General features: G+C 46.3%; 1 protein-coding gene across 2 annotated transcripts; it reads right to left on the reverse strand.

Annotated features, from left to right (window-relative positions):
* Positions 1–35546: 35546 nt before the first annotated feature.
* Positions 35547–40323, reverse strand: DOK2 (docking protein 2). 2 transcript variants are annotated; one of them, XM_047717286.1, is made up of 5 exons: positions 40100–40323; positions 38801–39082; positions 38456–38543; positions 37414–37595; positions 35547–36699 (listed from the first exon to the last, which is right to left on the reverse strand). In XM_047717286.1, the coding sequence occupies exons 1-5, from the start codon at positions 40160–40162 to the stop codon at positions 36091–36093; spliced, it is 1224 nt and encodes a 407-aa protein (XP_047573242.1). In that variant the 5' UTR covers positions 40163–40323; the 3' UTR covers positions 35547–36090. The 2 variants fall into 2 exon arrangements, with proteins under 2 accessions (XP_047573242.1, XP_047573241.1); XM_047717285.1 differs by having other exon boundaries at positions 37414–37598; positions 40100–40321.
* Positions 40324–71565: the final 31242 nt, after the last annotated feature.

The raw sequence follows: 71565 nt of genomic DNA on the forward strand, positions 1-71565 counted from the left end.
GCCATAGCAAGAGAAGAGGCTCGGAGGTGGGTAGAGACTGTTAGAAACCAGCAAAGGAGACTAAATGTAAGAACTAGGAACTCAGACTCCAGCAGCTGGGTGACCCTAGTCCTGGCTGGCCTGAGGCAGTCCCAGTTTACTTCCACTGTCCCACTGTAATTATTAATAGCGTCCTCTGACAATCTCAAAAGCGTCCCAGTTTAAATGAAAAATTATATGGTCATCCTAGTCAGAAGGACCTTCAGGCGGTCACCTTCCATCTGTGGGCTGACCTCCAACACACCCAGGGGTCTGAGAGCACGCACCCCCCCCCCAAGAAGCTTTGCCAGCCCAGACATGCACACATCCTGATTCCTGCCAGCAGGCTCTTGTCCCCAAGTACCCAGATCCCTTCTCTCCCCATTACCATCCCTGAGAAGCCCTTGTTGCCTCCTGAAAAGGGAAAAGTGTCATTTAAATTTAAAAAACATTAAAGACCTATGCAGAACAAGAAACTCCATGAACAAATGAAAAGATGTCACCACAGTCACGGAGCAGACAGCTGTAATATATGCAGTGGAGAATGGGTTTGTAGCCAGAATATGCAAGAAACCCCACATACCAGTAAGGAAAAGACAAGACCCCCAGTGGGAAAATGGGCCAGGAAAATGAGTAGGCAACTCACAGAAGAATCCCAAATGTCAATAATCACAAAAGGATATTCAGCCTCTCTCTAACTTTTTAAATATAAATTGAAACAAGAAGATATTTTTTTATGTTCATCAAGTGGAAAAAAAAAACAATCTTTTTTAAGTCTGAAATGTCAAGTGGTGGGGAATAAATGGTACTTTCATACAGTCTGATGGGAGATCGCTTGGAAGAATAACTTTGTTCTATTTGGTAAAGTAGGAAATGTATGTGTTGCGCAACCCAAAAATTCAACTCTTCAATGTATGTCCTAGAAAAATTCTCTCACCCATGGCATAAGGAGACCCACGTCTCCTTGTGCATGTGCATAGTTAGGTGCCTGAGAGTAACAACGAAAAAAATGGAAAAAAATCTAAGTCATCCCTTGACAGAAGAATGGAGAGGGCCACCTGGGTGGCTCAGTGGGTTAAAGCCTCTGCCTTCGGCTCAGGTCATGATCCCAGGGTCCTGGGATCGAGCCCCGAATCGGGCTTTCTGCTCAGCGGGGAGCCTGCTTCCTCCTCTCTCTCTGCCTGCCTCTCTGCCTGCTTGTGATCTCTGTCTGTCAATTAAATAAATAAAATATTTAAAAAGAAGAATGGAGAAATCCATTGGGTGTGGTCACACAATGAATATGCTAACAGCCCTTAATATGAATAAGCCAGCGTTACTGCAAGAATCATGTGGATAAGCCTCATTAATGTTGAGGGAGAAAGCAAGGGGAAAGTTTACACAATATAATACTGCCTGTATACACTTTCAAATATGTAAAACTTTATATGTAGTTTATGGAAACACATCTAAGTAGCAAAAGTCTAAAATTATGAGTGGGATGATAAACTCCAAATTCAGAAGAGTAGTTACCTCTGGGGAAGAAGGTCAGACATGGGATCCAGGAGGAGGAGGGTTCGGGGGGCTTCTATTGGACCCATAATATTTTTTTTTAAATGTGAAGCAACTATGGCAAATGTTAAAATTTAACAAAACTGAGTGATAAGGAAACGGATGCTCTTTATATTCTTAGCCTCTCCATTTCTTCGTAGTCTCAAAATACAAAGAGTGGGTGTATGAAATAGTCCGGGTGTGCTGAGGAGCAAAGGTTATAAACTAAGAGGCCATAGCTTGGGGTGCCTAGGTGGCTCAGTCAGTTAAGTGTCTGCCTTCAGCTCAGGTTGCAATCCCAGGGCCCTGGGATTGCGCCCTGCATCAGGCTCTCTGCTCAGCAGGAAGCCTGCTTCTCCCTCTCCCACTCCCCCTGTGTGCGTGCTCTCTCTTTCTGTCAAATAAGTAAATAATATTGTTTAAAAATAATAATAATAGGCCACAGCTGACACAAGCTTGGGTGTGCCTCCCTAAATCCTTCACACAGCCAACACCAACCCTACATGCCTGGCAGGGTCGAGTGTGGGGCCAGGATGACTCCCAAGCCTCTGGCTGAATGGGGACAGAGCTAGCAGGTGGGAATGGGGTTCCCCTCGGTCCCCCTTCCCTCCTCTGTGTCTTGCTGGTCCTTCTCTTTGCCTGTTGGTCTTTAGCACCTCACAATGTCCACTTGGACAAGATTCCTCTCCCCTTGGTTGTGTCAGAGAAGAACACAGTTTTCACTTACCAAATTGACAAAAATTATGTTTGACAGCACCCAGTGTCACAGGTATGGACTTGTTCCACAACATGCTGCTACAAGAAATGTCACATGATTTATTTGCCTAAACCCAACTACACTTGGCTACAAGACCCCACTTTCCAGGACTGACAAAATAATTAAATCTTAGTCATGATTTAAGGATGCCTCTCTCTTTTGAAGATCATATGAAAGCCCTTGGGAGGGTTGTACATTCCAAAAAGTGGGAGAAGGGGCAGCTAAATTTCAGTCCATCACAGGCAACACCGTGATGCCCATTGCCCCAGCCGCCATGGTCCTCCCCAAGGCACCGGCTCCACTCGCCCCATGCCAGACTTAGAAATGTGTCCCAAGAGAACACATCACTTAGCTCTGTCTCCGGGAATATGGAAGCCACCCTGTCAGAGGTCCAGCCACCTCACATGGTGCTGTGCAAGTCCGGAGCACAGCGACCTGCCGTCCCAGTGCCCACCACAGGCAGTCACCTTGAGGGCTGCCCACTGCCCATGCCCCCACCATCTGCTTCCAAAGCCCTTTTGGACATTTACCCTGATGTATAGTTTTGGGGGGAAAAAAAACAGCTTTTATGGACGCAGGTGTGTTCCCAAAAATATGTTGAACCCCCAATCGCAATGGTACTGTAATTGGAGAGAAGGCTTTTAAAGAGGTAATTAAGGTTAAATGAGGATATATATAGGTCAGGCCCTAATCCAATAGGATTGGAAGAGACACACAGGCAAGGCAAGAAGAGAGAAGTAGGAGAAGCTGGCCTTGCCAGCACCTTAATCTTGGATTTCCAGCCTCCAGAACTGTCAAAAAATAACTTTCTTTGTTTAAACCAGTTGGCTTGACGTATTTACGGTAGGTCTTACACACTATACAACGTCTGAGAGCTACAGCCCTTGAATCCAGGCACGGGACCCCCGCAGCCTGTGCAGGGGCTCCCCACATGCACTCAGCCTGGCCTTGGGCTCATGTGACCCCTTGAGTATGGAGTAAACCCCCCAGGGACGGGAGGAGGGGGAGGCCCAGGGCGGAGATCCCGCGCTGATTAATACAGGAGGCAGGCTGACGCGAGCACGTTTCTACCCAAACTGCAAAACGTTGCCAGAGATTATCTCCGGGCAACAGGAGTGGAAGGGACGCGTCCTTCCTTTGATGCGTCTGTGTTTCCTCAGTGTTCTCATTGAGCACATACTGCTTTTGTAATCGTGAAAATGGTAAGTTTTTAACTTTTAGAATTTCTACCACCTTCTGGGCCCAAATCCAAAGCTGCTTTCTCCATGTGTGTCTCCCCCAGGGCTGAGCACATGAGCTTTTTCTCCTCGGAAAGCCCGTGAGAGTCGAGGTGCTCCCCGGCTTCCTGTCCGGGCTGTAGTTATGTATTCTGTGCGTGATTTCGTTCCATGGCGAGCCACTCGCCTCCCCGGGGCCCTCAGAGAGCGCCCTGCCCGCTCAGCGTGGCCCTGAGCCACACTCACATTAAACACTTCTTCAGTCCTGACTCTAGATTTTCACAGCAAACCTGAACAATACCCATGAGCGTCCCCATTTTGCAGATCTGGAGTGCGAAGCTCAAGGTCCTATGAGCCTGAGTCTCCAAGCCGGAGGAGAACGGAGACCACGCCCACCCGGCGTGACCACAGGCATGGCTCTGGGGTGCACACTCAGCTTGAGAGACCCTGAATCTGGGTCGGGCGGCTCTGGCTGCCATTTCAGGCAAAGAAGAGTTGATTGGCGTGGGGAGAGGGCCTGGGTGAGCATGGCGCGGTGCGCTGAAGGCCCTCTTTCTCTCTCTGCTGTGCCAGGCCCTAGAAGAGCCCTGGGTTTTCAAGGGAGATGAAAAAATTCAACTCAGGAGTGTAAATTACCAGCCTCCCTCAGACAGCAGCCTAAAGTGCTGTCCTCCAGCAGTCTCTCCGTGATAAAGGAGGCCTTTGATCTCCTTCTGCCACTTTCATGGTTCAGAACTGGGACAGGGGAGAGAAGCTGTCCTATAAAGACCCCTCACACTCCACAAGAGTCCACCGGAGCCCTGGGAGCCCTGCTGCCCTTCCCTCTGTCAAATGTGCCAGGCTGACTGTAGGGGAGCATCTTGCCACCTTGGCATTGTTGATACTTCGGACCGCTAATGCTTCGTTATAGGGGCTGTCCTTGCGCTGTAAGGGCTCAGCAGCCTCGCTGGCCTGCCCCTGGGTGCCAGAAGTCTCCACTCACTAGTGACAACCAAAAATGTCTGCAGACATTAAGAAGGGACTCCTGGGAGACAAAATGGCCTCCAGTTGAGAAGCACTGCTCTAGAGTTTTCTGCTCTCAGTCTTGTCTTCCAAAACAACATCTGTTCCTGAGCAGAAGAATGAGACTGGGCCCCTCATTCCCAGACACCAGGGAGCACAAAGAATACAACAGAAATCGCGACCTCAACATGGAATCATAGATACATCCCTAGCGGAGAAGGTTGAAAGCAATGAGGGACCCATGGATTCCATCAGGCAATCAACAAGTGTGTATCTGTTTATCGGTGGACTATTACACATGGCTGCTGTGCTAGCTGTTGGGGACAAAAAGATTGAGAAGATAAACCAAGTCCTTGCCCTCACATAGCTTTCTGTCCAGCAGGAAAACAGACATTACACAACCGGTTGAAATCAAGTGTGTTAAGGTTGATGATGGAGAAGTGCGGGGGCTCTAAACAAATTTACAAAATATGAACTCAGGGATTAGGAGAGGACCCTTGGCATGACCTAGAACCCCACAGTGTTCGTTGGTCCTTCCCCAGCCAGCTTCCCTCCACCAGGCTCCTCAGCCCCCCTCCAGCCCCCGATCTGGAAGCCTGGCTGTGACAGGTAAGCCCCATGTACTGAGGGTGTGTCAGGATCCGGTTGACTTTGCTCCCAGGTGTAACTTCTGATTCCATTTTGAGCCAGCTGAGGCCGTGGAGTAATCGAATTAGGCAAATATTATGGGGAAGAAAATGGGCCTGTAAGTAGCTTAAAGTGATGGAAATGACCTGAAGGTGGCCATGCAAATGGTCTGTATAATATCCTGTAATAACCCTGTCCAGGCAGCCCGAGGAGGCAGGCTTCCAATAATGAGGTGTCTGATTAGAATAATGTTCAGTGGGAAAATGTGTGAGTGTCCGCATAAATCAGGCCCGGAGAGCCTCCCCAATTAGCCGGGAAGGAGACAGGCAAGGTGGGTGCCCACGCTACCCTGGGAGGCTGCCGGGCAGGCTACAGACGTCGGGGAGGAAAGCTAATCATCCTCCCGGCAATGCTGACATTTGATAGCACTCTACAGTTTATAAACCCTTTTCCCAAGTAACGGTTCACCCAGTCCTCACATAGATGTTCTAAAGATTAAATGAGTTAATGACCTCTTGTGAGATAATGGATGGCCAGTTTGGGTTGTGGTTTTAGCCCCAGCACCCAGCATGGTGCCTGGCACAAAGTAGCTGTTCAACAAACAGAAGCTGGTAAGGACCATGTAGCAGAGAGATGACTGTTCTCCAATCATCTATTTTTCTCCTTATTGGCCCTGGGGACACTAGCAAGCTCAAACACATCCTCAGAGAGCTTCCTTCCCTCTCCTTTGCTCTCCCAGGGGGTAGATGAGCTTTGTTCTCAGCAGTCAGCTACTTGAAAAATGTCAGGTCCCCTCTTGATCCGCCCCCCATCTCTGCCCCAGCTGATAAAAAGCTAGGTAGAATGTTTCACTGGGCCTACAAGACACCTCATCCATTCAGTAACTGGGTACTGAGTGTCTACAAGGAGCCATTCATTCATTTATACATTCAGAACTGATTGTTGAACACCCAGTGTGAGCGAGGCTTGGGCACACGGGGGGCGGGGGGAGTGAAAAATGGAGAGCAACACCAGCCCTGGGAGCCCAGGCCTGGCAGAAGACAGCCAGCCTATGTGCACACCTCCTGTCTGGGGTACCAGATGCAGAGAGCAGGGCAGGTCACGGAGCCTCCGGCTTTCATGAACGTGTAACCGAAACTTCTTTCAGCCAGTCTCCAGAGCAGTGTTTCTCAAAATGCAGGTGGAGGGACCCCATGTCCGGAGCATACCTTGGGAGTCTGTTTTGTGATGTCTAAGATGGACCCGAGCGTGTTAATAGATTCCCTCGGTGGAACTCGTGCACTCCAAAACTCGAGAATGGTGCCCCAGAAGTCTGGTCTGCTGTAGCAGCTCTGAAGCTGTGAGTGATACGGGGACAGGGAGAGGAAGCATTGAAGGCTGCATGGTTAGAAGGCAGTCCCCCGACTCGTAACCAGTGCAGAGCTTGTGGACAGCCCCACGCGGAACAATGCAAAGACAGGAGAGCCCTCTCAGTCAGCAAGGTCAGCCAAGTCCATTCTCGGGATCAAGAAACTGGCATTACTGTCGTCACACTGTCCTTCCATCAGAAATATAGGCACACTCTTTCCTTTGGGGGCCCTCCGGATTTGGCTCAGAGGACAGAAATAGTCGGCCGAGCATGGAAACCCTGATGCTTAAGTTGGAAACCTCCTGTACATCAAAGTATACCAAACATTTTCACCCCTGCCTCTCCCCGCCACCTGGAAGTTCCCTCCAGCAACAACCAAGCTGTGCTGGGCTACGAGGCCACCTGGTGGCCACAGGACAAACTGTTTCCCCTGACCCCAGCCTTCTTGGCTTCCCATGATTATGCAAGACTCACCTCCCCTTTTCTCTACTTTTTCTTACTTCTTTCAGTTGACTCCCTCTCAGAGCATCTCTCCATGCATAATCACACTGACATTCTTTTAAATCCCTTTCCTCTTATAAAATTACATCACTTGGAATTTTCTAACTCAAATGCTTGCAAGGGCCAACAAGAAAATGTCTTCATTACACAAAGAGGACCTGGTGTCACCCAGAGGAAGGTTAGTGCCAGGCTTCCCAGAGCCAGAAATCCGGAATTTTTTAACAACACTTTAATATCCTGGCACATAAATTTTCCTTTAAAATGCTATATGGATACTGTACTGTATGCAGATGATTCCTTGACTCACAATGGTTGGACTTAATGATTTTTCAACTTTACGATGGTGCAAAAGCAATAGTCATTCAGTACCAACCATACTTCAGATTTTGGATTTGGATCTGTTCCCCGGGCTCGCAATACGTTAGGATCCTCTCTCGATGCAGGGCAGTAGCCGGGAGCACAGCTCACAACCAGCCATGAGGGTCAAAAAGTGATACGCTGACAGCCATTCTGCTCCCATACAGCCATTCTGTTTTCCCTTGCAGTACAGTTCACTTGCATGAGATATCCAATGCCTTATTGTAAAATATGCTTTGTGTTACATGGTGTTGCCCAATTATAGGTTGATGGAAGTGTCCTGAGCCTGTTTAAGGCAGGTGAGGCTGAGCTACGATGCCTGGTGGGTTAGATGCATTAAATCCATTTTCAACTTAAGATATTTTCAACCATAATAGGTTTATCAGGAGGTAACGCCATCATCATAAGTCAAAGAAGATCTGTACTTGAATGTGCTGAGAGGATAGATATTAAGTGCCCCCCACACACACATACACACACATGGAGCCATGCAAGGTGTTGGGTACGTTCATTAGCTTGATCGTTGCGATTATTTTACAACATACACTATTTCAAAGCATCAAGTCATATACCTTACATATTTGTTACTTACACCTCAATAAAGATGGAAGAATAGAGTAAAATTTTCAAAACTCTGAAAATGATTACTATGGGTGCCAACATGGCAAAGGCACAACCAAACCCACCTGAGGGTCCCACATGTAACCTTCGGATGACTCCCGCCTCCTGCCTCCCAGTCTCTGTTCTCGTCTCTGCCTCGCCGCTTTCCACTACTACATCCAAACCCTTAGACATGAGAGGGGGACTTCAGTCAAAGCTAATAGGAGGTAAACTTGATTTTTTTAACCAAAATCAGACATTTAAAGAACCCATGCCATCAGCCTCTATCTCAGTCCCTTGAGAGAGCCCAGACTCTCCCCAACACATTTCCATAGATCTCCTCCTCTTCAAAATTAACCTGCTTCCCTCAAGCACCAGGATTCTAGATAAATAAAAAATGAGTTCTTATTCAATGGAATTGTTTTTCTGTTTTGTTTAATTACAAGTATTATGACAGCATTATTTTCCGCCATTTCCAATGCAAATGCACAGTGTTACTGCTTCATTGTGGATTAAGCTGGGGTTTGTGAGCTAACCCTAGAAGCTAACCACCACTTAAAATCTACTCCTGTGGGGGGAAATGCGTGCTAAATTCCTAAGATCCAGCTTTTACAGCCCAGCTTTGGGAACTCCAGCCCGTTGGGACACTGGGGAGCGCCTGGGAAAACGCTGTTTTGAGGCGTGTGTTCTCTTTCACGGCACTCTTATTAGTCTCACAGACTGCAAGAGTGGAAGCTCCTTAGAAATCAGGTAGGCCACCCTCTCAGGTCACAGATGAGCAGAGTGTTTACACAGGAGACTACAGCAAGACAGAGTGACATGCCCCAATTCACACAGCTAGACAGTGACTTGGGTCCCCAGACACCCGGTGCAGAGACTACAGTCTTTTCAGATGATGGGAACTACCATGGCCACAAGGCAGCCAAGAGAGGAAAGAAGTAAAACAATAGCAGCCAACATGTGTTGAATACTTGGCAAGTTCCAGGCGCCATGTTAGATGCTAGTGCATTTGATCTTCCAGAAGCCCTATCAGGTAGTACAAATATTATTTCCACTGTATGGAAGAGATTTCTGAGATTAAGATGTCAGCCCAGAGTCACACAGGAAGTTCAGAGTTAACTGTCACAGTTAATAAGTGACAGGGAATTCAGGCAACTACCCTCCTAAACAAGGAAGCTTCCAGATGTCCACTTACCCCCCTTACCCCCCATACCCCCAAAGGAAAAGCTTGGCCACCCCACCATGTGGTGGAGCTAATGCTTCACATACCCCAGATTTGCATCCTTACATCCCTGGTGTAAGAGAGATGACCCTTGTGGTGCCAGATTTCTCTGTTGAGAAGTACTCAGTAGGACCTTTCATTTCAGGTAATACAATAGTCTGGAGGTCCAGAAAATTCTCACAGTGAAGAACACCAAAAATATGATGAATAAGGAGTTCCTGGGGGCCTCAGTGGGTCAAGACTCTGCCTTCGGCTCAGGTCATGCTCCCAGGGTCCTGGGATCGAGCCCCACATCAGACTCTCCGCTCAGCACGAAACCTGCTTCTCCCTTTCTCTCTGCTTGCCTCTATGCCTACTTCTGCCTACTTGTGATTTCTCTCTCTGTCAAATAAATAAATAAATAAATAAATAATCTTTTTTTAAAAATATGATGAATAAAAATAAACACATAGCTGAGCTGGGAGAAAGAAAAATCCCCAAAGGCCAAAAATCATTGGCAAGCCCAATCTTAAGGAGGTAAGTGCCCGCAGGAGTCTGGGGTGAGGGGCGATCAGATGACTCCATTAGCCAGAAGCTTGCATTTTAATGATCGTCATGGGGGTAAGGAGCTTACAAAACAAAGTCTGGACTCAAGAGGAATGGGAGGCAGCTCAAAGACCCTGTTGCAAAACTGGGACACCTCTACACCCTGATTAAATCCACCCCACACCCGGAGATGGTGGGGATTCCTGCCCATCTCTGCTCTGGCTAGAGTCTACCTGATAATCCCTAATCAGGGCGCCTGGGTGGTTCAGTCAGTTGAGCATCTGCCTTCAGCTCAGGTCATGATCTCAGGGTCCTGGGATCAATTCCAAGCATAGGGCTCCCTGCTCAGTGGGGAGCCTGCTTCTCCCTCTGTCCCTCACCCACCCACCCCAGCTCCTGCACTTGCTCTCTCTTGCTCTCACTGGCTCCTTCTCACTCTCTCTCGTTCTCTCTCACTCCCACAAAAATAAATGAATAAAACTAAAAAAAAAAAAAAATCCTAATCAAAAAGGGCCCTCACATGGATTGGGGTCTGAAACTCATACCAGCTGTGAGACACCACAGCTAAAAAATTATTTTGAAGTGGTTTTGCTTGAAAAACACAAACACACAGACCCTCTCTGGAGGAACGTAATTCAAACATAGACATCGAAGAATTCCTACAGATAAAGCACTAAAGAAATGATTTCAGATCTCTGTACTTTTGGCCCATTGCAGCATTATTCACATCAGCCAAGATACGGAAGCAAGCTATGTCTCCACGGAGACATAGATGAATGAATAAAGAAAATGTGGTATAAATATAAAATGGAATATTATTCAGCCTTTAAAAAGTAAGGAAATCCTGCCATTTACAACAAAATGGATAATTCTGGAGGACATCATGCTAAATGAAATATGTCAGAGAGAGAAAGACAAATACCGTATGATACGATATCACTTCTATGTGGAATTTCTTAAAAAAAAAAAAGTAGTTGAACTCACAGAAACAGAGTACAATGATTGTTGCCAGGAACCAGGGAGTAGGGAAATGAGGAATGGGAGAGACTGGTAAAAGTCGTAAGATAGTGAATTCTCAGGATCTAATGTATAGCACAGTGATTATAGTTAATTATTATATACTTGAAATTTGCTAAGAGAAAAGATCTTCAGCATCCTCACAGAAGAAAGAATAAGTATATGAAATGATGAATGGGTTAATTCACTTGATTATAGAAATCATTTTGCAATACTTACATATATCAGATCATCACAATGTATACTTTAAGTATATCAGAAGTTTATTTGTAAATTATACTTTGGGAAGCCGGTGGGGGGGATTAATTGGCAAATATCACTAACCATCAGGGAAGTGGAAGTCAAAACCACAATGAGATATCACTTTACATCTTTCAGAATGGCTAAAACCAAAAAGACAAGAAATATCAAGTATTGGGAAGGATGAGGAGAAAAGGGAACCCTTGCATTCTGTGGATAGGAATGTGAATTGGTGCAGCCACTATAGGAAACAGTATGGAGGTTCCTCAAAAAGTTAAAAATAGAATTTCCATATGATCCAGTAATTATTCACCCAAAGGAAATAAAAATACTAATTCAAAAAGATGCACCCCTATGTTTACTGCAGCATTATTTACAACAGCCAAGATATGGAAGCAACCTAAGTGTCCACTGATAGATGAATGGATAGAGAAGAAATGGTCTATATATGCAATGGAGTACTACTCGGCCATAAAAAAGAACGAGATCTTGCCATTTTCAACAACATGGATGGAACTAGAGGATATAACGCTAAGTGAAACGAGTTAGACAGAAAAAGATAAGTACCATATGGTTTCACTTACCTGTGGAATCTAAACCACAAAACAAACAAATAAAAAGCAGAATCAGTTTGCGACGACGTGGATGGAACTAGAGGGTATTATGCTTGGCGAAATAAGTCAATCAGAGAAAGACAATTATCATATGATCTCTCTGATATGAGGAAGTGGAGATGCAACGTGGGGGGTTTGGGGGCTAAGAAAAGAATAAATGAAACAAGATGGGATCGGGAGGGAGACAAACCATAAGAGACTTTTAATGTCACAAAACAAACTGAGGGTTGCGGGGGCGGCGGGGGCGGGTGATGGGGTTATGGACATTGGGGAGAGTATGTGCTATGGTGAGTGCTGTGAAGTGTGTAAGCCTGGCGATTCACAGACCTGTACCCCTGGGGCTAATAATACATTTTATGTTTATTAAAAAATTAAAAAATAAAAATAAAATAATAAAAAATTTAAAAAAATTTTAAAATGTTTTATCACAAAAAAAAAAAGCAAGCAGAATCAGACATATAACTACAGAGAACAAACTGATGGCTGCCAGGGGCAGGACTGGGTGGGAAATGGGCAAAATGGTTGAAGAGAACAGGGAGACATAGGCTTCCAGTTATGGAATGAATAGGCCATGGGGGTAAAAGGTACAGCACAGGGAATCTAGTTGGTGGTATTGTCACAGTGTTGTATGATGACAGATGGAAGCCACACCTGTGGGGAGCACCGCATATGCTAGAGACTTGTTGAATCACAATGTCATACACCTGAAACTAACGTAACATTGTTAATTAGACTCAAATAAAAACAAAGAAAATTGCAGGCCACTGCAGGAAATGAGTACCTGTAGGGAAAAGCCAAAGGGGGAGAAGTGACACGGGTTCCAAGATGCTGAGGCCAACCCAGGTAGTGAGAGTCACAGACCCTTTCTGTAAGCCGAACCCTGTGCGAGGAGCTCTACAGGGACAGGGAGACGTTAACTGCATATTCAGCCAGTCACCCAAAGCGGCCTTTAGGAAAAGCCTAAGGGGTGCCTGGGTGGCTCAGTGGGTTAAGCCTCTGCCTTTGGCTCAGGTCATGATCTCAGGGTCCTGGGATCGAGCCCCACATCGAGCCCCGCATCGGGCTCTCTGCTCAGCAGGGAGCCTGCCTCCCCCTTTCTCTCTGCCTAGCTCTCCGCCTGCTTGTGATCTTGTCTGTCAATTAAATAAGTAAAATCTTTAAAGGGGGGGAAAAAAAAAGGAAAGGCTTAAAATAGCAGAATTACAGGGGCGCCTCTGTGGCTCAGTAGGCTAAGGGTCTACCTTGGGCTCAGGTCATGATTCCAGGGTCCTGGGATCGAGCCCCACATCAGGCTCCCTGCTCGGTGGGGAGCCTGCTTCTCCCTCTCCCCAGGTTGTGCTCTCTCACTCTCTCTTTCTCTCAAATAAATAAATAAAATCTTTTTTAAAAAATAGCAGAACAAGAAAGGACATGATCAATCACCTACTCTCAGGTATTTTTTTTTTTAAAGATTTTATTTTTATTTATTTGTCAGAGAGAGAGAGGGAGAGAGAGCAAGCACAGGCAGACAGAATGGCAGGCAGAGGCAGAGGGAGAAGCAGGCTCCCTGATGAGCAAGGAGCCCGATGTGGGACTCGATCCCAGGACGCTGGGATCATGACCCGAGCCGAAGGCAGCTGCTTAACCAACTGAGCCACCCAGGCGTCCCTACTCTCAGGTATTTTAAGCTACAAGTCTTGCAACCTTTGTCCAGCTAGGTAGATAGATAATAGATGATATGCATAGAGAAATGAAAAGATGATAGATGACAGAGAAATGTGCACACAAATATATATACACAAACATGTGTGTGTTAGGGTTCTCCAGGGAAACAGAACAATAGGACATACATACATACATATATACCTGTATGTTTGGAGGTGGGGGGAGGGTGTGAGAGAAAGAAAGAGAGAGAGAAATCTTTATGACGAAGAATTAGCTCACACAGTAAAGAAGGCTGAGCTGTCCCAAGATCCGCATGCTAGAGCCCCAGGACAGCTGGTGGTGCAATTCTGTCATAGCCCAAAGACCTCAGAACTAGGGAGCCAATGGTGTAAATACCAGTCTGAGGTCAGAAGAGGAGAGGAGATGACGCAGCTCAAGCAGTAAGGAGGAAAAAGGGGTGAATTCCTCTTTCCTCTGCCTTCTGTTCTATTTGGCCCCTCAATGGATTGGATGTATCAATCCACATTGGGGAGAGCAATTTACTTTACTGAGTGCACTGATTGAAATGCTAATCTCATCCACAAATACCCTCACAGACACATCTAGAAACACCCTCACAGATGTACCTAGAAATAATGTTTCATCTGGCAAGCCATGACCAGTCAAGCTGATACATTGTATATACATATATGTGCACATATAATGTGTATAATGTATATACAAAATGCATAAATATATATAATGTACATATATACGTTTGTATTATGTATGTATGCATATAAATTATGAACGCATATACTGGATCTCAATGTAAAATGTATTTCTTCTTGCAGATCAAATTTTACTGTCTAGGAAATACTGATAGAGCCCCAAGCCACTGCTTTCTTTCGTAGGAAACTGAGGCCCAGAGAGGGAGCAACCACAGCTGCTGACCCAACTCACGAGATTCCCAATGAGGACCAGGTCTTTCTGTTGCTCCCCATGGCAGCAGGTGGCACTGGCAGCCTTAACCATTTACAGCTGTGGGCTGAGAAGCCCCCTCCTGAGCCCTTTGGGGAGGGATGCACAGAGTGAGCCTGGCTCTGCACAAAGGGAAACTTTGGTGTCTCTAACTTCCCAGTGATGTCTCCTCCTTCCCTACCCCTCTGGCAGAAACACCCATGGCCTTTCTGCTGTCTCTACTCTTGTATTATCAAAACCTGGTCTCGGGAAAAGCGTTAGTAACCTTCTTCACACAAAGCTGTAAACTATCCTTATGCTATCTTCTTCCCGATTATTTGTTCTTGTACTGAAGGGTTGAAGGTTTAAACCAAAGACAAGAATTTCTCATCCTAGAGCTTTTTCCTGGCGTCAGCCATCCAGCAGAAAAGCGTTGAGGGCAGCAGTGGGGAAAGGAGACAACACATCTGGTCCCTTTGATACCTGGTGACCCACTACACTGAGTGCAGGATAACCAGGTATCACCAGCGGACATGGGTGGTCCTGGGGGCTGCCAGAGGGGCTGGCATTATTCTCTTCCCCTTGGTCCCCTCCAGGTGCTCTTCTCTCTGATACAGAGCTCTTTATCCTCTGACTTGCAAGGTTGATAAAGATTAACAGATATGATTATGAAGTTATAAATCTGCTTTTTTAACAGACTTAGCAAAATTTATCATTCTAGATAAAGTCTGTCCCTTCAAAGCCAGCACCTTGGGGGACAAACCATTTACTTCAATGACGCTTCTATTCATTTCAGGATCACTGTTTTAGGAATATTAATAATTACCAATTATGAACGGCACACCACGGATCAAAAACCATACCAGGCACTTCACACACTATACCTTCTTAAATCCCTTAAAAGAAGTATTGTCCCCAAGACGAGGCCAGTTTTCTTCTGTCTGTATCAGACCTCATCAGTGGGCACAAAAAATCTAATCCCCAATTTTAGTCATCACACTTGGCTCTAAATGACTTTAGGCTGTTCTGGAAATCAAATCTGCCCTTGGAACGCAAAGACTGACCCCCACAGAGAACAGTCGGAGAGTGTGTCACATGCTCAGCTGGATTTACCGAAAAGCACTTCCAGCAGTATTTTCTGCCATGGCAACATCTTTGCAATAAGTTCATGGCCCAAGATGACTACTTTGATGTTTGAACTTTGTGTGTGTGTGTGTGTGTGTGTGTGTGTGTGTGTGTGTGTGTGCGCGCGTCTGTATGTAATTAGCCAAGGTACTCCAGAGATGCAAGCTATGCCCTTAGAAAAATCTGCCTAAATGTCTGACCTGATACTTTGAGAAAGGAGAGTAAGAAGGAGATGTCACAGGAGTTTCTTTCTCTGACAGATGAGGTGGTGTGGCCGCCGTGTCACCTGGTGTCCTCCCATCTCGTCCTGTTCCTTCCTTCTCCTCCCATTACTTCACTTCTGTGCTTGCACATAGCTTGCGACAGAAGGACGGCGCGGTTCTCAGCTGTAGGAGTCACCCCACCTAGGAGGCTCATTCTCCTGTCCGTCCGTAAAACCTCCACTGAGGGGGGTTCTGAGGGGTGTGCTTTATTTTTTGACCCCTTCGGCTCCTCTTCTCTTTGATGTGAACCAAGGAGATTTCTCAGCCTTCTGTGGGTGTTTCCCAGGTTCACCATCAAGCTCCGCTTCTGACCAGATCTACGTCCCTCCTTCAAATACAGAAATTCTGGAGTTCTACTGGTCACGTGGCTCTTAGGGCCACTCAGCAATCCCACATTTCCTGAGCCCTCTTTCTCTCTTGTCTGCTCCCTTCAAACTTCTGATGCCCTCATCCCTACCCTTCATCCCCAGTCTGTGATTCTCACGCTCCTGAGAAGAGAGAAGCAACCAGAACACTGAGACTCTCACCACGGAATCTGTTCTCCTGCCTCTCTCTTCTTTCCTTCCTGCAACAGTGACCCACCCACAGCATTTAATTAACAGGCTGAACACCATCTCCTCCTCAAAACCCATTTTTCCCACAGCTTCCAGGGCAGCTACTCTTTTTCTCTCCTGGGTCTTCTCTCAGGTCCCCAGCTGCCCCTCCCTAGTGTCTTTGCTGATCTGGACTCTAGCCTTACTGATTGCCGTGTCCCGAGGATCATCCTTGGCTTATCTTTTTTACAAACACTCGCTTTCTCAGGGAGCTCCTTCTGCCTCATGGCTTTAAAATGCTATCTCAACTCTAATAACTAACTCATAAATGCACATCTCTGGTCCAGACTCCCCGCTGAGTTCCAGGTATGCAACTGCCTGCCCACCACCTTCACCGGAAAGTCACATCTACCTTTAACTACCCTACTCAGAACCTTCTATTTTCCCTCCAGACCTGCACATCCTGCAGCCTTCCCCATCTCAGAGAATGGCAACTCCATCCTTGTAGCTGCTCAGGCCCAAAATCTGGGAGCCAGCCTCGACTCCTGTCTCTCACAACCGATCCAACCAGTAAATCTCATTGGATCTATTTTCAAAGAACATCCAGAATCCAGTCACTTCTCCCCACTCACTACCTTCCTGCTGTCCCCCAGGCTAAGCCTCCCTCAGCTTGTCTGGATCACTCTAAGAACCTCTCTCTGCTTCCACTCTTGCCTCTCAGAAACTGTTCTCAGCAGAACAGTAGGGGGACCCCTTTAAAATTAGGTCAAATTACTGACTTCTCTGCTCAGAATCCTGCATTGACACTCAAGCTAAAATACATCATCCTTACCCACGTGGAATTACCAGCCCCCCCCCAACCACCCCACCAAAACCTGGCCACCCACCGCCTCTCTACCTTCCTTCCCACTCACTCTGCTCCAACCTCACTGGCCTCTGCTGTTCCACTCCCACCTTCATGCTTGCTGCTCCTCTGCCAGGAATATTCCTCCCTGTCCTCTTAGGCTGCTTCATTTTGCTCCTCAGCACTATGGCCACATGGTGTATTTGCTGTCTATCTCCCCCTCCCCCAACCCCAACAGAGCTTCAGGGAAGCAGAGACTTTCTCTATTTCCCTTCCTGGCAGTGCTCAGTAAAGTCCTCCTACCTGTCCCTGAGAAACTCCCCCTGGAGCGGCAGCTGCCTCTCTGCTCTAGAAGCCATAGCATCTGCTACACCTCCCCACCCCCACCCACCTTGCCCACCTATCTGGCCCTTTCCATTTGTCCTTTTGCCCCATAGTGGGCCCATGGGACCAGACACTCCACACCAACTTCCAGGGAAATACAGTGTTTTGCACCCAAGAGATTCTCAGTAAGTGTTGGCGGCTTACAAAATCTGCAATGCTGATTTTGTGACTCACTGAGGACACTCATCCTAACCGCAGGGGCACCTACTGCCCCCCCCCCCCCCCCCCCCCCCCTCCCCCCGGGCTGACAGAGCAGAACACACGTTCAGGCCTCAAGAACACCATCTACTCCTGAGAGCTTGGCAGATCACCATATTCCTCAGCCCAGTTGGCAGGGGGCACTCACAGCCTTCCCACACTCTCAGGACCCCCTTGGGTCTCGATGCTGGCCCTTGGACAGGCATCAGATAGAATGGACCACACAATGAAAAAGTCCTCCTTTTTCAGTTCTCTCTCAAAGACACCATCGTGGAGCAAATTGTACCTTTCCCCTCCCTCCGCCCCCCCCAAAAGAAGATATGTGGAAGTCCTAACCCTCAATGCCTCTGGATGTGGTCTTATTTGGAAATAAGTTTGTTGCACGTATAATTAGTTAAGATGAGGTCACACTGGAGTAGCGTGGGTCCCTAATCCAACATGGCTGTTTTTTCTTACCAGAAGGGTCTTGTGAGATGGACACGGGGAGAGGCCATGTGACCAGAAGGCAGAAACTGGAATGACACACACGGCCACTAACCAAGAACAGCAAGGTCGGCCAGCCAACCACCAGAAGCTCGATGCAGCAAAGAAGGACTCTCCCCTACTGTTCTCAGAGAACACGGCCCTGCTGACATCTCGATTCTAGACTGTAGGACACTGGAAGACAAGTTGCAGTTGCTTTCAGGGGCCCTGTTTGGGACAGCCTGAGGAAGTTCACACAGATCCTCCAGAAGCTCTCATTGGGAGCTAGAAGGTTTTTAATGCCTTTCCAACACTTGCTAATTTTCCTTTTTACAAAGCAAAAACAGTCCTCAGGCTAGGAGCTTTTGGGAAGAAAGGCACCTAACTAAATTTTAATAACCTTGTTTTGATCTCCTTATTTTTATTTGTGTGATTACCATCTATTTCTGGCAGGTGAGAACTGGTTTTCCTAGTATAATAGTAAAACAAAGTTTTGTTTTCAATAGATTAAGTTTAAAATGAGTTCATTTAGGGGTGCCTGGGTGGCTCAGTGGGTTAAAGCCTCTGCTTTCAGCTCAGGTCATGATCCCAGGGTCCTGGGATCGAGCCCCGCATTGGGCTCTCTGCTCAGCAGGGAGCCTGCTTCCTCCTCTCTCTCTCTGCCTGCCTCTCTGCCTGCCTCTCTGCCTACTTGTGATCTCCGTCTGTCAAATAAATAAAATCTTTTTTAAAACAATGAGTTCATTCACAGAAAAATATTGTCATATTAACAGAAGTGGCACAAAAATATGGCAAAACTGGTGAAGGTGGGGACGGTGATCGAAGTCTGGCACATACCCTCTCAGGGAAGGCCAAGGCCAGCTAGCCACCGCGCCGCTGCCTTTGAGGCCCTTGTCACCATGTAAAATAAAGAAAATGAGACAGGCAGCATATCCGATTAGAGGAAATACAACAAAATTGTCTTTACACTGGTCCAGCCTTCCTATAACCTTTCCCTATCACTCCCGCCTCATCAGCCTTCCCTCACCTGGGGGTCAGGCCTACATATGACTAGGCCCCCTCTCATCCCCAAGGAAGACTAATCTGATAAACCAGGTCCCACTGAGCTTGGTATCAGAGGATCTGGGCAATGGCCCCACCACAGTCCCTGACATCCTCAGTGACTGTGGGCAGATCCCAGCTTCCTCTCTTTGAGAAAACATAAGACCATCTTCAGAATCTCTTCCAGCTCTGGATTCTTTGCTTCTGGGATGTTAGTGACTTAATGCATTCCCCTCTTAGAGACTAATATTCCACTTCAAAAGAGATGCCAGGAAAGGGATGAATAAATTCATAGGAATGATACCCCAGGGGAGGAATTCCGGGTCCGGTGGTACATGCAAGAGAGACTTTTTCAGGGTGACGGGGTCAGGCACCTCTAAAATCACGCTGTGGACAACCTCCATCTCTACATGGGGCTGGCTTCACCCCGGATGATAAGACTAGCATCATCTCAGACCCTTTGCCCTCTATGGGGGCTCATGCCCCCCAGGGGAGCTACCTTCCACTCTCTCAGGAATCAAGTAGCCAAATCTCTATTAGGGATAAATACCACATTTTTAGTTTTTGAAAAGCAGAATATAGGTATTTATTTACAAGCATGTTCTCTCTCTCTCTCACACACACACACACACACACACACAGACACAACCCCAGAGTTAGGGGCAGGAAAGGGCCAGGAAGAAAAATCAACTTTGACAACCTAATAAATGTCAATTTCTGAGGGGGGCTGAGTTAGAAGATGAATCCTCACAACTTTAATTGGAGACATGATGCTCTTACTTTGCCAGGCAGCCCTGCCTCCCCCCCAGATCCCACCACAGATAGCAAGGCCCTTGCCTTGGTCTAATTGGCAAGAGGCCTCTGTCTGCTAGGATTTGTTTCTGGGATATCAGAGATGTAAAGGGGAGGGGGTACTCTAATACTTCCCATCCTTGCCCCAATTCCTCCCTGAGAGGAAAGGCAGAAGCTCTAGGACACAGGGCTCAGCAGACCCAAAACAGTGCCCAAAAGATCCAGTAGGAACAAAGGGGCCCTCCAGATTAGTGATGGTTCTCCTCACCTCACAGACATCAAAGGTCTCTTTTCTGACCCAGCAGTGATGTTCTAATCCAGGCACAGCGGGAGAAAGGACCAAGAGCTGCAGAGATGACACCGAACAGTCAAGGAAGCCACAGGGCTCACACCAAGAGGCTGTGTCCCATAGAGATTGGGAGGACTGTGCCAGAGCCAGACTGCCTGTAATCACAACCCAGCTCCATTCCCACTATCAGATAAAGTGCTTGGCCTCTCTGTGCCTCAGTTTCGTCATCTGTAAAATGGAGATCATCCCAGGGCCCACTTCAAAGCATTATGAGAGGTTTATGCAGCCCGATACAGGTAGAATGCTTGCACTCATGACCCAGAGCGTTGAAGCCAGAGCTCCTGAACAAACCAGGGAGGATTGGTGCCAATACCCCCAACAAACTGGATGTCATGCAAGAGGCAGCTTGGATGTAACAGACAACGACCAGTCTGACCAACCTGGACGGGAGCTGCATCCCTCCTCACTACCCGGGGCCCACTGCATCACCCTGACTGACCACTTCCCATACAACACAGAATGCTTTTCCTTCGGGACCCCACCCCCCACCCCCCCCCGCTGCCACTGCCCTTGCCTTCTTCCATCCCCAAGCATTCTGCTTTTGCCTTCCCGCAGACTCTGGTGCTAGTCATGCCATTTAGCTCATTTTTATATTAGCGACGGCCCAAGTAACTAGCATCAGCAAGGTGCTTTCCAGTTTACAAAGCCATGTTTTATTCACATGTTTGAATTGCTAATGCACTTACAAGGTTGGAAAAATTAAAAATACATACTAAAAGGCAAACAGTGAGGACTCTCCCTGACATTCCCATCTCTCATCCTTCCAGATCCCAACCTCATCCCCCACAAGTGGCCACCTGTTATTAGCTCCTCAGAGATCCTTCCAGAGTTTCATTATGTAGGCACAAGCAAATATTCCTTTAGTCTCCCTTTTTAAAGCACAAAATGCAGCATACTGTACAGACTGCTCTCCATCTTGCTTTTCTGCACCTGACAGTGTGTCTTACACATCATACAAAACTTTCTTTCTATTTCCTGTTTATGGCTACATAGTATTCCTCACATGGGTGAACCAGAGTCTCCCAAAAAGACACCTCTTGATGGACAGTTACTTTGTTTCCAGTCTTTTCCCATTGCAAACAAGGCTGCAACAAATAGCCATAAAGATAGGTCCTTTGCACTTACACAAATATATTTGCAGAATAAATTCCCAGAAGTGGAATTGCTGGGTCAGAAGATCTGTGTATTTATAATGTTGATAGCTATGGCCAAATTGCCCTCCATAGAGGTCACACACATTTATCTTGCCTTGAGAAATATGAGAGTGGCTGTTTCCTCACAATTTCACTATTAGAATGTGTTATCAAATTTCTGGACTCTTGCCAATCTGATAGGAGCAAAAATTATTTATCAGTGTAATTTTAATTTGTATTTCTACTATTCTGAATGAGATTGAACATCGTTGTATACATTTAAGAACCATTTGTATTTCCTTCCTTTAGATGTACTTTGCTACCCATTTATCTCTTTTGGTCTTCACAACACCCCTGTGAGAAACAGAAGGCAAGTATTAATAAGATCGGCATTTTTAAAATGATAAAGCTAAGACTCAAAGCATTTAAGATGCTGGCTCAAAGCCATAGGCTGGTATGGGGCAAAGCCAAAATTCATCCTGCATTTTCCTTCTGTTGGCCATGAATCACTTCCCGCTGAACCCGGAGCAGTTCTGTGACATGACAGGAGAAAGAGCCAGGGGACCAGGAGACTGACCTCGCTTCTCGCCGAGGCTGGGGAGTCACAGGCTGTGTGCCTTTGGGCCAGTCCCTCCTCTTGGGGCCGACTTTCCATATCTATAAAACCAAAATTTGAACTAAATCACTAAGGTCCCTTCCAGGAAATGATTATAGTGGGAAGCACTCCATGAATCTTTTATTATTATTTCTTTTTGAGCAGAGGAAATAAAACCGTTTTCAAACCTCCCAAGATGAGAACTTTCAAATCATACCCGTTTATGTGAACCCAGTTTAATCAGAGGCTGTATGAGAGTAGGCAGGGGATGGGAGAAAGGGGGGCTTCAGGCAGGGTGGGGAAGGAAGGGGGGGGCTGTTGCTGGGGCGTGCTAGAGTTGTTCCATGTTGAAAGCTGATGGCAGGATTTTCGGGAGTTTTGCAGGCCAACTGATGTCAACCTGATGGCTGAGAAATGGCCATATATGGAATATTGACACCAAAGAAATCAGCAAATGCTGGAAATAATGGCCTCCCCATCTCCCACCCCCAGCGTCGGTTATTCAAGATCTCCCAGCCCTTCTCTGCTGGAGAGTCTGCAAAAATCATAAGCATCAGGGAGACTAGGGAGTTGAGATGATTTGGGGGAGTGTGGAGGGTTCTGGGACTGTGCCGCACCCACCAATGCCCGCCTGGTGCTCAGGCAGGGAGAGCGGGGCCACCTCTCCACGTCACCGCCAGGGGGCGAAGGTGACCGCTGGGGCAAACTGCGGGGCTCAAAGCCCTGCTCCTTCACACTAGCAGTGGGACCTACCTGCTCTGCCTCAGGTTCCTCCTCTGAAAAATCCGGAAGTGACAGCCCACCCACCTCCAGGGGGTTTGTGAGGACGCAGGAGTTGGTCCACAGAAAGCCTTTAGAACGGCGCTCCGCACAGCGAAGGCTCAGTTAGCGCGGGCCGTCGCACCAGCAAGCATGCTCAGGACAGCTCTGGGCGGGAAGCTCCCTGGCTGTCGCTCTGGGACCTCGGGCAGCTTTCCTGGCCCCTCGAGGCCTGTCCCCACGTATGTAAAGGACTAAATTGGACTGGATCGTCTCTCCACTTCTCCAGGGCCAGCAGTCCGTGATCCCACTGTGTCTGCCCATGAGAAACGCAGCTCTCTGAGGCATGACCCTCCAGACTTGCTCCTTTCTGCCCTGCACCACTGGTCCCGGTAAGCCCTTCTTCAGATTTCCTTCTTGACAGTAAGGGTCCTTGAAGGTCAGAGCCAGACCTCTACCCACTGTGATGAAACTCACAAGTCTCTCAACCTGGAGCAGCACCCTTTTCTCCCCTCCCAGTCTGGGGGTGCGGCTGCTGCATCACCTCCCTCAGGAAGCCTTCCCTGATGCCCGAGTAGAGTCAGGCCTCCTTCCATGGACCAGGCATCCACACTCTGGTGTTATGTGTGTGGACGCCTGAGCACTCAAACATACCACGCTTTGAGTATCTCCCCATCTCCCCACTAGACTCCTTGAGTCAAGAATTTGTTGCCTTTTTTTTTCTGCCCCTTTACCTAGCCAGAGAAGACCCTCAATGGTGAAATGAAGGAGGGAGAGAAAAGTGAATGGAGAAATGGACAGAGGGAGGGAGTGAAAGAGGGTGGGAAGGAAACCAGGTGTTTTCTGAAACAAGCCCTCGCCCACCCACCACTGCCCCCCACAGTGCTATCCCAAACCTTGAATTTCTGCTGCAGAGTGACCCCTGTAACTCCAGTAGCTCCACCGCTCCCCTCACCCCACAGATCTTGGTATGAAAAAAAAAAAAAAAGGAGAGAGAGAGAGAGAAATCGCCCAGATTAGGGCTGGGTAATGAGCCATGCGAGGTGAGCAAGCACCGCATTCCTCACTTATTTGGGCTGGTCCAGACCTAGCAAGCTCTACTAGCTCCCTCTTCCTGCCAACCCCGGGAAACATTTCCAGCTGGTCTGCCAGGGGACTGGTTCCCTATAGTCTTCTCTGCTGGGACCCAAGAGCTCTGTGGATCTTGGGGCTTTGAATGTAGGAGGAGGGGGGCAGGGACAGATAGCAGGCCCCATGGCACTTGCACACCTGAGAGTGAGTGCCTCAGGTCTCAGTGCTGGCAAACACCACCTCTTCCTCATAGCCACCGCCCCTACCAGCAGAGGTTTGCCCCTCCTCCCTCCATAAATCCTAGCCCCTTCCTGCTTGGTTCTTTCCCATAGCACAAACTGATATCCCATCAATTTCACTTGTTTCTTATTTGTTTATTATTCCCCTCTCCCCAAAGAATGGAAATCCCACAAGGGCCGATTTCCATCTCTTATGTTCACTCTGCATCCCCAGGACCAAGAACACTTGTTTGGCACTTCCCCCATGCTCCATCAATACTTGCTGAATGAGTGGAAGCACATATCTCCTGCCTCCAACCCGAACACATGCACAAGCACACGCGCAGGCGCACAAACACCCCATCCAGACCAAGGTTCTAGCTGTTGTCTACATCCCACCAAATGATAATAACTGAGATGGTGGCTAAGAATGAGCTTAGGCCATGACTACTTTATAGAAGTATTTGCATTTTATAAGGGAGACATTTAGAAATGATCAAATCTTTCATGAGCAAATGGAGTCCAGGAATAATGGTGAATTATATGGGGGAGATATTTGGGGCCCCCTCCTGCCCTGCTCAGAGTGCCTCAAGGCAGATGAGCACAAAGTGGGAAGTCAGGCCCCGAATTTCACAGCCAAGTGCTGGCCCACCTCTAAAGTCAGTTCAGCTCTCCCTGACTCCTGAGAAAGGTGTATCAGCTGACCACCTCTCTCCTCTTCTCCAGCCAAGCCCCTCAAGAAGGCCTCATCGTGTTTTTGTCTGGGTAGCCAGGGCCAGGAGTGAGTTGCACAGATTCTGGCTCGCTGGAGCAGTGGCCCCCAGCCAGGCCCAGTATGAAGCTCTTCGGAGGTTCCCTGGCATTTTAGTTCAGTGTTACAAGGTCCAAAACCTCAGGTGCCCAGAAGACCTGGCACGCTGGCACTCTGGGCTGCAGACCCCACAGTAAAGGCCAGAAGAATATTTATGGGTGAAGCAGGAGACTGCTCAGAGCCAAGGGGATTTGTGAGCCCATTGAAGCCAACCTTACCAAGCATCCTATGTGCGTAAAGCACACGCTTGGGCCCCAGGGAGAGGAATGTCCTGGGCCCCAGATCACTGTCTCCTACTCCCCAGCACCCCCAACAGCTCTGATCGGGCCAGACTTGGGCTTCTTCAGGGGAGCCAGTCCAGAGCCTAGCCTCAGGAGGACCCCTGAGAACAGAAAGAGTCCTTCAGATTATCCTTTCACTTGGGAAGATGACCCATGTGGGTGGTGTCTGAGCTTGCCCATCAGGGGACCCCAGGCTACTTAGGGACCAACTCTATCACTCCCCTTAGGGGTACCGTGAATTGCTGGGAGGGCATCTGGAGTCCAGACCTCCCAGAGAAGGAGCTGAGGGTGTGATATGGCTGTCCCTTCTGCAGCCTCACCTTCTGGGGGCAGGAGGTGGCCCTGAAGACCAAGCCATCAGTGACCTAAAGGTGCCCACGCTGGCCAGCAATGACAAGCCTGGGACATTCGGAATGTGCCAGCATCCAGATGCAGCCATAGAAGGACACCCTGGCACCCCCACCTGCTCAGCTTTATCAAGGGCACACTTAAGTTGTTTCGTTTTGTTTTGTTTTTAAGATTTTATTTATTTATTTGACAGAGAGAGAGACAGTGAGAGAAGGAACACAAGCAGGGGGAATGGGAGAGGGAGAAGCAGGCTTCCTGCCGACAAGGGAGCCCAATGCAGGGGCTAGATCCCAGGACCTGGGGATTATGACCTGAGCCCCATGCTGCAGACGCTTAATAACTGAGCCCCCCAGGCGCCGCAGGGACACACTTTAAAGAGCCAGTATCGGGACGCCTGGGTGGCTCAGTTGGTTAAGCAGCTGCCTTCGGCTCAGGTCATGATCCCAGCGTCCTGGGATCGAGTCCCACATCGGGCTCCTTGCTCATCAGGGAGCCTGCTTCTCCCTCTGCCTCTGCCTGCCATTCTGTCTGCCTGTGCTCGCTCTCTCTCCCTCTCTCTCTCTCTGACAAATAAATAAATAAAATAAAATAAAAAATAAATTAAAAAAAAAATAAAGAGCCAGTATGCTCTCTAGGATGGAGACCACACCTACCCCCTCAGTTCCTGAACAGAGCATAGCCTGGGTGGGCGTGGGGAGGGCGGTAGAGAAGGCTTCTGGGGTATCCTAGAGTGGGAATAGGGGGGCAGGAAAGGACTCTAGGCCTCCAGCCAGAACTGCTCTCTTCTCTGGGAGCAGGGTAGTGTGTAACAGGCCCTGGGGAGCCCAACCACAGGCCGCCAGTCTCCCTACGTGCAGCTCCTCCATTCAGAGGGTCTCCATTGATCTGGAGATTTCGCCAGCTGGTCAGTTCTCCATCCCACTTTTTCTTGTGGCTTCCCTCCCCCACCTCTTCAGGCCATCCATCATCTGCCCCCCTGTCTGGATCAGCAGGAAGGGGCAGCGACTTAAAGGAGCCAGACCCAAGCCTCGGTGCACCATCAGCCTTCCCATAGGTGCCAAAGTCTCCCTGTGCCCTGGCACCTTTACGCCAGGCCCGGCTGTGTGTGCTGCCTCTGCCAAGCTTCAGAGGGAGGCAGCTGGCCCTCCAAGGACAGGTGGATCTTAGAGTTCAGAGCTCCCACCTCCCCACCATAGAGCCACCTTAGGTCCCATTCACACTGCTCTCAGTCCCGCACCTCTCAGAAGCTCAGGTGGTCCCTGAGATATGAGCTGATAAGTGTCATGATGGAATAAAGGCTCACAATTTCCATTCGCTTTCCCACCATCTTATTTAAGCCACGTGGCAACCCCAGGAGGTCGACAGATATGACTCAGCCTACTTCACAGATGGGAAAACTGAGACTCAGAGAAGCGAAACGACTTGTCCAAGGTAGCACAAGCAAGTGCTAGAGCCGGTTTTCTTCCCTTTCTGCGACACTGCCTCTTGGAAGTTCTTGAATCACAAAGGGTGCCTGGCGCACCCACCAGGCAGGGTGCGTGCGTGGCTGAATCCCACGTGGCCACTTAGGAGCCTTGTGACCTTGAGCACGTCATCAAGTCTCCAGTCTGGTCTTCAGCGTCCTCATCTGTAAAATACAATAACATGCACTGTTTTGAAAGGAACCAAGGAGAATGTGGAATGCTTTGGATTCTAGGAAGCCCTGTGTCCAGGCGAGGGGCCATCGTCCCCACAGCTGCAGCTGGTATTCACACCCAGGTGCTGAGATGATATGATACAGTGTGACAAAGCAGCCCCAGAGGCTGATCATGACTTCCAAACCCAAAGTTGCCGTCTCTCCCTCATGACTCCCTTTGTGAAAAGAACGGAGAGGACCAGGCATATGGCTGAGAGGAGAGGCATGGCAGAAAGCTACATGGAGTGGAGAAGGTTTCAGGTCATGGGTGATTTAAACATGGTGACAGGCATTCCTGGGAGCTGAAAGAGGGCGAGCCCAGCCGGGACCACGGGAGGGAAGAAAGGCGGGTGTACAGAGGGAGAGCTCTAAGGCCACCTGCCAAGGAAGGGGACACAAGATAGTACAGTCTTTTGCAGGCACCTACTAATGAAAGCCCCAAGTCCATGAAAAGTGCCCCTTAGACGTTTATGGTTGTTTTTTTTTTAAGATTTTATTTACTTATTTATTTGACAGAGAGAGAGATCACAAGCAGGCAGAGAGGCAGGCAGAGAGAGAGGGGGAAGCAGGCTCCCTGCTGAGCAGAGAGCCCAACATGGGGCTCGATCCCAGGACCCTGAGACCATGACTTGAGCCGAAGACAGACGCTTACCCTCTGAGCCACCCAGGCGCCCCCAGACGTTTATGGTTAACCCAGGTACTGGCTGTCTTGTCTTCTAGTACTGATGCCACCTCCACTGAGACCACCATGCCTATGTCTTTTGCTCCTGCACTTCTGTGTCCACTGGGCACCAGAAACTCCTAAGGTACTGTCTCTTTTCTATCTCAAACCCAACTGTAAGAAATGCCCAGAGGTGCAGCCAGTGCTCCAAGTGAAAGACGGGTGCTGAAAGACAGGACCAAGAGATAGATACCCAAGCACAGCTCCACCATGGTCCATGTGAACGGCACCCCTGGACTTGTGTGGTGCACAGCCCTGTGGTACTGTATGGTAGCCACGTAGATATTATACAGTCCTCAGAGCACCCCATCTCTCTGACAGCTTGTGCTTTATTCCTCAACCAAGTTTGTCATGCTCATCTGAGCCCGCTAGCATTGTTCATTGCCCAACCTGTACAACCATCCACAGAGACGCTGCAATGCTGTCTCATTCCTTGATGGTGAGGTTTCTTCCAGGAAACTCCTCTGTCTCTCATGCGAGAGGATCCACCCTACCAGTTCTCCAGACACGTCTGAACTCCGTCTGTGAGTCCAGTCTACATTTAAATTAAGATTTTGTAACTCATATTTCCAATATTCCCTCTTGTTGAAGTCATTCCCACTGCCTTTCTGTCCTTGGCAATTGCCTTAAAACAAAGGACTGTAGAGCTCATTGGAACATTAAAGGTCTCCTAATGCAGCTCTCTCACTTTGCAGATAAAAAAAAAAAAATTGGGGCTCAGAGAGGGGGAGTGACTTGCCTAGAATCCCACAGCCAGTTAGTGGCAGAGCAGGGATCTGGGCTCCTAGTTCAGTGCTCTGTGTGATATACCATACTGTCGCCATCATGGACATTCAAGGTTAAGAGCACAGAGCAGAGATGCCCCAAGCCCAGACACCTCTATACTCTGTACTGCTGCCCCCTTTGGGGAATCAAAGACTTTTTTTTTTTTTTTTTTTTAAAGGAGGCAGCTCCCTTTGTCTATTGGGAAGCAGGACCATGTGCTGAGCCAGCCAAGCCAGAAAGCAGGAGCCGGAAATCACAAGTTGGCTGTCAGGATCTGACAAAGCCTGAAGGTCCAAATGCCTGCAGGGAGGTAGGTGGCCCAGTCTCCGCCTCAGATTCAGGCTGGGCTTGGCTGCTCCGTTCTGCCCAGCTGGCACTGCAGGTCCCAGACACTGGATGCCTGGCTCGGAAAGCCAGTTCTTACTTCCTTCAGGCTCCTCTCCAGCCTCCCAGGTCCACGAAAGCCTGCTGAGTGCTCCGTGTCCCTGGTTCTATGCCCAGCCAGCGCAACTTGGCGGGTCATGCTCCCCCCCTTCTAACCTCCTCCAGCACCACCTCCCTTCCCCAGACCCAGCCAGCTTCCCACTCCGTCTCAGCTAACAGTCCTTGAGGATTTTTCTCACTGGTCCTCTGGCATAACCCCAGGTTTGAACTAACCAGCCCCCCAGGCACCCAGCAGCACTGGAACCGGGCTTTGGTGACCACTCTGCTGTCCACAGACTGTCATTTCTTGAGGCTTTTCCTTCCTTTGTGACAGGGCAACGTGGTCTTATCCCAACCGCTCTCCCAGAGTTCCCCAGGGAACCCCCCCCCCATCCTGCTGGAACCTCCAGTCCCTTGCCTGGTCACCATCTCAGTTTGTTCCTTCTTCTGTCCACACCTTCCCGTCTGGCCAGGTCGAACCATCTGCCTCTCCCTGCTCCCTCTCCTCCCCACCAATCCTTCAGCTGCCCTTGCCCCATAACGGCTCATGGAGCGAGTTGTTCCTCTCTGCAGGAGGAAGCAGGAAACTGGGAGCCCAGAACCGGCTGCCACCCTGCTGAGGAAAGCTGCTGCTGGGGATTAGGGTCAAGGATAACAAAGGCAAAGAAGAGGGGACATAGTTATCGGAGGAAAATAGAAAGAGAATAGGACTGCATAGCATTCCTTTCTGTATGGATCAGTGAGGTAACCAGCAGAAAATGAACAGCCTCTGTCTAAGCTGCCCTTAATTAACCTGGGCCTCTGGCTCATACCCCTGGGCATTTGCTCAGGGACTTGCAGGGGTGACATTGGGGGAGTGAAGACAGCTTTGCTCAGAGATCCTAGACTAGAGCATTCAGGAATCCCCGCCCCTTGGTCCCTCCCCTGGGCACCTAAAAGACTGAAAATGTCTCCCTGTGGGCATCACAGGACTCGCCATCAGCCTTGCGTTCCTTTGCATTAAGCACAACTGTAAACAATTTCTAATAAAATGTAAATACATCTGAAAGGGATTCAAAATTAACCTGGCCTCAGTTTCCTTAAGTGGAAGATAAGCACTCAGGCGAGATGGTAGCCAAGGCGCCTTCTGGCTCCAATGTTCTGCTCCCTGAAAGGTCACAGGAGAGGGGTTTTTCAGCTCCCGGGGAACCCCGAGGGCCCTGCTGTGGAGGAGTGGGGCTGAGCCGCCCAGATGGGCACAGGAAGACAGGTGGGCTCCAACAGGGGAAGACCGCCAGCCCGCATTCTAGGCAGAGCCCGGCGCTGTCTGCGCCTTCCGGGCCCTTGCGCCTGGCTGCGGGGTTTCCGGGCTGCAAGGGTGGTGGGGGGCAGCCCCCACCAGCCGGTCCCTCCAAACCCCGGTCGGGGCCCTTCCCCCCTCCCGCCTCCCTTCCCGCAGTCTGCAGTCGGGACCCTGCCTCTCGCCCATCCTCACTTTGCATTTTTAAAGAGGCCTCTGCTGGGAGAGGGGGGACGACCCGAAAGGCGGGGCCTGGGATTCCTGGAGTCAGTTGGGGGAATGCTTCTGGATGGGGAGTCTCGCGGTTCCAGAAACCATGACACATCGGGGGACCCCCGTAGTTTCCCCCACTGGACTCTGCAGTCCAGAGGGAGAGGTAGCCAGCTCCCGCAGAGGTCTCTGCGTCCCTTCCGCCCCCTTCTCCTCAGCCTCCTCCTCCCACCAACCATCCGCTGGCTGCGGGGCAGGGGCTCCACAGCTGTGTTTTGATCCTACTAGTGGGCACCGCTCGCCAGCCAGGCCGGACCACCGGGTGCCCCTTCCCAGCAAGGAGCCTGTGCCTGCCTTGGGGTCCCAGCTGCCAGGCCATGAGTGGGTGCAGAGGCTCAGATGAAGGGGGGAGACCTCCCCTGTGGCTTCTGCTCTCTGGCTCTGCCTCAAGCCAGGGGCCTTCTAGTCCATGAAACAGCCTACTTCTAAGCTCTCCCATTTCTGGGCATAAAAGGGCCAGACAGTGCTGCTCTGCCCAGCTGGGCAGAGTCCCCTCAGGAGAAGCTATATAGCCAGCTCCAAAAGGCTTTGATGTGGCTCTCCTCCTCTCTCCTTGACTATATTTTTCTTTCCTCTCAAAGTCCTATCTCTCCTTCCCAACCAGGCCCTCCTGCTTCCACAAAGCCCAAGTTCAGCTCCCAAAGGTAGGGGGCTCTGCTTCTCTCTGCTTCTGTTCCTTTGCTTATAAAATGGGGACATCTCACCCTGTCTGCCTCAGCTTGGTTGGAAGTACAGCGAGACTGTGGGTAAGATGGGAGCTCTGGATGGGCCCGGCACTGCCCTAGTGCCCTGTGGTTATTCCCTCCCTTAGTCTTCACAGCAAACCTCTGAGACGCATATCATTAGTATCTCCATTTTACAGATGTGCACACAGATGCTTGGAACAGGTACGCAAAGACACGCAGAGAGCAAGTAGCAGAGGCAGATGACCTTGAACCCAGGTCATCAGGCCACAGTTTGTGTGCTTCGCCGACTACCTCAAACACCCTTGAAGCCGCTTATAAATATGGAAAGGCTGTACAGACTCAAGAACAGTATTGTCATCCCAACTACTATAGTCTCTTCAGGCACACCTTCATGCCACCCTCCCCCTCCCCTGCTCCGTCTAAAAGCAGAAGGCTGCCAGGGTGCAGGGCTTAGAATTACTTAATCCCAGCTCTGGGACTCTGGTTCCACACCAGATCCTCTGGAACCTGGTGCTCCCCCACCCACAGCCCTTCCTGAACTCACCAGCTACCTCTGGCCCAGGCATCCAGGAGCTGGTGTCAAAAAGAGGGCTGTAACATGAGAGAGAGGCCAGGAAGAGAGGGGCAAGCCTGGCCAGGGCCAGGAGATGGATGGGGCCTGCTCCTTGCTGGCCAGTCGGCATTGGACTGGCCTGGGAGCTGAGGATGGGAGCAGGGCAGTGATGTGCAGCTGCTCGCCAGGGGAAGCCAGACTGATGCCTAATCAGATCACATGCCCCTGCCCCAAAACCCCCTCCCATCCCTCTACCTCCCTCTGTCACTCACTGACCTCCCCACTTGCTTCCCAGCCCCGCCCTCCCTGAGGTCTCCAGCTGCCCCAGCTGATTTTATAAATGGCCCTTGCAGGAGGTGGGCACCTTGGCTAATTGAATCAGTGCCTAGGAGGCAGGAGGCAGGAGGCTGGTTAGCATCACGGCTGAAAGGTGGTGGCAGCAACAGCTTGAGTGCAGCCATTAGGGAGGAGTCTAAGTGAGCAGAGAGGCCCAGGCAATCTGGACCTCAGTGTATCCCGAGGTGTCAAGGTGGGAACTCACCAGCGAGCCCTGGATGCCCCCACTGGGAGCCCAGAGTAGACTTACAGGGTAGACCACAGGCCAAAACACACACACAGGCGCGCGCACACGCACACACACACCCCACTCATGCTCTTGAAAAAAGAAAATCCAAAGGAGGGCAAGAGTGGGAAGAGAAACAAGAAGAATGATATTGTGTGCTTGTGGGCACACCCATGCTCTTAGGTGACTCTGTGTACACATCTCTATGCTGGGCACAGCTCGTGGTACCATTCTTCCCTGCCCCATGTCATCTCTGCATAATGATTAGCCAATAAAAGCAGTTTCTAAGGGTCCCGGTCACAGCAGAGCATCTCGTGGTATCAACAGCAGCCAGGTAGCAGACCTGGAGCCCCAAGGAGCTTTCCAGTAGCACTGCCACTTGGTCTTACGTTGCCCTGTCCCCTCAAGACCAGTCTGTTTCCTTCCCTATGACAGCGGGGCTGGCACAGAAACACTTCAAGGGAGGCTTTCCCCCGTGTTTCTGTTTGAGATGGATCCCTAAGGCTCACCCAGTCACTAATCCATTCAGTCAACGTCTCCTGCATAGCCCCTCTGCATGTGGGCTCTATGAGGACAGGGGATGGGTCCGTGTTGCTCCCGCAGCTACCCAGCTCTTGGTGAGGCCGGGATGTGGCATGGACTAAGGGGCACTCATCCTAGGCGACACCGCGGTTGTGGCTGGCGCAGGCGTTCTCTGTAGGATGACCCATCCACCTGGTCATGTTTTCTGAGAGGGACACTGATGGCACTGATGAAGTTCCAGAACCTAAGTGAGGTTCGGTGGGCTGAGGTCCGGAGCTGATGACCAAGAAAGAATTCTTGAGACCTCTTTGGTGCAAAATGGTGGTTTATTAAAGCACGGGGACAGGACCGGTGGCCAGGAAGAGCTGCTGCCCCGGTTGTGAGGGTGACAGGTTAAGTACCCTGCGGTTGGGGGAAGGGGAGGGGAAGGAAGGTTTCAACGGAGTTTTCATATGCTAAAGAGGGCCTACAAGGTGCCAGGAGACCACTGTTGTCTCTTAGCAAGCCATTAACATCAAGATAGTTGGAAGATTCCTGTCTTGCAGGATTGTGATCTCTGCAAGTTAACTATTTGTTTCTTATGGCGGTCAGGGATGCCTGAGGAATGTCACACACATTACCAAGGGGAACAGGTGGAGAGGGGGTGCAAGGAGCCAGCTTTTGCTTTGTCTTCAGCCAGCCTCCTGCTCCCTCCCTCATCAGCACCATCATTGTCCTTAGAAGCTGCCCCAAGGACTTTCATTACCCCTCCCAACTTCCCCAAATGCTCCACTTCCCCTGCCCTCCGCCTGCACACCACCTTTCCCTAGGGCCCCGTCTACCACTTCCCTTTAGAGCAAAGAACAGAAGAACTCAGAAGTCCCTGGATCTCTGCAAAGGGGAAAGCGGGGAGAAGGGGGCAGTTTTCAGCTTAGGGTCCCACACCGCTGGGAGGCAGGGTCCGCAGGGCTCCGGGTGGGATTTGAGCATCGGAAGAGGCAAGCTCGGACATGCCAAGTCTTCAGGTTAGCCTCCATTCTTTTAGCAAAGGCGTAAGTTCCCTCCTTCAGGACCAACCCCCCACACCTGGCCGCAGCTAAGCCCCCAGTGGCCTTTTCCACAGGTGAACACTGCCCCCTGCCGGGACCAGCTGGGACGGCCACCTCAAGTGCTGCCCGAGGAAATCCGAAATGGGGCATTCTTGCTGAGGAGTCCTCAACTCCTGTGGGGCTGGGGAGGGGAATGACTGAAGCCCTTAGAGGCCTTGGCCTCCCTGCCCCCAGTGTATTCTGAGGCTGGGACTGGATGGTGGCAACAGGGACAGCCCTTGGCACAGACAAAAGGGGCAGGGGCTCTGTCTCTAGCCTGCTCACCCACCTGCCTCAACTTCCCATAACAAGGGGCAAAGACATGGTTTGAGATAAAATGTCCATCATAACACATGGGAGAGGCTCTGTCTCATTTCCCTCCTGAGCTCTGGAACCATTTTCCGGCTGTATTTAGGACTCTTCTAACTGGATACAATAAAGCCATCTTAACTTCTACATGTCAAAAACCAAGCTCACCTTCTTCCCCAAACCTGGATCTTTCCAGAAATTCCATTTCTCAGTGTTCCATACCCAATATGACTCCAAGATCTGCAGACCTATCTCAACATCTTTGGAGTCCATTCTTTTCTGAATTTCTCCTTCCATTGCAGCCTCAAACCATTCCTAACCCCATTCCCATTTTCCATGGGGCTGGTGGGGTTATTGCCCTAATGCACAGGTCTTCTGGGACTCTCTGCTCAAAAGCCTCATCATTCCTCCTTCCCCTCTAATCCCTCCTTCCACAACATGTTTGGAACCTGCCTTCCCAACTAGATGGCTGCATGTCCCCTCCTCTCTGAAAGTGGAACTCTTTCCTGAGCACATCCATACCTCCACTCATGCTCACTTTTCTGCACACAATGCTCTCTTCACACATTCCTTTAGTCTTCATCAAATTCCTTCCCACCCTTGGAGATCCACCTTCCTGGTGAAGTCTTTCTGCATATGTCTTTTGGTGAATAGCTGTCTCCTCTGGCCCCAGGATCCTGACTCCCATCTTGTGGCACTAATGACCCCCTCTTGTATTGGGTACCTGTGTCCTTGTCCTGGCCCCCCTGGGCTGTTGGCATCTTGAGGCCAGGGCACTCTAGAGCCTGAAAATGCTCCATAATATTGGCTGAATTGGCTGGTAGCAGAAGTGTATTGACATGGCATGGTACAGTACTGACATTGACTAAAAGCAGGCTTTGATGAGAGGGGAGGCTGCGGGGCCTAGCGGCTGACCTGTAGGGAAGTAGAACATGGGGAGTCTATAGAGAATGACAAAGCAGGAAGGGTTCTCGGAACCTACATGGTAGACAAAGAAGGCAAGTCTTAGGAAGGCAAGGGACCCATCGGGACCACACAGCTCCATAGTCCCACTTCTAGTGCATAAGGGCCTCAGGAAGTGCCAACTCTTTCCCATCCCCCAAGACAGCTCTTCGAATATATGCCCTGCTTCCCCACTATTTTCCTGGTATTGACCCCAAGCTAGCAAAGGGTTAGAGATGCTTAAACATCTTTTCCAAGGTGCCCTGACTTTCACAGACCTGCTACTCTGCGGACAAATGCTTAGGACCCAGCCTAGGCTCAGAGAAGATTTTGCTGCTGGGACAGGAGGTAACAATGGTGGCCTTCCCCAGGAGGGCTGTGGCTGTCCCATCCTCACCCCACAGCACTGATGCCACACAAAAATATTCCAGAAATGTTTAATGCCACAGAGGAGTCCAAAACCTACGGAAAGCTACAAGCCGTCCTCCCGAGCACCTAGAGCCAGGGCTACCCGCAGCAGGCAGGGGCTTGCACAAGCCAAGGAACCAGGGCGATTTGCTGACATCCTTTTGTCCTCTGCCCTAAATGCCCAAGGTTCCTTTAGGCCAGGGAAAGAAAGAAGAGGAAGTGGAAAGGGGTAGGCGGAGGGTGCGTCCCTTTTAGGCACTCTTCCTGCACTGGGATGGTGACTCATGCAGCAGGCCCTGGGAGGGACAAGCCCTCAGACCGGACCAAGGCAGGCCGAACCCAGGGTTCCGGAAGGAACAGAAGGAAGTTCCTGGAATGCAGCAACCAGGAGGAGTAACCAGCAGAAACTGGAAGGGAGGCCTGACACCAGCCTCCCCCTCCTCCTCACCGGCCTCTGACCCCACCCCCAGTGGGGACTGGTAGTCTTCAGCACCTACAGGCTTCAGCACCCGTATTTGATAGTCCATGCCTTCTCCTCCCCCATCACTTTGGGCCTTTCTTAAGTATGACGTTGTCATACTCAGTTCCCTGTGGCCAGCCAGCGGCAGAGAGGTCCTGCCCTCGCTGGAGGCCGCCGCGGTCCCTGTCAGCTGTGGCCTGCCTCCTCCAGGCCTCTCCCTGGGGCTCCTGTGGGCTGTCATACAGGGACAGGGCAGCCACTCCTTCAGGCTCATCGTATATGTGGTCGGGTCGTGGGGGTGGGTGCTCCTCAATGCTGTCATACAGGGGGTCTGCAGGGGCGTGGGGAGGGACCGCCAAGACGCCCCTCAAGCTCTTCCCCAGGTTACGGGCCACTGCATCAAAGGGCACGGCGTATTCCCCCTCCGGGCCCCGCGGCCGGGCAGAGGGCACCGGAGTGGAGGGCGAGGGAGGTGGCAGGGAGTCATGGGGCCGGGAGTAGGGGCTTTCTGGCCGCGGCAGCACTGCAGGGACTGTGGCTGGCTGGGATTGTGGCCCAGGATGCGCGCTGTTCTTCTGGGCAGAAATGGCTTCCTCCAGGGCCGAGAAAATCTCGTTGCCTTGCCGGGTTTCGAACTCAAAGTTGCCCTCTCCAGAGATGCAGCGCCGGCCTGCCTCGAAGGAAAAGGTTACCTGGGTGGAGGGAAAAGAGAGATTATTAGCCAGGCCACAGGGTGGGGTCGCTTCCCCTAGACCCAGCTCCCAGGCACAAACCCATCACCTCCAGCTTCCCTCCACAGGAACTGGGGGAGCTTCTCCCCAAGATGGTTCTCCTCCCTCGGGGGTTTTTTCCTTAATTAGCAAAGCCCTCAGGGGCCTGAGTGGCTCAATCATTAAGCCTTCGGCTCAGGTCATTCAGGTCATGATCCCAGGGTCCTGGGATTGAGCCCTGCCTGGCATCAGGCTCCCTTCTCTGTGGGAAGCCTACTTCTCCCTCTCCCACTCCCCCTGCTTATGTTTCCTCTCTCGCTGTCTCTCTCGGTGTCAAATAAATAAATAAAATCTAAAAAAAAAAAAAAAAAGGCAAAGTCCTCACTCTTACCCTTCCTTCTTCTTCCCATACATCCAAGTACGGAGCTTAGCATATATATTCAACCTTAATAATGTTAGCCACCCTTGACCCCTCTGACCGCTACCTCTTCCTGTGGCCCAGTCCTTCCAAGCCCCTCCTCTCTCCCACCCTGCACTCCCCCTCACCCCTGCTGTTTTTCTTCTGCTGGCTTATCTCTCTGTCTTTCCTTCCTCTTCCCGTTCTCCTTGGTGGGCCCCTCTGCCCTCTCCCTGAGGATCAATCTCTTCTCTCACAGCTCTTTTCTTTGAACCTGCCCTGTGGCAGCTCCTGCTCACCTTGTCTCGCCCAAAGCGCCTCAGAAACCTGTAGGGCCACTCATACAGCTTGCTGCCCAGCTCATGGCCACCCCACAGCTCCAGGGCTGTCTCCCCAGCCCGGAGGGTATAGGATCCTCGGAGCCGGCACCTCTCACTGGCTTCTGTGGGTCTCATGGTCACAAGAAACTCCTTGCGGGGGGCTACTGGGGAGGAAAGGGAAAAGGTGGTTAATGGGAAAGAGCTGGCCTGCCTCAGCTCTGCCTTGCTTTAAATGAGTGTGCCAGAAGTCTCCAGAAAAAGTGTTAGCCATGTGCCCATGACCCCACACCCCGCATCTTGAAGGCTGAGCTGCCCTAGGACAGGTCATACTCCCCAAAATGTCAGATACCTCCACCCCCTACCCTAGTCGGCATCAGGCCCTAGCCACACGCACCCCGACCTCATGCCCACATCCTTCCTGCCCCTGTTGCCAGAGCCACAGCCTCTCCTTCTCCCTCTAATCTCCTGCCTGACCCAGCCACCTCCCCAAGTCCTCCTGTCCCGGCTGCAGGTGCAGCCAACTCTACCCTCCCAGCTCTTGGCCTGCCCATTGCTGATGCCAACCAGCGCCCTCTGGGAGGTGGGGCTCGAATGTCACCCTGTGTCCATCTACTCCCCCTGACACACCCAACCCAGTGGGCTAGACATCACAAAATGGGACTGCCTTGTCAGCAGAAAGCTCCCTTGCCACAGGACACCTTAAATCCACAGAAACAAAACCATTCTCTTCCCAGACACTGGAAGACAGAGTCCAAGAGCAGTACCTTCACTGAATCCCCCTCCCCCACCAGCCTGGCCTTCTCCTGGCTGCAGGGCCCCGGGCAAGAGGGAATGAGCTCAGGGCGGGCCAGGCTCCCCCACCCCAGGCCTCTCCCGGAAGCGATGCAGAGAGGCTGATAAGGGGGCTGGCCAGGGCTGGCCGGGGCTGGGGACAACCACAGGGCAGGAAGACTCAGAGGTAGCTGCCACAGCCCCACCCCACCATAGCCCTGGGGAGGCTGGAGAGGAGACAGGCCCTCACCTGCGGTCGCGCTGCTGTACAGTTCATTCTCCTCCATGCGGGGCCGGCTGCCCTTCCCCGTGGGCCCCAGCAGCTCCTTCCTCTGGCCCTGAGGAAGACGCCAGGCTCTCACTGCTGGCACCCACTCCCAGCCCCACCTCCAGCCCAGGCCTTCCTCCAGAGCACACTCTGCCTACTGACCCTTTGCGCATTCTGGACTGGGGTCCCCCACCCCCACAAGGAACTGCCCCCAGCATCCTGACCTTGGCTTTTCTAACATCTGCCCACAGCAGGTACCAAGAGCCCCCCCCCCCCCAATACACATGCCATGCCCCCTTGTCCTTTCTGCACCCGTGGATGGCTCACAGGGAAAGCCAAGAGGCAGATGGCCTGGATCCAGTCACTGCGCTCTGAGGCGGGGGCTGCTAGCTGATACTGGCGCTCCTTGGTCTCCAGGAAGAAGGCGCTGGTGTCCCGGGGGCTGCTGGCCTCCCCGCCGGCCTCAGCCACACGTAGGCAGTCACTGAGGCGGATCACCCTCCTGGCGGCCTCTCCCCGGCGTGGCTTCTCTGGGCCCTCCTGGAGCTCCAGCCGGGCCAGGGCGCAGTCTGACTCTCCATACAGCACAGCCCCAAACCGGCGCCATTTCTGAATCCAGGTGCGTGGCAGGTGGGGTACCGAGAGGGAGCCACCCAGAAACGGAGAGATGGTAACCAAAGGGGAGAGGAGGAGGCATGGGAGAGGTCATGGGGCAGCATTCAGGGACAGGGAGAGGGGCAAAGATCACAGGTGACCTAAGGGCTCAGAGAGAATAACAGGAACCTTAGCAAGGAGAAATCTTTGGAGATTTGCCCCCCACAGCAAAGGAAGAGGCAGTGACAGCAGGTGGAATGCCAAAGGCAGAAGGGCACAGTAGTGAGCCCCTGGAAGCGGGCCCAGCCAAGATCCAAGTCGAAGGGCAAAAATCCTATGAGTCCTTGAAGCCCGGAGGAGGGATGAGAGGGCAGCAGGAGGGCCCTGACCAGAGACCATGGTTCTTGCTCTATGTGAGGACCTACAGAAGGCCCCAGGCCAGGAACTTCAGTCCACCCTCTTGAACCTTCCTGCTTCATCCCTTGACAGGCTGGGTCATGAGAGGGAGACAGAGAAGCCCTGGTGTGAATCAGCTGAGGGAAGGAGGACTTCCTCATTTAAGGAGGCCAAAGAAGGAAAAAGAGGCTGGCCACAGAGACCCCAGCTCAAGCTTGCCACCAGCCAAACTCACCCCACTGGAGCAGGAAAGGGAAAAGGAACCTCCTCTCTAACCCCGAATTATCCCCTCCATGGCTGCTTTCCTTCCCTTCCCTTGCCAAGCATCCCTGTGAGAAGTTACTACAGAGCCAAAGAGGCAAGAAATGGAGTCAGAGTCCTCCTTTACTCCCCTCCCCGCTGGCGAACACCACAACCGTCAGGGCAAACTGCACAGTTTGGGACCTGGTTGGGGAAGCAAGCAACTGCTAAGGAGAGACTCCCCCTAAGCCCGAGCTCTGGGTCTAACATGGTGGGTGGCACCGTGCCTACCTTCCCATAAGGGTTTGGAAATGTTCGGGGGCTCCTCCTTCTCCCCAGGAATTGCTAGCTGCCCCCCAGCCCCTCCGCCCTGTCCCAGTGTCGTCTTGCTCTTACCTTTCCGAAAGTCTGCTGCTGTAGAAGGTACAGGAAGCCCTGTTTCACGGCTACTTCTTCCATCCTCCCACCATGCCGGCACCCCAGCCCTTCAGCTCGCTCCCTCCACTCCCGCCCTCTTTTTCCCCTCCTTGCCGTGTGTTCCCCCTTCTCTTAAGTTCATTTCCTCTCTGCCTAGAGTTTTCTGCGCTGTTCTCGTCTGCTTGATGACGACAAACCGATAGGCCCTGTGGTTTCTTGCTCTGTGTGTGTGTGTGTGTGTGTGTGTGTGTGTGTGTGTGTGTGTGTGTTTGACGAGTGAGTTTCATGCACAAGCTTCCTGCATTTTCATTGAGTAAGAAAATTTCTGAAAAGCTAATTTTCCAGTTTTTCAGCCAGCAACAACTCAGGTACAGAAGCTGGTGGAGGACTCAGCAAACAAGGAATGGCTGACCTAGAGCCACAGAGAGACCCAGAACCAAATTCAACAGTAAAACCAATAGCAGAAGGCCCTCATACTCCAGCAGGATGCTCAGCATGGCCCAGCAGGAAGAGAACTTAGAAATCAACCAAACTAAGTCCCCAATTCAAAAATGGAGACTGGGTAGACTGGGTAATTCAACAATGAGTAGATTGGGAGCGCCTGGGTGGCTCAGTCAGTTAAGGGTCCGACTCTTGATTTCGGCTCAGGTCATGATCTCGGGGTCTTTGGATGGAGCCCCAGGGTCATGGTCATCAGGCTCCACACTCAGCAGGGAGCTTGTCCCTCTTCCTGTACCCCTCCGCCTACTGGCCCTCTCTCTCTCTCTAAATAAGTAAATAAATGTTTTTAAAAATAAAATAAAATAAAAATGAGTAGACTGAGGCTCAGGAATATCTGAGGGATATGTTCAAGGTCACCAAACTGGAACCAGGTCTCTCAGCTCAGTAAGAGCTAAGCCATACATACACATACCCAGCATACTGGAGACATCAGACAAAGCTCACCACTTTCACACACAGCTGCAACTCTGGTTCATTCCGAGAGGAGCACTCCCTGCCCCAGACAACTGCACACACGTACAGCACTTCTTGGAATTCTAGAAACATGGACATCCCCACACTGAAACGTGCTATATTCCCAGAGCACATCCAAACAATAGGGAGTTCACCTTCTTTCCAGCCTTTGCAAGCATTATAAAGGCACTAGAGTTTCATCTGGGGATTATTTTTTTAAGTTGCAATAGCAACCTCTTATATTAAAAAAAAAAAAGAATCAAAAAAGAATTCATAGTTGCCAAAAGTGCTCCTTTGTTACTGGAGCTTCTAAGCACACACTGTCACCAGCCAGACTATCTATCCCTGGAAGACGGGAATGCCAATATGAACCCACCTGTTTGCAACCCTCCTGAGGTCACAGGGCTGGTATGGAGAGGAGAAAGTACCAGAGCTTCTGGTTTTTAACTCAATGGTCTTTTTATTGCTGGTCCCTAAGCACAATCCAGACTTCATGCAAGAAGATACATTGCTTTGGGGAAATCTAAGGTCCCCAGAAAATATTTAACTTAGCGCCAGATGGTTTAGAGAAGCAATCTGGTGGAGGAATGGTGCAGAAATGTGGGGGAACCAGAGAATTAGACAAGCACTCTTGGGGTAACCCCATAATGGGTGCTTATATAACCAAGCCATTTCCTCTACCACAGGGGTTTGTTTGCCTTGGGAAGGAGAGCAGAGCAGTATGCTGCTCAGGCCATCTGCTGTATATGCCGTGTGTTTTACCAAAACAGCTTTAAAAGATGACTGTTATGAGCTCTGGGAGGAGAGGGCTGAGTCACGTAAAGCTCATGGCACTCAGCTCTGCTGCCTGGATTTGAACAGGTTGATCCAGAGATCAAGGGAAAACCAAGGATGCTGGTGGGTAAAAAGCTCCCTGGGAAGTGGTTAGGAGTATGGGAATGGGGCAGGGTCTGCTCTGTCTCTTTAGTCCTTTGGCCATCAGCATCTCCTTATGGAGTGAGAAGAAGAGAGCTTTACGGTCATCCTGGAGACTGCCAGAATGGTGCCTTTCCAACATTACTGTGCAGTTCCTGTTAAAACTGCAGATTCTGAATCAGCAGGTCTGGAGTGAGACCAGAGAGGCTGATAGTGCTGGCGGGTGGACCAGACCTCCGTTGGAGAAGCAGAAAAATAGAAGATATCCCCCCACCCCCACGCATTACTCTTATCCCCTTTCCCTAAGGCAAATTGGACACATCCCACTCAGAACCACAGGGGGGCACCCAAGTTTACCAGATTACTTGAAAGCTACATCTACCCAGAGGCCTGGGCCCCAGGTATTCCAGACAACCACGTGCTATCCCTTGCCTCTGGTAGCTGGGTAAATTCTGTGCCTGCTGTCCGCAGATGGAACAGCAGGAACGTGTACCATGAATGACACACTTTAAGGGCCGCCCACTTTCCCTAGCTGACCTCGTGGGATCCCCACAGTGGAAGTACAAACTCCAGTACCTTCTGTCCAGCCACAGGTGAACCCTGTGAGCAGAGACCCAGAAGACATAGCTGCAAGACACAGCAGAGGGGCAGAAAGTGAGAAGCCCTCGGGTTACCCATGTGCTGATGATGAGAAGAGAAAGCATCGCATCCTAAAGGGAAGAGTCCCAGTGGGTTTATACTGAGGCACAAGTGGGGTTTGGAAAGCTCTTTGGTTTCTCTTTGCTTTTATTGGAAAGGAAGGGACCTGGGACACCTCACCTGTGCTTCAGCTTCAGGGGGTCCTCTCATTTACACTGATTTCTCTCAACCAGAGTTAAGGACCATGCACTTCAGAGAACACAGTCTTGGAACTTTTTGTTGTTATTCTCACCAGTGATTAGCAACTAAACTTAACACAAAAGGGCTTGTGAGCTTGTCTTTGGGGGCCATGAAGGAAGGAGCAGAGACTGTGTCTGATTCCTTGGGCAGGTCTGGCGATTAGGTGACCTCCAAGTGACAGATGGGGGGCAGCTACCCTAGGGGTAGTGCTGGGCACACAACAGAAAAGAAGTATATAATGGGCATGTAGCTGGCATGGACCTGAGAAGGAAACTGAGGAAAGAGATATGTAACCTGGGGTCATGACAGATCCTCCCCTGCTTCCCCCCCAGCCCAGTGGCTCCTGGCTGTGGAGGAGGGAGCACAGCAGTCTCTTGAGTTTTCCTCCTAGTCTCACCCTTTCTCCATTAAGTTATTGCACTTCTCTTAGTACAAGGAAGGAGAGCTGGAAACTCACTGAGAAGAAGGGCTTATAATAGAATGTAATAATTATGTTACTTAACATTGACATAACATTTCAAATGCTGTATGTTCTCGTAGGAACCCACACACATGCCATAGAGTGAGACAGAGATATAAATAAGTTAACCAACTCAGAAATTATTTATTGAGCATGTACTCGGTACAGGGGTACCAGGGACACAGCATAAACAAGACAGAAAGTGGTTACTTTCTGATTGGAGACCCTGACAATGAAAAGAGTATGCAAGTAAACAGCTTTGGACAGTGACCCATGCTGAGAGCACGGTGGGGATAGGGTCAGAGAACGCTCTCATAGAGTGGTGAGAAAAGCCTCTGAGGAGATAATAACTGAACTAAGAAGTCAATGACGCAGGGAACTAGCTACTTAACGATCTGGAAAAACGTACCAGGCAGAAGTGACACCGAATGCAAAGACCCTGAGACAAAAAAAACTGCAAATGTGAGGAGTTGGAAGGAGGCCAGAATGACCAGCGTGTTGTTAACAAGACGGAACATGGTGGAGATAAGGTCAGATTTTGTGGCTTCTTGGGCCACAGCAAGGATTTGGAATGTATTCTAAATGCACCCGAAGGCCACTTAAGGATTTTTAAGCAGGGGTGCAATGATCTAATTTATGATTTTAAAATATTCTGCAGCTATATGGAAAACAGATGATCACAGGATAAGACAGGAAGCAGGGAAACTAGTTAGGAAAACTAGTTAGGGAAACTACCAGACCCCCACCCCGCAAATGTGATGTAGCTTGACCAGGGTGTTAACTAGCAGTAGAAATGAAGAGAAGTGGCCAGATTCGTGTATGTATTAAATACAGATTAAATGGGGCTTGCAAGTGGATTGCATATAAGGGACTGCTGAGATGCTAGGAATCAAGATAACTCTTGGATTTTTAGCTGAGCAACTAGGTAAAAGGTGGTACTGTTTACTGATAAAGGGAGGATGGAGGGAGAACCAAGTGTGAGGAGAAGGATTGGTGGGGGTGTAGACCGCGGCCTGGACCAGAGAGCTGTTACTCCCACCCAATCAGGCAAAAAAGGAATTGGAAGACTACCACTGCAATTGTGACTCCAAGACTATACCACTGCAGCTGCTATGCCCAGGTCAGGAAGCCCCTGACCCACCATCCCTGCTCAGTACATTCAGGGAACTTATGATTGAACACTGGAAGGTTGTTGGGAAAACAAAACACCGCACAACACAACATTCCAGGGGTTCGGTTTGCCAGAAGCAACAGTCAAAAGCTTCTGTTTCACTTCTGCCTCCAAAAATCTCCTCCCAGGGGCCCCTGGGTGGCTCAGTGGGTTAAGCCGCTGTCTTCGGCTCAGGTCATGATCTCAGAGTCCTGGGATGGAGCCCCGCGTCGGGGCTCTCTGCTCAGCAGGGAGCCTGCTTCCTCCTCTCTCTCTGCCTGCCTCTCTGCCTGCTTGTGATCTGTCAAGTAAATAAATAAAATCTTTAAAAAAAAAAAAAATCTCCTCCCAGTAAACCTAATTGGCAGAGGCAATCTTGCATACAGAACCCTAGCTGCAAGGAAGTGTGGGTAATGTAGTTTTTAGGTGTCCTACCTCTGCAAACCAGAAGGAAACGCTAGGAGGACCCAGGTTGAAAACGAATGCTGAACACCAGTCCACTCTATCCACAACAGGAAATGATTCACTACCCCCTTCATTTCCACTGCAGGTGGTAGCCCCCAGTCAATATAAACTTCAAACAACCAGTAATCTCAGAATCCAGCAAAAATTTAATCTCGGGGCCCTGACTGGAAGCAAGAGGGAAATCCAATGGAAAACAAAAACCAGCATTATCGAACACCGATAATTACTAGTGGAAAAGATGGGAACTGGCCTCAGCGGGCAGGGACTGACCTGATCTGACCCAGGGGGTTGACTATCCCAGTCAGACTGAGCCCAGGGGTCCTAAAGCCCCTTTATCTCACCCCACCACCACCACTTTTCCCAGCAACTGACCCCTCTCAGGAGGCAGCCTATTATTAAGATATTATCTAGATTATTAAGATAATAATCTATTTGTGAAGATTGGAACTGTGCCTTCTGAGTGTTTCCATTGTCACCACTATTTGGCGGCTCTTCCCATGAATGTTTCTGGAGGAGAAAAGAACAGACATGAAAACAGGAAGATCACTATTCGGGTTGCTGGTAAAACTCAGGATCAGAGAGCAATGGCCCTTATCCCCTGGAGCAGAAAGCTAGAAAGACAAAAATAAATTCGGTTGAAGTCGGCCGTTCACTTGAAAGTAAAGAATAATGCAGACATCCTAAGGGGGGGGGTACCGGATGCTGGCGCAGGGAAGACCCCTCGGGGGTGTGATGTAATAGCAGTGGCACGGTGGGGATGCGAGGGGCATCCAGGGGCAAATCGAAAAGAGCACACTCGGGAAGAGAGGAATCCACCAGGTGCTGGGTTCTGGGCGGGCACAGGTCCCGGCCCCCCTCCCGGAGCCCTCACCAAGCCGACAAGCAGCAAGCAGCCCCAACTCCCGCTCCAGCGCCCGCCCGCCCGCCGGAGCCAGCGCGGCCCCTTTAAAAACCATGTAAACAAAGCTTTGTTCCCCCTGCTCCCCCTCCCTTCGCGCTCCCCCGGCCCGCTCCTTCTTCCCACCCCCCGCGTCTCCGGGCCGCTGACGTTGCCCGCGCCTTTACGCCGTCCCAACGGCGCTGCGCATTCTCCAACCGCGGCCCCGACCGCCGGGGCCTGCGCAGCCGAGCTGCGCTACGCCGCGAGCGTAGCGCGACGAGCCCCCAGCGCGCAGGCGCAGCGGCGACGGCGGCGGCGGCGGCAGCGGCCCCGGCCGAGGTGCGCGCTGGGGGGGAGGGGGGGCCGGAGAGGAGCATGAATGGAGCAAAATGGCGGATCATGTGCAGGTGAGAGGAGCCGCGGGGGGGAGGCGGCGGCCGCGGAGAGTGGGGAGTGGGGGGAGCGCGCGGCTCAAAGGGCTCGAGCCGGCTCGGGGCTCGCCAGGCCCGCGCCACCGCCACTCGGGGCTCCGGAGCCGCCGCCCGTCCCGGAGCTCCGGGGCCTTTCCCGCCTCCCGGGCCGGGGGCCTCCTCCATCCCCTCCCACCCGGTCCCACGCCTCTCGCGCGGGGCTGGAGGTGCAGGAATCCGTGCCCCGGCGCGCACAGCTTATATCGCTTATCAGTCACTGTCTTTCCGCTGGAAGGAGGCCTTCCGCAAGTCCTCTTGTCCCCCAAGACGGGGAAGGGAGGGAGACCCCCTTGTCGGCTCTGTCCTGAGGGGTCTTCCCCATTACACCCTCCAGCTCTACACAAATAACAAAAAGAAAACCTCACACTGGTAAACCTCGCTCTCCCGAGTATTTCCCGCCGCCTTCCTCTTCACGCCCCCGAATACAAGAGGACCCCCCCCCCCCAACTAGCCTCCTCCCCCCTCCCACGGATGCGCCCTTCACTCCCACACTCCCAATCACACAGCCTATGGGGCCGAGCTCCCCAGTCCTCCAAAATGGGTGCTCAGGCCTGGGCCCGCCCTCCCTCCTGTCCCCCTATCCACAGTGAAGGAGTTGAGTGCCCACACCTCCTGTGAAACGCGGGGTGGAGGGGGGTGTGTCTGAAATGAGAGATTCAGTGTTGGGTGCGGACGTCGCTCTGGAGGGTCTTGATCCTGCTCAGGAGCTGCCCCAGGCGTTCTTTGGGCCCAAGCCACTTTTCTTCAAAGACATGGCACGGGCCCTACGAAGGGACAGCCCACACCAGACCTAGTAGTAGCTGAAGGAGTGCAGGGTTATTTCTTGCAAACTCGATAAAGTTTTCCCTCCCTGTGCTCTAGACGGATTATTTTTATGACAGTGATATTAATCTGTTGTCAGAAGCTTTCAGATTTTCTATGTAACTGCACAGATTTTGTATTGTGGGAAGTATAGAGAGCGTAAGAAGTGTCACCTTATTTTGCATACTATATAGTATCATTTCTCAAGTAAAAAAAATGATCTTATTCCTGATATGTGTACAAGAAGCTAGAGTGTTGTGACTTCTGTCAGTTGTTTAATTGGGAAAGAAGGCACTAATTTTCAGACCCAGAGATCAGTGGAGTATATCTTTGGAGTATGAGGGACAAGTTATCAGGACAGAATTATAAAAAATTTAACTGCAGGTGGAAGACCCCAAGATTTGTGTTTTAAAGCCAGTATCATGGCCTAATTCAGAAATAGCAGTAAAACTTGATACAAGGTGATACTAGTAGTAATAGTGTAGCACCTTGAGTTTTATAGCAGCCATTTCTAAGAAACATGAAGGATTTTATGTGATTAGAAAAAAATTCTTCCATCCTCAAAGAGTAAGTAGATAAGAATTATTTCTCTTTTTAAAGGCAAACCAAAGCGCAAAATGATACGAAATTTACAGAAGATAAAACTAAGGGGACCAAAAGCATTTTGACTCTGGGTCTAGTCTTTTCTACTGGGGAAAAAATAGCATCCATGAGCATTCCAAAATATGGTTTGAATGGATAATCTTTCTGACTGATGGTTTGGAAAGCAAAGGATGTCCGTTTACCTTTCTGAATATACATTTGTTCTGTGTCCTGTAAGGACTGTCTCTGAATGTGGTCTCTCCCATACCTTGAACCCAAAAGGGTGTCATTTCTCACAAGAGAAAAGTCAAGCCTCATCAAAGTAATTAATCTTTGTAGCACTTTTGGGTCAAAGGAGGGTCTACTGTATTTTTAATAAGGTGATATTTTTCTCCCACCTACCCAAGAGTAAAAATCTACCAAAGTTAGGAATTTACTAACTTTTTGAAAAAAGAGGAGTATGGCAGCCAGTGTTTTATCTTACTTTTAAGAGCTGTAGTGTGTTCTTTGAATTAGCAGCCTTTATTGCAAGAGAGTGAATTTGTGAGGGAATTTTTTTCTCTTTAGATAGAATGGGGCACGTTGCTTTTCTTTGTTAGACCACTAAATTAGTTTTAGTATTTGAAACTTACAGATTTTTCCCTGGTGCTTCACTGTAACAGAAAAGCTTCCCAAGACGATGCTCTCTCCCCAGTATGGAATGAGTAAATAAAAGGATTAAAGACAAATCTGAAGTCGGTTGAGGGGTGATACTTTTCTCATAATACTACTGGAACATGAAGTTTAAAAAGGAGTCTGTTAACAGATTCGAGACAGTGATTATTTGAAAGTTTCATATGTATTACTAAACAGTTGAGTCATTTTTGTGTCTAGTACTTTTCTGAACCACCAGGGTGAGCAGTTTTGTTTTTGTTTTTTGTTTTTGGTTTTTGTTTTTTTTTTTTTACTGACACTAAGCGAGTGTCATATGATTCTCGGTCTGAAGTACTGAACATTTCTTCTGATATGTGTTTTATGGAAGAGTTAAGTGTTACAAAACGTTAGTAATGGGAGAATTATAACATTTGCTCTTTCAGCTCTGTCATTGTCATAGTCAAGCCTCTTTAGAAGAGTGGCTGTATGCAACTTAATACAGTGGTGGGTCTCTTGTTCCTAGATGACCTTATCTAACACGCACCATGCCGGCAGTGATTAGAGAGCATTGACTGTTAAAAAAAAAAATCAAACTCATTTGTATTTATCTTCAGTTACTCCCCTTCCCCCCCCCCTTTTTTTTAACATGTAAAGTTAGATGAAGTTAGTGAGGATTCAGTATCTTCAGTTACTGGCTAGTTACTGCAAAGAGAAGACAGTTCTTAGTGTATAATAGTAATGAAAAAAATTAAGAAGAATCAGATGTTAGCTTTAAAAGTGCTAGCTGGTGTTCAGGATCTTGAAGGAAAAGAAGAGAGCATATAATATATATATTAATATATGTTATTTAATTTTTAAGTATATAAGTGTACTGACTATATAATTATTATAAGATAATAAGATACATGGAGGATAGTTCTGGGGTTTTGTCAAGATTTATTATGTTTTTATGCTGGGCCTTACACGGAATCTTTAAGTATTATTAACTATGCTCTGCATTATGTCTGTAGCAACAGAAGATAACTGTTTTCAAATAGTCATATTTTATTTTAATATGAGGTACAGTAATTATTGACCATTGATGTAACTTTAGGGAATCACATAGAAGAATCTTTACAATTGGCAGGTTAAAATTTAAGCGTGCAAAAGTTTAGCCTGATCATGGTAAAACTGATAGTTGTATTTTCAGCTTTCAAAAATACGTAAGGAAATGATTGGATCTGTGCGTAGTCCATGTTGAGAAGGGAGTTCTGTACAACTTTCAATAATTTTAAGTGGAAAAACTCAGTAAGTTTTGCAACTATTTTTCAGTGATATCATAATGCTTAATGTGTACAAGGCCATTTGCTTGCTGTACTGTGCACTGCAAAGAATTCAGAGCTGAGAAAGACACAGGAGCCAGACTGCCTAAATGTTAAATTTCTGCTGCTCTCTTTGGGCAGGCTTCCAAAGTGCACATATAAGAACTAATACATTGATTTCAAAACATGCTACATTTTTGTTGGATGATACTGAAATAGCTATACTCCCTCATTCGCCCCATCTTCCTCTTCTGTGGGTTTATATAAGTTATATGTCTATATTTTGGAAACATATTTATATTTACTTAATACTCTGACTTACTTAGTACATTTTGTCTTGTGAGAAAAGCCTTCAGAAAAATGAAGTATACATGTGATATCATTCACACACTTATGCAGTAAAACATAAAACATTATGTTATAATGGAATCTCTAATTTAGATGGAGGTAGGAGAAAGAAGCATTGAAAGATCCCTATTCTGTATCTTACAGAGAAACTAAATTCCATTTGATGCAGAAGTTGGTGTTCATAATCACCAGCTATATTTTCTTTTTTTCTTGGCTAGGTTTTTGTTTTTGTTTTAAGATTTTATTTATTTTTATGAGAGAGAATGAGAATGTGTGTGTGCACCAGTGAATGGTGAGAGCAGAGGGAGAGGGAGAAGGGGACTCCCTGCTGAGCAGGGAGCGGAGAGGTGGAGCTCCATCCCAGGACCCTGAGATCAGGGCCAGAGCTGAAAGCATACACTTAACCAGCTGAGCCACCCAGGTGCCCCTCTTGGTTGAGTTTTGAAGGCCTTTCAAGAAGGAAATATTGCCAATTTAAACCAATAAGCTAATGTCTCAGGTACAATTACTGAGCTTTCTTTTTCTTTGCTAACTTCAAAATATATAAGGAAGGTAGTGTTTAGAAATTGCATCATCTTTTTCTTAACCACCAAACATACATAATCCCACAGAATTTCTCAGAGTCAGAATCAGGAAGTGGCTTACCTAGACTATGCATTCTAGTTTAGGGTCTTTCCACTTTAGGGTCTTTCATATGCAGTCAGGCTGTCAGCTGGGGCTATAGTCAGTCTCAGGGCTTGACTGAGGATGGTGAATCTGCCCCAGTAAGTTACTTGGACGTGGCTGGACTGAGGGCCACTGTGCCTCGTTGACTCTTTCACAGAGAGGTTTCACAGTGATCTCTCCTAGTACATAATTTTGAAGTATTTATTTTTTACATTGTATAATGATGTCTGCTTTGTATAAGTGACCCACCTTTGTTACTGTTTTTTTTTAATCTCTTAGTGAAATATACCTTCAGACAGGTACACAAACCATGTGTTCAGCTTGATGAGTTTTCACAAAGCAAGCGCTTATGTAGCTAGCATCCAAATCCATAATATAATCAGTGCCTCAGAAGTCCCTCTGATGCCCCCCCCCCCAATAACTACCCATCCATCCTTCCTCCTAAGGGTAACTACTATGCTGTCATTTCATTTTTAGTATACTTTTAGAAGTAAGGCTGAGTAAGTCCTATCCATGAGAGCTTGAACTTCAAAGCCAGGGAAGACAGTTTTTGGGGGGAGTTTGATGTTTTGTGTGTGTGTGTGTGTGTGTGTGTGTGTGTGCGCGCGCGCGTGCTTAGAATGTGATGGAAGCTGTGTGCTCTCCAGGAAGGAAAAGCATACTTGCACAAAAATTTGCCTACAGTTTCAGGTCATTCATGAACTTCAGAACTAAAATTTAAAGATAACATTTCTTTCTAGATGAAAATGCTCGCCGCATTTTTTGAGAAACTAATTTGTGTTTCCCTTTTGACCCATGTGGAAGGGTAGTTCAGGGTCAAAGTATGGGTTCCTGAAGAGTTACATGCAGATTGAGTTTTTAAATATTGAATTCTTGAGACTGATTAATAGAGACTATTAAGCATCTGCTAATGCTCTTTCTTAGTGCTATATAGACACATGGAAAGAAGTACAATATGTGATGTCTTATTTTCGGGGGCCGTGCACTTTAATTGGGGAGATAAAAAGCCTGGGTTATTGAGTTGTGAATTTATAATGAGACCATGGTTTTCTCAACATGTCAGTGAATGAGGGAGCTATTATTACTCCCATTGCTCCCCACCCCCCGCCATTCCAGTACATGTGAGTTCATGCCTCACATTTATAGTGACTCACTATAGCAGGGAATTCTCAGCGGAATAAGATGGAAGAGGGGCGCAGATCCTGGGGAAAGGAAGAGAATTGTCAAAAACTGGGTCCTAAAGTATGTCAGATTTGCATCCCTGGCCCTCACCTCTTCATAAACATTCATGTGCACTCACATAAAGACATACACACTCACACTCTTACTACCATAAATGGAAATTGAGAGAAGGCAGAGATGGAAACTTTATGCTAACATTTATTGGACTTTCAGCTGCTTGCCACTTTACATGGTCTCATTTAATGCTCACCGCAACTCTGTAAGGTAGGTATTAAAGAGATCATAGTCAGGGAATTTTCCTTGATATAGTCTGATTAAAGGACCTGGTGTCTCTGGAAGGAGAACTGTTGGAAGCTTTAGGTAATGATTGTGATGGTAGTTATTGTCAAACTTAATTGGTGTGGGATCTTGGTTGGGGGAGGAGAAAGGGAGGTACCAACTTTTATTGAGCATCTGTTAGCCAGGCATCCTGCTAAGTCCTTTTATGCCATTTCATTGGGCAACTCATCTAGTCTCTTTGAGCTTGGATTAGGTGATCTGTTAAGTCTTTTACACTTTGAGCATTCTGGCTGGAATTTCCAGTTGTCTCCCTTACCATTCTCTCCCAAATAAACTGCCCTGTTCTTAATACATACTCAATACTGTCCTGAATTTTCCTAAAACACTTGTGCTCATACTAATATTTGCATTTCATCTCTCTTAAATATGCCTTCCTCTAACCTCCCTCCCAACTTTTTAAACTCCCAGAGTATTTTTGAGAAACTCATTATCTGCAACTGCACAAATTGAGCTGCAGATAATATGTAAAAGAGGTCTCTTAGTGGCATAATAAGCATTGAGAAACATTTGCGATAAGGAATTGACATTATTAGTTAGATGTTGATGGTAGTATACTAAAAATTTATTCTTATTTAAAAGTCCATGGATATAGGTGCATGGGTGACTCTTGGTTAAGCATCCAACTTTTTTTTTTTTTTCTTAATTTATTTGACAGACAGAGGTCACAAGTAGGCAGAGAGAAGAGGGAAGCAGGCTCCCTGCTGAGCAGAGAGCCCCGATGCGGGGGGGGGGGGGGGGGGGGGGGGGCCCTCCCAGGACCCTGAGATCATGACCTGAGCCAAAGGCAGAGGCTTAATCCACTGAGCTGCCCAGGCACCCCAGGCATGCAACTCTTGATCTCAGCTCAACTGAGGTCTTGATTGTGAGTTCAAGCCCCACATTGAGGCCCAGCATGGAGCCCACTTAAAAAAAAGAAAAAAAAGTCCCTGGATTTAAATCTTAGAGACAGATTAGTTAGATGAAAAACAGTTAGAATGCTTTCTTACAAATACCTCTGCAAACATGAATGAAATATCCCTTGCGCGACTTCAGGAAGTTGTAATCTTATAACTATAGTGGCCTTTTTAATGTTTAAGTGTATGAACTTACGTGGGACACAAATACCGATCTCTTTGGTACTTTGTATGGTAAGGTATGATACGTGTAATATGTAGTCTCCAAATTGAGAGTTATGCTAGACATTTGCCAAAAAGCTTGAGTCACTTGTACAGTTAAAAGTGTTGTGTTTAAGGCCAGAGAAGGAAAACAGTGTTTTTTAAAGTGTATTTTTCAATTCTCTTTAGAATTCTTTGCAGAGTTTTGAAAGCATATATTATTTCACAAGGCAAAAGTCATTTCAGGGCTTGGCTTCTTAACCTCATTCATCTCCACTGACTCCTGATTTTGGTGTTTTATTTCTCTCTTCCAAAAGGACATTGTCTAAGTCAAGCATGAAATTAATTTGACTATACGAAGCTGTAACATACAGTTTTCTCTGAGAAGAATCTGGGAAGCCAGATGTATATTTCACGTACCTGTAATTGGGTGAAAAAAAAATTCATCCAAATTTTATCCAAGGTATAGCCACAAATTATTTAGAATATTATTTGTTTTGTGTTAGTAGGTGATTTTTTTTTTTTTTTTTTTTTGAATCATCAGCTTGTCATTGACCCATCTGAGGACTCCTTGTAAGGTCTTGTCAAAAACTAGTCTGAGGAATACCCAAGAATTTGAAAGAATAGATAAAACTTCCTGGGAAATGGGACCTTGTTTTCTTTATTAATATTTTGAACTGATAATGTTGTGCTGTAGATGAGCAAGTTTTATTAAGCTTTCCAAAGATCTATAGTGAAATGCTTTTAAATAAATTGAACTTGAGTAACAGGTTGTATTTAAAATAAAGACATTATCCCAAAGGTATTACAAATGAAAACCTATTGTAATATAAGGATTGCTTACTAATTCTTGGAATTCTACATTGTAGTCTAATTTAAAATCCATGTTCCAAACAGGGAGATCAGAGTGTTATAAAGAAAAGGTGTGTAAGTTCACAGAATTCCTAAAACCTTTCCTCAGAGCTCTTTGATTTCGGTACCCTCCAGGTACCAGGGGCACATTTCCAATAAGAAGTGATAGTGTGAGACTTCAAACTAACTTTGCATCTACCCCTTGCTTTCCCACTTCCTCAAATTTAAATAGCGCTTTTTAAAAAAAGTGAATATATCAATTCGTTAAGATTGCTATGTGTAATACTGATGCCAATGGAATCAGATTTTCCTTTAAATCATCTTTATGTGCACAGTAAATTGCTGTGATTACTGTGATCGAGCCCCACATTGGTTTCCCTGCTCTGCGGGAAGCCTCCTTCTCCCTCTCCCATTACCACTGCCCCTGCTTGTGTTCCCTCTCTCACTGTGTCTCTCTGTCAAATAAATAAATAAAATCTTTAAATAAATAAATAAGTAAGTAAGTAAAAAGGAAAGGACCCAGAAATATTTTAAGTTAAAATGGTTAAGAGAGCTTAGATAGCTTATTTTAAGATTGAACTAAAAACTAAAAACTGTTCTTTGTAATTCTGCTCTTGGGGCAGGCAAAACTGATTATGAATAGTGAACTGGAGGTCAATAAATATATTACCAAGTGGTTATCCTCTTCTTTGGCAAAAAAGAAAAAGAAAATTATGTAATTATTATACCTGATGAATTATCTTGTTTTTATTTTAAGATTTTATTTATTTCACAGAGAGAGAGAGATCACAAGTAGGCAGAGAGGCAGGGAGAGAGAGAGAGAGGAAGCAGGCTCCCCGTTGAGTAGAGAGCCCACTGCGGGGCTCGATCCCAGGACCCTGAGATCATGACCTGAGCCAAAGGCAGAGGCTTAACCCACTGAGCCCCCTAGGTGCCCCTAATTATCTTGTTCATAAGAGAGGGATGTTTATAGGTTTTTGTGATTGGTTATGTCAGTATGATCTATCCTAGAAATAAATGTTTTGCTGAAGTAAGAATCTAAATGCACCAGCTCACACTGAGAAAGTGGCATATGGGTGTTCTGTTGATGTTCTTGTATGTAGACCTAAGGAAGTATGTAACAAAGGGTATTTTGGAGGCTTCCAGAAAGATACATTTTTAAACAGCTTTTGTCATATGTCGTTTCAGACATAGTTCTTGTCACATTCTTGGATTGATCGGATGTGTCTCCTAGTACCCTAAATGTGTCTCCTATTTGCTCTTTGACAGAATATTGTTGTTTAGAATAGTATCATCCTCTTGGTGAATTGGTAAGACAAGAGAAATGACAATTAAAATACACAGATAATTAAACATTACTTCATTTGACTGCTATTTTTTGATTGTGTGCTGTGTGCCAGGCAGTGGCTATATAAAGGCGAATAAGGTACAACATCGACATGCAAGGACCATAGTAGCTAGAAATGGGTGCCAGTGAGGGAAGTAAAGAGATGTAGGTGATAGGACACATGCATGCATACAGCATAATGAGACACACGTCAATCTTCCCTTGGAGAGCCAGAAAAGTTCTCTTTCTTTCTTTCTTTAGTTTATTTACTTTAGAGAGAGAGAGAACCCAAGTGGGAGGGGGAGAGGGAGAGAAAATGTCAGCAGACTCCACGCTCACAGCGTTCTATCTCACAACCTGATCAGAAACCAAGTATCCTCTGCTTAACCAACTGTGCCACCCAGGCATCCCCAAGCCAGGAAAGTGTTCTAAAATGGTGAGTGCTTAAGCCAGATCTAAAAAGACAGAGTGTTCTCTAGGTCAATAAGCATACTAAGCAGAGAGATACTATGGTAAGGAAAGCTGTATATGTTCATCGAACATTCCAGGGAATTGAAAACAAATATTGCTGCTGTATAGAAACTAAAGAGGAACAAGGTGAGAGATGAGACTTTAATGGCAAGAAAGAACCAGAACATGTTGTTCTGTAGATGTGTAGTTGAAGGTTTTAAGTAGAAGTAATGGAATAATCACATCACTGTGTTGATGGTGTAGAAAACTGGAGGTGGACAAAGTTGGACATAAAGCAGTACTGTATGCAAAGTAGCTGGAACTTGTATTAAGGTCATAGCTTTGAGGATGGGGAATAGGAGATTGATATTATGGAGGTTACATTTGGCGGGATTTGACAGTCAAATGTATAAAGTGAAAAGGCAGCTTCCACGTTTCTGGGCAGCTAAGCAGACAGTGAATGAATGAGCAAGATGTTGAAGAAGTAGTAAGGTCTGTCTTGAATATACAGATTTTGAGGTGTGGTTTACATTTGAGTGAAGATACCCAGTAGGCAGTGTTTACGTGTTACCAACTTGGGTTAGAACTCACATAATCATAGTGAAAGCCCATTTCAGTAGCCTTCAGATGTTGTAAATACATGTAAAATGTTAGGTGTTCATAATACACACCTATCTGAATTCTTAGTTTATAGCAAACTGCAAAACTTGAGTGAAATTGATGTTTTATTCTAGTTTGTATTCTGGAACAGCATCAAATTACCAGCAGCAGGGTTGAAAATACATTTGACAAACAGCCCTGAAATTGCATGCATTTAATGCAAAAAAAGAAGAGGTCCTGTTCTTGGAAATTGCAGTAAACCTTATTTTGTTAAACTACTCTGGCCACTAATACTTCTGCAGAGTCTCATTCTCTGAGCTAGCAGGGCAATGTGGCCACCAATACTGCTTAAAGGTTTCTTTATTTTAGTTAAGGCATTTAAGACTTAATCTGCCCTTGGTCTGTTTTGTCTCCCCATCTCATTTTCAACTTTTGGGAAACAGATGAGTTTTTCTTTATGTCCCTCATTATAACTGGTGTTTGAAGGGTACCCAGAAAAAACTTCTTAAAAAAAAAAAAAACTGTTGGGACGCCTCGGTGGCTCAGTGGGTTAAAGCCTCTGCTTTCGGCTCAGGTCATGATCTCAGGGTCCTGGGATTGAGCCCCGCAGTGGGCTCTCTGCTCAGCGGGGTGCCCACTTCCTCCTCTCTCTCTCTGTGCTTGCTTCTCTGCCTACTTGTGATCTCCCTCTGTCAAATAAATAAATAAATAAAATCTTTTTTTTAAAAAACTGTTTCTTCTATTAGATTCTTCTAAATCTTCTCTTTTGCAGCTTGCCTGGTCCTCCTTATTTGCTGAGTTGATAAGTTCCTTGAAAGCATTTTTCAAAGATCATATAATAGTGTAAACTTGAAAGACAAATTGATATTATAAAACTGTTAAGGGAAAAAGTATTTAGAATTACAGAGATCAGAAAACCAATATGTATGGGGTGTGTGTGCCAAAACTTCTTAAGAAATGTTTACTTAATACTCGTTTTTTTTTTTTTTTAATACTCGTTTTTTACATTTTTTTTTTTTCCAGAGGGTAAATACGGAACTCTGAATTCTTTACTTCCCTGAATCAAAGTTCAGGGTTCCAAGATTAAGTATTTGTGATTGCTTTTATCTTTTTTCCTTTACTGTTCTGTTTTGAGTTTCCTATGTTCCTTTTTGTTGAAGCTTCTAAAGGAGTACATGCAGTGTTGGGGGTTTTCTCTAGGGAAAAGAGAACTGAGAAGCTATCTTCTGAATTTTTAGGTCAGTAAAAGTCCAATCCTCTTTACACCTTTATTTCTGAAATCTTTCATCCTTACTAGCAAACTTCTAAAAGTTTATGATCAATAGTTAGACTGCAAGTCTTAATAGATTAGAGGAGATGCTGTCCTAATCTCAGAATATTAAATCTCAGCTAGGTTCAGAAACTGCAGGTTGTTCATTCTTGATACCTGTGATATACAAGCATATACAGGTATAAAGAAATAACATACAAAAGGGGAACATTCAAGGAAAATTGGCTCTGATGTTGCTTAATATATATATTGATTTCTTTTAGAGAATCAAGGATGTATTTCTATAGGGCAAGAAAGTATTATTTGGCCTGTAGTATACAGTAGTATTTCACTGCCAAAATTATAGGTGTGCAGCACATTCTGAGGTTTGAGAAAATCATTGAAATGTCTTCCTCATTTTTCTGGATTTTATAATGTTTATATATATGTGTGTGTGTGTGTGTGTATTTTTTTTTTTTTTAAGATTTTATTGATTTGACTGGGAGAGAGATCACAAGTAGACAGAGATGGGGAAGCAGGCTCCCCGCCGAGCAGAGAGCTCGATTCCAGGACCCTGAGATCGTGACCCAAGCCGAAGGCAGAGGCTTTAACCCACTGAGCCACCCAGGAGCCCTTGGATTTTATAATGTTAATATTGTTACTGTTGCTTAACCTGTGATATGGCTACAGTTTGAAAATTCTAATTCAGGCCTTCAAATTGTTGGTTCTCCAATCACATACACAGATTTGTTTAAAAAGGAATATTGCCCTGGCCCCTGTTTTTAATGACAGCTATTTTAATGACGTATTATAGTGGTTTGCTTTCTGTTTAATATTATATTTTATTTATGTGGGTGTATTAAGAAAGCATTTTAAAGCCAGTTAACATTTCTCCACCAAATGTACTGTTCTTGTTTACAAACAACTGAATATTGAGAGTGTTTCATTTATGACTGCAGTAATTGTGTTACGTGTCCGTGGTAATCAGAATGATACCATTAACGGGTTAATGAAATGGGATTAGAATTACATAATTTTTAAGTTAGGAGGAATCTCAGAGTGTGATGACACAATTAAAAAAATCGTATGCCCTCTTTTTGTAGGATAGCTATCTTTATTGTTTTCTAGAGATAATGTAAGAATTTAAACTTTTCCAACCATAACAATCTTAACAATCTTCATTTTGTTATACAGTTAGCACAATTAAAGAAAAAGTACAAGTAATCATTCCTAAGGAAGGTTTAGACAAAAATGGGTTTGGAAAATGGTTTCTTTAATTGCTACTTCACTTCTGTGGGTCTGACACTGTGCTACATACTAGAGATAAAGCAAAGAACAAAATAGGTATGGTCCTTGTTTATAGATATTCTAGAAATTGTACCAGTAAATATATATTTACAAACTATGTTAAGAGATAGGAAGAAAAAGGTGTACTGAAATCTTTCGAGAGTACTGATTTCTCATCTTTTTAAAGATTTTATTTATTTGAGTGAGAGGGAATGAGAGCACAAGCCAGGGGACAGGAAGAGGGAGAAGGAGAAGCAGACTCCCCGCTGAGCAGGGAGCCCAATTCAGGGCTCGATCTGAGGAACCTGGGATCATGACCCAAGCTGAAGGCAGATGCTTAACTAACTAAGCCACCCAGGAGCTTCTGATTTCTTAGTGTTGGGTGAGGATCTGAAGGGAAAGAAGAGGACCGTGTTTCAGACAAAAAGAAATGGTATATTTAAGGCCCTTACGGAGGAAACTTCCCCTCTCAGGATTGGAAGAGACCATCCTGCCTGAAGCTTACTATATAAGGAGGGAGACAAGGCTACAGAAATCAGCAAGTGCTAGAATGTGATGGGTTGCCATGCAGGCATTCAAACCAGACTTCTCAGAGAGTTGAGTGATTTATTAAAATATTCATTCCATAAACTAAATGGAAAAAGCAAGGAGTGAAACTTGGTGTAGTATCTTGGTTGTAGTATCTTGATTCTGGTTTTCAGTTGCAGAAGCAGAGGTTGTAATAGCACAGAGTAGATCGTGATTATCTGTGTGATTTCTTTTTTCTTCTATATTGTTTTCAGTTTAGCTGTTGGAATTAGTCATGAGAAATGATATGACTGTCTTTTGAATAAAATACCCTTTCCCTTGAGCATCTGGGTGGCTCAGTTGGTTTGGCTCAGATCACGATCTTGGGGTCCCATGATTGAGCCCCTCATGGCACTCCCCATTCAGCGGGGAACCTGCTTCTCCTTCTCCCTCTCCTTCTGCCCCTCCCCCAGGTCATATGCATGCCCTCTCTCTCTCTCTCAAATAAGTAAAATCTTTTTTTTTTTTTTAAGATTTTATTTATTTGACAGAGATCACAAGTAGGCAGAGAGGGGGGGTGGGGAAGCAACCTCCCTGCTGGGTAGAGAGCCAGATGCAGGGCTCGATCCCAGGACCCTGAAATCATGATCTGGGCCGAAGGCAGAGGCTTAACCCACTGAGCTACCCAGGCGCCCCTCGAATAAGTAAAATCTTACAAAAAAAAAAAAAAAAAAAAAAAAAAAAACAGTAAAACCTTACCAAAAAAACAAAAAGCCCTTTCCCCAAGATAATTTGTTATCCCTGAGGAGTGTGCTGGTTGTGTGCGTGTGCATTTAAAGTTGTGTTTTGGTATATCATGTGTGTATGTGTGTGTGCCTGTACGTTATTGTTTAGTTTCAGCTGGCTGGAACAGTTATTCTCATATTCGTAGAAAATCGAACTGTTTACTTGAAGAAAACATAATGTCCCTTGATTAAATCATTCTATTTTGGATATATTGGTATTTGTGTGGAAAAAGTAAAAACTTATATTTTTACTATACTTTCAATTTACCTACTGACGTTCACTTTTGGATAAAGGTATAATTTGACTTTTTCTCCCATGTGGATTTTCTCAACCTTGTGTATTATATGGGTCACTCAGCCCTTCTGCACTGATCTATATCGCCACATTTGTGGTACAAATTCCCTTCCAGTGCTCTGTTTCTCTATCCCTGTGCCCATATCATACTGTCCTACTTCTTTCTAAGTTTTATTTATTTAAGTAACCTCTACACCCATTGTGGCTCAAACTCACAACCCTGAGACCAAGAGTCACTCACTATTCTGACTAAGCTGGCCAAGCACCCCCCATATTGTCCTAAATGATGGAGCTAAGTTCTGGTCTCTGGTAAGGCCAGTGCTCCCGAACTACTTCTTGGAAGTGGTCTCCATTATTCTTGGCCCTTTTTCCTTCCATATGAATTTTAGGATCAGCTTTGTCAAATTTATCAGATTGGATTTGGGTTGCTAATATTTTGTTTTGGATTTTTGTAACTGTTCATAAGTGAAAACTGGCCTGTAATTTTCCTTTGTCATACTGTGCTTTCCCTTTGTCTGGTTTTGGTGTCAAGCTTCTAGTAGCCTCAGCCTCAAGTGAGGAGCTTTCCTACTTTTCTTTTCTTTCCTCCCCTCCCTTTCTTCTTTCCTTTTCTGGAACAATTTAAATAAAGATTGGTATTAGTACTTAAATGATTGGTACTATTCACCATAAAACCATCTAGCATGGTTTTTAGAGGTAGGACAGTAGATCTACTCAGGTTTTCTTTTCTTGAGTCATTTGTAGTGAGTGGTATTTTTCTAACTTTTCATTTTATCAGAATTTTCTAATTAATTGACAATGTTGGTAGAACTTTTTTTTTTTTCATCCCTGTGCTATCCTTCCAGAATGAATTTTCTTCTCTACTATGTGCATCCTTCAGTAATTGTTTCAACGATTTGAACAAGAAACTCAGTCCACTTTTGTCTGGAAATGTTTTTATTTAGTCCTCACTTGTGAAAGATCATGTAGCTGGATATAGAAATAAAAAAGAGAGAAATACTGTCATTCTTACCCATCGAAAAGATTATTTGTCTTCTGTCTTTTCTGTCAGGAATTCTGCCGTCAGTCTTATTTCTTTAATAAAACTACTCCATGTTTTGGCTGGGACAATACAGACTAGAACAGTCTCAATTTTTTACTCCTTTTGTCCTGGGATCCCGTGTCATTTAACATTTGCCTGGGACAAAAGTGTCCCAGCTTAAAGAATAAATTATGTGGTGACTCTAAGATTTCCTCTTTGTTTTACATGTTTTACTACAAAATTGGTGGCTTGATTTTTTTTTAATTGATTCTGTTTGATATATGTTGCATTTTCTGAAATTGGGGATTTATAGTTTTTATCAGTTCTGGAAAATTTTCTGAATATTACCTTTTGCCTTCTCTGTCTTCCCTTCTGGAGGCCTTTTTAGACATGTTAGGATCGTCTCTGTCTCCTGTATGTCTTAACTACTCTCCTATTTCATGTCTTTAGTTCTCTTTATTATGTAGAGTTTCTGCAGATTTCTCTTTTAGTTCACTAACTCATTCTTCAGCTGTGATTACTCAGGTGTTTAACCCATTTGCTGAAGCTTTTGATTTAATTGACTTATATTTTCTATTTTCACAATTTCATCTTGATTCAGATCTCCCTGTTCCTTTTTTCATAGTGTCTTGTTCTTTTAAAGTTTTGATTACTTCAACATCTGTACTCATCTCTGTCATATTATCTCATGTGAATTTCTTAGAGGTTTAATTCTGCTGTTGGTCTGCTGATTCTTGCCTTCTTCATGTGTTTTCAGTTTTACATGATGAGCTAAACTGGAGTAGAGATTTGTGTGTGGGAACCTCTGTGGTCGGGGTTGGAGGTATCCTCTTCCAGAGAGGTTTTGCGTTCAACTCTACCTAGCCCGAAAGCATCATTGGCTCAAAGGCAATTAGGTGTTAGTATCAGGACCTGCAGTTTCCTAAACTGGAGTGTCACACCAGTCCTTGGTTACACATTCTTGTTTTTTGGGGTTTTTTTTTTTGTTTTTTTTTGTTTCCTTTACTGAGTTCAGATTGAAGTAGACAAGCTTTCTTATTATCTCCCAGTTTGGTGAGCAGATTTTACTTACATTTTAGTATTATTATTTTTAGTCCACCCTCTTTTTGAGCTACTTTATTCTCCCGTATGAATCCAGAATCCCTGGGGACTTGGTTCCCGTTCCTCAGCCAGTGCAGGCCCAGAGCGTCTCCAGTCCTTGCACTGATATCAAAACTTAAGCCTCTACATTTCCAAGACCAAAAGCCAACATGCCCCATCTGCACCCGGACAGTCACAGGCCATGCTTGCTTCTCTGGTTTTTAGTTCTCTTAGTTTTTGGCCCTAGTTGGTTTCTTCTGCTTTTTAGTTACAAAGCCATGCATATAAAAGGATTTTTGTCTTATTTAAATAGCAGCTCTACATGTTTGTGTCAGGAAGGTTGGAAGCTAACTAGTTTGCCGTTTTGCCAGAAGTCTAAACCTTATTTGCAGTGTATCTTCAAATGCATGATTTCTTTTGATTTTTATATCAAGGTGCAAGCTTCTTCCAGGTAAACAGACTACTTGGAAATAAAGCTTGTTGCCCAAAGTCGCAGTCAATGAAAGGGATTACAACTTGAGTATTAAGCTCCAAGTGTATGTCTCTTGCCAACACTCCTTCTTTTCCACTGAATACAAATAGACTTATACAAATAGATACATTTGTTGGTATGTATATTCATTTTTACTAAATAGCTTGGCTTTTTGCTTCTTTCTCATAGATAGGATTTTAAGAGGAATTTATTTTGTTATACAGTCTAGTCTAGTGGAGGGAGCATTGGATTTGAAGCCACATCTAAATTTTAATAGCAGTGTAACCTTGGGCAAATTCGCTGTCAGACTATAGTTTTCTTGTCTGTGAAATGTGTGAGGTATTGGGACTGCCTCCTAATTAACTCTGTGGCCCTCTCATGCCCATTCAGAGTCCCTGTGAGGAGTCCGTATGGGCAAGATCTTTCTTTGCTCAATTTCTGCAGATCCCAGGGCTTTAATCTGCTTTCTTTATTTTTAGTTGCCACTATTATTCTGTCCCTTGTGGCCTTCTTTCCCTAAACGTTTTTATGCAGTGTCTCCCCCTGAAACAATGTCCTAGGCCTCTTCTTTCCTAATAGCTTTTATTGCTGATCACCAGTAGAGGACTGATCAGGAGTAGCAACAGAGAGTGTATGCTGAGCCCTCTTCACATAGCGGGTGCTTTTCTAAGTGTGTTTATACAGTATCTCTAGAAGCCACATGACAACACAGTCGGATTGTTGTTGTTATTTTCATTTTATAGATGAGGAAACTGAGGCACAAATAGGTTATCTAACTTGCCCTGTTTCACTTAGCTAGTAAGTTACAGAGTAGAAATTCAAACCCACTAATGAGCTATTTCCTACAGTTCTGCAGTATACACTAAACAACACCAAATTCTCGTAGTCATGCCCATGATTTATTGTTTCCTGACTCCCTTCTGAGATGGAGTTGGAGGCATTGGCCCTTTTGTTTTATTCTCTTGCAAACCGGGCTCCCTGGTCTCTCCCCTCTCTCCTCTAGCCCTCTTGGGGGATCACTTTGGGCTCTACCTCATCCTGCTGAATCAGAATCTTGGTTATGGCAGTGTGATTTTTTTAAAGAACACCCCCAGGTGATTCTCATTAACAGTTACTTAGGGGTTACCGGTAATTATTTCTTAAACCATGACCTCTCTTTACATCTAGAAGATATAATCAGCAGAACAATTTTTGCCCTCTTGTTTCACAGAAGCAGTTTGAATCTGCAGTCCTTCACACATCCGGGTCACTAGATTTCCTCTCTATAGAGGATGATCATGTGTGATGTCTGTCCTAACCAGTTATGCTGTAATGACTAAATCATACATATTCTGTGGTAATCTCAAAAGATCAATCCCCAGACTCATGAGACTTCAAATTTTGTGGTACCCTGACAGCAGCATTTGCAAAGTACTGTATTTCTTGACTCACTGGTCTGTTACCTGTTCTACACACAAAAGTGTTATGTGGTCTTAGAAGCTGGGAAACTACATATTGTATCTCTTAGAAATTTATGGTGTACATTAGCATACTGAACGACCCTTAGAAATTCCTCAGGTGAAAACTGCTCTTTGCTTTGTTTAACTTGTCACTTCCCAAAGTCTAAGCTCTTTTATTCATGCAATTCTGTTAGTAGCTGGTGTCAGACATGCAATGCTCTGTAGGCAGAATTTTCTGTTGTGTTTTTGTTTTTGTTTTTGTTTTCACTTGAAAGGGGAAATAAGGGGCACCTGGGTGGCTCAGTGGGTTAAGCCCTGCCTTTAGCTCAGGTCATGATCTCAGGGTCCTGGGATCGAGTCCCACATCAGGCTCTCTGCTCAGCGGGGAGCCTGCTTCCTCCTCTCTCTCTGCCTGCCTCTGCCTACTTGTGATCTCTCTCTGTCAAATACATAAATAAAATCTTTAAAAAAAAAAAAAAAAGAAAGAAAGAAAGGGGAAATAATACCTGCTTCATATTGGGTGGTTCTGAGGATGAACTGAGAGTTGAGAGGTACATGCTGAGTAGCTAGGCTACTCTCCACCTATGGACGTGCCTTGCTACTACATATCAGGCTCAGCCAAACAAAAAACTTACTTTGTCATCCACTTGTGAAACCTGTCACTCGAGACAGACTCAGACTTTGACTAATCAAATCTATGAGTTCCAAAGTTGTATTATATTTAAAATACCTAGCTCAGTATCAGCTCAGAAAATTTCGTATTTGCATATCTTCTGGAATTTTCAACATGGCTAGAAGATGTTTACAACACTGTATAATTTATGGGACGCCTGGGTGGCTCAGTTGGTTGGACGACTGCCTTCGGCTCAGGTCATGATCCCGGAATCCTGGGATCGAGTCCCACATCAGGCTCCCAGCTCCATGGGGAGTCTGCTTCTCCCTCTGACCTTCTCCTAGCTCATGCTCTCTCTCACTGTCTCTCTCTCAAATAAATAAATAAAATCTTAAAAAAAAAAAAAAACACTGTATAATTTACATAATTATTGGTAGATTATAAATTAACTACCCTAAAGCACACACAGATTCATTTTTTTTATTTTTTTTTAAAGATTTTATTTATTATTTATTTGACAGAGATCATAAGTAGACAGAGAGGCAGGCAGGCAGAGAGAGAGAGAGAGAGAGAGAGAGAGAGAGAAGCAGGCTCCCTGTCGAGCAGAGAGCTCGATGTGGGACTCGATCCCAGGACCCTGAGATCATGACCTGAGCCGAAGGCAGCAGCTTAACCCACTGAGCCACCCAGGCGCCCCACACAGATTCATTTTGATTGAATGAATCAGTTGGTCAGTCTTATTTGGGCTTATTAAATGTATCTCCAAAACACACTTGAGTTCAGTCATTAAACTTTTTATTTGCTTTCTAAAACATCTTGATGTGTTATGTTTTAGGCAGAAGCACTTTTGATCTCTGTACTACCAAGAAGATTAAATCTTAGTATTCACATAATAGGAGAGACTGGTATCTCATGTTTTGCTGGCTGACCGATAGGAGCTGAGCTTAGTTTGCTTTTCAAACTGTGCTTGTCTAGTTGTTTAGGATTCTGAAGTAGCTCTTAGCTGTTTCCTTCCTATTACCATCACTGTTCTAATCACTGCAGTGTCCCTATCTATAACAGTCTACCAGTTATCAAAGCAGGGAAGGTATTCCTTTTTTGAGGTTTATGAATTACTAAAGGGCTCATTAAAATCCCTAGAAGTTATTGACTAGTAACTTTGTTTAATTGTAGAGGATCAACAGAAACTGAAGTACCCTGGACCAACACAGAAACCTGCATTTCTGTTTCTCAGTGCTGATTCTTGGTATCTTTGTTCCTCTTTTTTAAAGCATTGTATATTTGTTGAGCAGCTGCTTTGTTCAAATTGGTATCCAGTTTTTGCCAATAGAAGTGCTGCATGGGTAAATGAAAATCTTCAGAGGTCTTAGAGTAGTTTATAAAGAAGAGATAAAATTTGTATTAAGTCCCATTTGTGTTAAACTGTTTTATTACTAAATTTCCTAAAGCTTCAGAGAAGTAGAATGTGGATGATGTTTATGAATCCTGCATAACAGTTTCTGTCAAACTTTCTTACTGTATAGTCCCTCTTTTTTAATTTTTTTGGATTTTTTTAAAAGATTTTATTTATTTATTTGACAGAGAGAGAGATCACAAGTAGGCCAAGAGACAGGCAGAGAGAGATGGAGGAGAAGCAGGCCCCCTGCTGAGCAGAGAGCCTGATGCGGGACTCGATCCCAGGACCCTGAGATCATGACCTGAGCTAAAGGCAGAGGCTTAACCCACTGAGCCACCCAGGCATCCTGTATAGTCCCTCTTAAAAGGGCAGATTGTGGGGCGCCTGGTGGCTCAGGTAAGCTGTCCCCTTCGGCTCAGGTCATGATCCTGGGGTTCTGGGATCAAGCCCTGCATTGGGTTCCCCACTCAGTAGGGAGCCTGCTTCTCCTTCTCCCTCTGCCCTTCCCCCTCCTCGTGCTCTGTCTCTCTCAGATAAATTAATTTTAAAAAATAAAAAGGGCAGATGGTATATCACAGAGCCCCAACATTGATTTAAGTTATTTTGGCTTCCATGCAAGAGATATTAACAAAGATAAAACTAAGCATAAATTCCACAGGGCTGTCCCTCTTCTGCCACTGTAAACAATTACAAATTTAAAATAATCCACAAGATCTATTATATTCCAGTTGGCCACATGCATTTAATGTGCCAGGTGATGTCTATAATACTGACTGCTGTGCTCTGAGTTCTTTTTTGTTGAGATAAAATTCACCATTTTAAAATATATAACTCACTTTTCCAGTGTATTCAGAGTGTTGTGCAATCATCAGTACTGTCTAACTCCAGAACATTGTCCTCACACCAAAAAGAACCCTATACCCATTAAGAAGTTTCTGTAAGTTGTTTTTTGAGTTCGGCATGCCAGGACTACTGGGTGCCATATGAGGACCCAGTTCTCCCACCATTTTTCTGTATTCAAAGGCCTAGAAAGCTCTCATTTATACTATAACTTGACCTTTACTTTGTAGAACGCCTCATATACATATTAAGCCTACCTCTGCACCTTTTTTTTTCAGTGTTCCAAGATTCATTGTTTATGCACCACACCCAGTGCTCCATGCTCTGCACCTTTTTTATTAGCCCTCAGTTATTAAAGTATAACTACTTTGGTAGTTATACTTTTTTTATTTAGTTTGTATTTATATTTATAAATTATATATTTATATTTATAAATTACATATTTATAGTTTATATTTATAATTTTTATTAGCCCTCAATTATTAAAGTATAACTACTTTAGTAAACCCCAAGCAGTTACGTGAGCACCAAAATCATGTAACAGTACTTGATATTAAGGTGATCAGCCAGATGATCCAAGATATTTTTTTAATAGTCATAAAAATGGAAATATACCATTATAAAATTCTTGTGGAGAATGCATGAACACTAAGACTGTTTCTGAGGATCCCAGATTGAGAAACATTGTTCAGGTCTTGTGTGTACTTAATGAGAATGAGGAGCATGGGCATTTTCAATCTCTTCTATAAAATTTTTACAATAATTACAATAATTCCACCCTGCGGTGTGGAAAATATCTTTTTAGATAATCTTATTCCTTTTAATAAAAACAAAGTTTTTTCTTTACGTATTTCTTTTCCCCACTGGGAACATGACACTTCTCTCTTTTGAAAATTTAGTATTGATAGTAAAGTAAAATAACTTCATTTCTAGCTCTTTTTTTCTTATTTTGTTCTTATATATCTTTATAACTAAAAAAAAAAAAAAAAAAAAAAACTTAAATACAGAATGTGCCCAGGATTTTCAAGCAGTAACTTACTTTTGGATTTTTAAAATTACTTTAGAGTACTTACTTCCAGGAGCACCTGGCTGGCTCAGTCGTTCACATGCAACTCAATCTCAGGATTGTGAGTTTGAGCCCTGTGTTGGGTGCAGAGATTACTAGAGTTTAACTACTTCCAACAATTGAGTGGCAGTGGTTTTTGTTTTTGTTTTTAATGCCAAAGTTAATGGAGTCAGATTCTTATAAAATAATTGTAGTATGACCTGTGTTCAGATGTATATGGATAATTTTTTAAACATTGTATCAGGAAAAATGCATCACCAAAACAGACAACTTTTTTTTTTTTTTTTTTAAATTTATGCTACCCAAAACAGTGAGAGGGTTAGTGGGGAGATGAGACCAGAGACCAAATGATGATGTGCTTTGAGCTAAGCTACTGAGATTTCTTTGTATTCTGAAAATCAAGGGGAAGTCATTAAAGAATTTTTAAAAATACAATTAGCAAACACTTCCCAGGCTTTTTAATTTTATCTGAACTTACTATCTCCACATAAGTGTTTAAAAAAATCACGTTTTTTAATCTACCCTGAATTTTTTTCATTTAAGAACTAATGAGTTATCCGCCTTTTTCCGTAACTAAAATGTCTTTGCTTATGGAGAGGTACCTTTTAAGGTGCGAAGCTGACCTTTACACAGCTAAATCTAATAATGTAGTTAAATCTAGCCCTTGGTGGCCCAAATGTGCTGTTTGAAAAATTTGTCAGGAAGATTAATTAAGTATGTTTAAATCCATTGATTCTTTTTTTTTAATATTTTATTTATTTATTTGACAGAGATCACAAGCAGGCAGAGAGGCAGGCAGAGAGAGAGGAGGAAGCAGGCTCCCTGCTGAGCAGAGAGCAGGACCCTGGGATCATGACCTGAGCTGAAGGCAGAGGCTTTAACCCACTGAGCCACCCAGGCACCCCTAAATCCATTAATTCTTAATGATATTTAAAAGTAATAATGAAAATGATTGGTCACCATCAGAGGATGATAGGAAACCAATTCATTATTTTGAAAACTTGTAAAAGAATCAAGTATTTCCCCTGCCTTTTATGTGTGAACTGAACCAGTAGATAACCAAATAGTAGCTGAGGGAGATAATTGCTTTATAAATGTATTCTAATTAATAAATGAAAAAGAAATTATAGGCAGTGAGCATCAGTGGCTCCCAAGATAGCAAAAAAGCCAAATTGAGCATTGCCTGTCTCTAGTCTTGCTGCTGAATGGGGACAGAACCTGAGTGTAATCCAATTTCTGGATTCATCTGTCAGTTTTTAGGTTATACCAAACACGGGAACATGCTGAAGTACACCAAGACTGTGTAGTCAACAGAATCCAAACTTGGGGAACTCTATAGGTAAAACAGCCCAGGTCCTTCAGTAGATAAATTATAGGGCTTAAAAGAGACCTAAAAGACACCAAAATTTTTTCAGATTGGAGAAACAAAACTGCATCGGCAAGGGAAGCACACCATAAAAAGGAAAACGAGTGATTAATATAAAAGTGAGGATAATGGTTACTTACAGCAAGAGGGGGAAAGTGTTGCGATTGGGATGGGACAACAGAGAAAGGGCTTCTGGGATGGTTGGTAAAGTTCTGTTTCTGGACTTGACTGGTGTTCACCTTGTAATAATTTATTAGATCCTGCATTGTAATACTGGAGAAGATACATAGGTAGCAAATTGTGTTCTTTATTATTTTTTTATTATTAAGTAAATTGTTCCCCCATCTTGGGGCTTGATCTCACAGCCCTGACACTGAGTCACATGCTCTACTGACTAAGCCAGACAGGCGCCCCTCAAATAGTATTCTGAAGTATTTCTTGCTAAGTACGAAAAATGAGGTAGTTTGTAAGTCCTGCTGTGTGTAAAGAGGAACAGAGCTCGCCAAAGTGGTGTTTTTCATTAACTACAGCAGTTTATTAAAGTTTTTGGTCTCAGGACCCCTTTATATCCTTTAATATTGAGGACCCCAAAGAGCTTTTATTAATGTGATTTATAGCTACAGTATTTTACTATTTTAGAAATTAAGACAAAATTTTTAGAATGTGTTTAATTCATTTAAAATTAACCCCATTATAAACATTTTTATGAAGAAGTGTTCCAAGACAAAACAAAAACTTATTAAAGTAGCATTATTTTGTATTTTTTAAAACTCTTTAATATCTGGCTTAATAGAGCAGAGCTGGATTTACTTCTGCATTCAGCCCATTACCATACATTGTTTTGGTTGAAGTGTATGGACAAAATCCAGCCTCACACATATACGTAGTTGCAAAGGGGGCAGTATTTTAATTGCCTTTCAGATAATTACGGATATTTTCCTTTGAGACTTCTTTGACAGGGAGTAGTTTTGTGAAGGTTAGCTGCAGTGTGGAATCGAAACCATATCTCAGCTGTCCTTCTTACATGAAAACCCATTGGTATGCAGCAGAAGTTTTTATGCACGCTTCCTATCTGTCACATAGAATATTAAAAAGATATGTTCTCAAGGTTGAATTTAGTAAAAAAATAATTTTCCTGCTTCATCAAGGACATTCTTAAGTGAAAACTGGCCCTTTTTTTTTTTAAATCTACATTTTTTTTTAAAGATTTTTTTTTAATTTATTTATTTGACAGAGAGAGAGATCACAAGTAGACGGAGAGGCAGGCAGAGAGAGAGAGAGAGGGAAGCAGGCTTCCCGCTGAGCAGAGAGCCCGATGCAGAACTCGATCCCAGGACCCTGAGATCATGACCCGAGCAGAAGGCAGCGGCTTAACCCACTGAGCCACCCAGGCGCCCCAAAACTGGCCCTTTTTTAAAAATTATTTATTTTTTATTAAGAATGTGGCAATGAAGAATACAGTGATTGCTAGTACACTCTGATGCCTCTGCCTTGGTTTGTGCCAAGACACCAATAATTTTACCCAGCACTGCCTTTGTTCCATTGGTGCACCATTGGTGCAAATGTCAATACAGTGAAAAAGGTAAATAACATCCTAATATTATTTTGAAAGTAGCAGCTTAGATCGTATAAGCCTGAAAGAGTCTCATTAACTCCCAGGGGTCCAGGGGCTGTCCTTGAA

Source organism: Lutra lutra, chromosome 2 (assembly GCF_902655055.1).
Source record: "Lutra lutra chromosome 2, mLutLut1.2, whole genome shotgun sequence".
In the NCBI taxonomy this organism is placed as follows: Eukaryota; Metazoa; Chordata; class Mammalia; order Carnivora; family Mustelidae; genus Lutra; species Lutra lutra.

What these genes read in the sequence shown, in the direction of transcription:
- DOK2 (XM_047717285.1), bottom strand. Translation starts at nt 40,162, where the DNA reads ATGGAAGAAGTAGCCGTGAAACAGGGCTTCCTGTACCTTCTACAGCAG. An exon ending in AGCAGCAGACTTTCGGAAAG is followed by an intron (nt 39,083 to 40,099) that starts GTAAGAGCAAGA and finishes ACCTGGATTCAG; the next exon opens with AAATGGCGCCGGTTTGGGGC. An exon ending in GTACAGCAGCGCGACCGCAG is followed by an intron (nt 37,599 to 38,455) that starts GTGAGGGCCTGT and finishes TTTCCTCCCCAG; the next exon opens with TAGCCCCCCGCAAGGAGTTT.